This window comes from Podarcis bocagei (assembly GCF_964188305.1).
Source record: "Podarcis bocagei genome assembly, chromosome: 12".
Classification (NCBI taxonomy): Eukaryota; Metazoa; Chordata; class Lepidosauria; order Squamata; family Lacertidae; genus Podarcis; species Podarcis bocagei.
In genome coordinates this window covers 45,402,378-45,474,466 of record NC_138137.1, presented here as the reverse complement: position 1 = coordinate 45,474,466, position 72,089 = coordinate 45,402,378, and the positions used below count along the sequence as shown (strand labels likewise).

General features: G+C 43.2%; 1 protein-coding gene and 1 long non-coding RNA gene across 2 annotated transcripts; both read right to left on the bottom strand.

The window, feature by feature from the left end:
* Nucleotides 1-3,781: 3,781 nt before the first annotated feature.
* Nucleotides 3,782-16,937, bottom strand: KLF6 (KLF transcription factor 6). Its single transcript, XM_081163914.1, has 4 exons — nt 16,199-16,937; nt 12,462-13,041; nt 9,224-9,347; nt 3,782-7,529 (listed from the first exon to the last, which is right to left on the bottom strand). The coding sequence occupies exons 1-4, from the start codon at nt 16,298-16,300 to the stop codon at nt 7,478-7,480; spliced, it is 858 nt and encodes a 285-aa protein (XP_081020040.1). The 5' UTR covers nt 16,301-16,937; the 3' UTR covers nt 3,782-7,477.
* Nucleotides 16,938-23,809: 6,872 nt separating this feature from the next.
* On the bottom strand, nt 23,810-29,536 carry LOC308569747. The gene is made up of 3 exons (XR_014000795.1): nt 29,137-29,536; nt 25,565-25,787; nt 23,810-25,316 (listed from the first exon to the last, which is right to left on the bottom strand). It is a non-coding gene; the product is annotated as an uncharacterized lncRNA (long non-coding RNA).
* Nucleotides 29,537-72,089: the final 42,553 nt, after the last annotated feature.

Genomic DNA, 72,089 nt, shown 5'->3' with positions numbered 1-72,089 from the left:
ATCCGTAGGCATTCGCTCCATAACACGCACAGACATTTCCCCTTACTTTCTAGGAGGAAAAAAGTGAGTGTTATGGTGCAAAAAATACGGTAACTGGGAATGGCCTTTTTGCAGTTCCCTCCATGTTCTGAGTCTCGATGACCAACCTTCATAAGGATTTCTCACTTAGGGCCATTCCTTAGCTAAAGAGCTCTTAGATAAAAACATATAAAAGCAATGCAAACTGTTTTTCATACATATAATGGGTAATAAAGGTACTCATTATTTGTATAATACCACTGATCATTCAAAGAAAACACTGAATGCATTACCTTGCTGTAATCCCTAACAAGAACAACAATTCTATATGAATTCCATGTTGCACATGGAATATTAAGGAGTGTTTTGCTCAATGAGTTCTTGTCAAATGCAAGATTCAAACTGGGGATTCTTGATTCATAGCCGAGCCACTTCTCTGCATAAGCAAGTGGTTCTTTCCATTCCCGACATATATGTTTAACACAGTCTTGCAACATGTCCACAAAAATTACTGTTTTGCGAATGCCTGCATGTAACATTCTGATGCTAGTCTTTGTGGCACATGGATGGCATCAAACAAAAAGAGAACTGATTCTGTCTGTCTCTGCAAAAGTTCCCCTTCCTGGTCACTTACAGGAATTATTTACTCACCATAGGTAACATGGTGAGTGGCTATTTACAAGTCTGGTGCAGAGCTTCACTTGCACATTGAAGCTCTCACAGCAGGAAAAAAAAAGTAGATTTGGTCTGTGCCTTGATTGCAAATTGCTAAAAGGTTCTGAGCCTTTAATGGACGGGGGAGGGAACAAATTAAATATTAGCACAAATATTGCATAGTCTCTTGGGCTCCGCTACCTCCCACCTGCCATAAGCCAGGCATGCAAAGTCTCTCCAGAGATTGCAAATGCAGAGTTGTCCAGAATGCTCTTCTTCTGTGGTCTTTGCATCTGTCCCCCCCCCCCCTTAAATCCACAGTATTTCCAAACAAGGAGTGAAGCAAGGGAGCAGAACAAGGGGCATGTTGAAATGCACGGCAGCCTTGACAGATCATTATTGTTGCATGGTTGCTTTGCAGCAAACGTCTTGCGCCATGCTTTGCTCTGAGCGGAACGTTATCCTCCAGCCATGCAAGGCGAGGGAGGGTGGAAGAACTGAGAATAGCTCAAATGGGCTTTTTTGCAAGCCTTTATTTAGGATGTGTGGTTGAAGCAATTCCACCATTACTCATAGGAAGCTCAAAAATGCAGCACGCCCAAAGAAAATTGGCAAACGTCTTCAAACCGTAGGCTCAGTCTTATGTGTGTGTGTGAAGTATGAAAAAGATCCTGTTTCCATAAATGCAACATTGCAACAAAGGGTGGTGCACTGGAGATATTTACCTCTGTTCCAAGTAGCAATGGACAAATTCTTGCCTCCTCCCACACATGTGGAATATGGAAGGGGTCCGATTAAAAGTCATTCATTTGGAGCACATCTAAGCCCTGTTTGGCCCTATTCGACTCTTTCATGGCGTTCAAAGAAGCGAGCGTTTGCTGTGTCCCCATCATCATCCTTGTTGACTTCCATGAGTTATAGAAGGCTAACTCTGGAAGTGAGGAACTTTTTTGGAACCCTGAAATCAGGTCTCTAAGAGAGTGGGTGGAGAGTCTATGTGAGCAGAAAAGGCTTCTGCACTGCAGGTGTTATTCCTCCAAATCATGGAGGATGGTGGCAACTGGTGTTTGTTTCCTGAGTCTTGAGACTTGTGTTTGTTTCAGGCATGCTTAGCATATCCATCCTCGCTGATTCCTCATGTGAGAGTTTTAGGCCACATCCACACTATTCATTTAAAGCACTTTTATGCCACTTTAACTGCCGTAGCTTTCCCCAAGGAATCCTGGGAACCTTTTGAGGGTGCTGAGAATTGTTAGGGGAGCACTATTCCCCTCACAGAGCTACAAATGTTTTAGCAATCAATCCCTCTTCCCATAGAACTCTGGGAAATGGAATTATTCTTTGAGGAGAACAGGGGGCTTCCAACAATTATCAACACTTATAACAAACTTCACTTCCCAGGATCCTTTGCAGGGGGAAGCCATGACTACTGAAGTGCTGAAGGTATAAGAGTGCTTCAGTACTCACCTGGAGTACTGTGTCCAGTTCTGGGCACCACAATTCAAGAAGGACACTGACAAACTGGAACGTGTCCAGAGGAGGGCAACCAAAATGGTCAAAGGCCTGGAAACGATGCCTTATGAGGAACGGCTAAGGGAGCTGGGCATGTTTAGCCTGGAGAAGAGGAGGTTAAGGGGTGATATGATAGCCATGTTCAAATACATAAAAGGATGCCACATAGAGGAGGGAGAAAGGTTGTTTTCTGCTGCTCCAGAGAAGCGGACACGGAGCAATGGATCCAAACTACAAGAAAGAAGATTCCACCTAAACATTAGGAAGAACTTCCTGACAGTAAGAGCTGTTTGACAGTGGAATTTGCTGCCAAGGAGTGTGGTGGAGTCTCCTACTTTGGAGGTCTTTAAGCAGAGGCTTGACAACCATATGTCAGGAGTGCTCTGATGGTGTTTCCTGCTTGGCAGGGGGTTGGACTCGATGGCCCTTGTGGTCTCTTCCAACTCTATGATTCTATGATTCTATGATTCTATGAAATGTCTCGTGTAGATGTGGCCTTGGGATGCCCTGAATACATATGAAACCCAATTTTAATTTGCTTTCATTCTAAAGCATTGAGACTTATAGGTCCATTGGTTTCATTTGTTTATGATGTGCGGTCCTCCCTGGAACTGTGCACTTCTACTTTCCTTAAATTATGAGGTGGGACATATTGAAGACAGAACCTGGAAACTACCACAGTAGGGCCTCAACTGTAGCAGCTTGCAGGGATTCTGGGAGCCATGGGAAAGCACTGGATTGGAAATTTTTCATGTTTATATGTACTGGAAGCCACCTAGGGTGGCTGGGGAAACCCAGCCAGATGGGTGGGGTATAAGTAATAAAATTTATTATTATTTATTATTATTATTATTATTATTATTATTATTATTATTACTACTACTACTAGTACTACTACACTGTCTCTTTCCAGTAAGGAAAAGAGTACATCCTCAACTCGTGTTCCACCCTCCAAATTTACTGGAAAAGGACCAATTAGAGGGCTGGAAGGGGCCACAATGGCCATCTTGCAACGCAGAAATCAGTTATCATGAGATTCAAGGTCTAGGATTTCCAATAGTGACTCTTTCTTCCCTGGGTAGTGGGGGTGGGGGTGGTGTAGAAGCTAGCCTACCATACGTACAAAAGTAAAATCTCAATTCTGAGAAAGCTGTTTCCCACACCGGGCCTATAGGAACTGGACCTTCAGCTGTCTAAAGTTACGAAACGGGACTCATAATAGAGGGGCCTTTAATTGCAAGAAAAGAAACATGCTTATCTCCTGCATCACTTTCATCGCCTATATACAGATGCAGAGTCTGCATGTTCAATGCACTTCACGTTTTTTGTTGAGTGGCCACAATTGGGGCACATGGAGCAGATTTATGTATGTTGCATCAAAGGAAGTATAAGTGGGTTAGACAAATTCTCATTTGGCAAAGCTTAGCTCCTTGCCTTGACTAGGCAAGCCTAGCTAAAGCACTTTTAAGAACCATTGCCATCCCATCCGGAGCCAAGCAATTGCAGTGTTCACAGTGAATTAGGGGCAACTCCAGATAATGGAAATTCTGTTACTTTTAATTCCACTGAAGCAAAACCAAAGAAAGAGACCCAAAAATGCTGATAAGAATTTTTTTTATGTTATTCCAATAAAAAATACATTCATACAGAAATATAACAATCTTGCAAAAAACAATTTCAAATAAAATCTTGTAAAACAATTTTTTTTTTTACAAAAATCTTACAAAGAGATTCTTTAGATAACAGGGTGCTTCCAAAAAACAAACGAACAAAAAAAGGAAAAAAGAAAGAAAGAAAGAAATTTTACGAATAGAAATTCTCTTCTGAAATTTCAAGCAATTTTTTTTCTCTCCGCTTTATTGAGGCTCAGTTATCACCTGAACAAAATGTACTTGTTTAAACTTACAAAACTGACAGGCATAATTTGACGTATGGCACACAGCCCCCCATTCCAAAACCGTTTTGATGCTTCGCAATCAAGAAAAGCTAATGCAAGGGGATTTATTAAATTTCCATGTTTTCCTACTTGAGCATTAATAGAGTTATTATGCTTCAGCAGAAAGCATTGCAAAATAGGTAAACAAAAAACCCGCCCCTGAAATACCCCCAAACAAATAGAAAAACCCTTTTTAATCGCCTTGTTCCACTTGTGATGATCCTGATAAACATACATATATACACCTCCCATTTTTACTATGGAGAATGCTCCATGTATGAAATGTTTCTCTCACTATAGCTGCAAGGAAGTCCCTCAACGGGGAAAAAAGAAAAAAGAGCAAGACAGATCCTACATGCATGAAGCTCCACATGGAACATGAGAGCCCTACAGATTGTAGACAATATAAACCTTTTTCCTAGGGCATATTTACTTTTTGTTTTTTTAAAAGTGCACACTCAAGTATATAAAAATCGAACACAATACAAAAGGGGCAGGCCTGTGTGTTCCTTAGAATTGGATAAATTAGTGTCTAATGTGTTCTAGAGAAGTATTTAACCTTCACCACCAGCTCCTGGAAAAGATGTCCGAAACAGCAAGAAATAGGCTATCACTGTGGTTTGTGGGTAAGTACAGCATTGCTGGGGAAGGCAGTTCTGAAACTCACTGACTTAACTTCTGGGGGACGGCTGCATCTAAGCTCTCTCATGAAAACCATCTTGCGCCTTCAGCTGAAATGTAAATACCCAAAGTAACCAAGCAATCATCGAGGAGCTCATTCCTAGATCTTCTCAATAAGCTTCTAGACAGAAGCCAAAGTGGTGGATTTGGGTTGGAGGGTTTTTGTTGTTGTTGCAGTCACCTGCTAGAATTATCAACTGCTAAATGTGGCACAGGAGGTGAAGACCCCGTTGCCCTCCAGATGCAACCACAACTCTCATCAGCCCCTGCCAGAATGGTCAACAGTCAGGGATTGTGAGAGTTGTGGTTCAACAACATCAGAGAGACCAAAGGTTCCCTACCTCTGACGTAGTGCTTCCAGATGATGTGGAAACATGTCACTAAGTGAGCTAGGCACTCAAGGTGATGTACCAAATCAGTGCCCTTCGGGACAGATGGAGAGCCAGCCAGACACCAGCAGAAAGTTGGTTGGAAGGTCCAGTTGGGACTTTGCCAAGGTAAAAGAGAAATGGCAGGCTCATTGGTCTGGAGAGAGAGAACCTGATTCAGAAAGCTGCCAAGTTGCATTGAAAGATGCCCAATCCCGCAGAAGTCTCAGGAAAAGGTTCCGCTCTGCTCCATTCGTTTGACGGTCGGGGATTTTTGAGCTCGCAAGTGCGCCCCCTGACACAGAAGCGAATGCAGCCTAGCTTTCTCTTCGCAAGAATCACTTGCGCCCATCGGAGCCTCTCTTCCACCCCCAGGCTGCTGCCCAAATCCTTTTTAAAGTAGTCTGCAAGCCAATAATAATATTTTTTAAAAAAAATGTTTTTATGTGTTTAGTGACCACCACTTGTTTGCTTCCTTTACAAAACTTAAGGAAAAGCAGAGGACTTCTTATGGGCTGCCATATTTCACAGGAAAGAACTCAATTCTTTCCTTGAAAAATATATATTATTCATACACGCACACACACAAACACACAGTGCTTACAAATACTATACAAACAAATATATACACCCAAGAAACTTTCTGCCTGCTTGGTAACTTTTTTTTGTTTTGTTTTGCTTTTTCCATTTTAAAAAAGAGAGAGTTTTATTTTAGTATTAACCAAGAGAAAGCTTGATATAAAGACATGGAATTTGTGCCATTTTAAGCAAATGATTATTTTTGTAATGCTCCTACACTTTTAAAAAGGGAGGAATTGTAACATTTTGAGGTACATGGGAAAGGGAGGTTCAGGGTGCATGTTCTGTACACATATTATTGGTTGTGCAAGGATGTATAAAGAGGGATTTTCAAGGTAGCAGAACCGGTCATATTATTCCATGGGATTTTTAAAAGGAAAAGTATAATATTGTATTGACATGTCCAAGATGCTTTTCTACATGGAAAAAAACCCTGAAGATCCTAAAGATCAGCCTATGCTTTCCTCCACCTCTTCATAATTTACATTTGATACAGTACAAATGTCAGGTGACAAGAGAGCCTTAATGAAGCACAAATCACCCATACCCCTGTATAAGACCTCTTGCGAGAAGAGATCACTTTTGCATAAGGCACCATTATTAAGGTCAACAGTGCATTAACAGCTAGAAAACCAGAAATTAAGAGACCTCAAGGCATAAATAAAAGAAAAAAGGAACAAAAAACAAAACCCCAACATAGCTGCATGAGAATTTTCTTTTCTTTTCTTAAAAAATATTACAGTTTCTAACCTACAGTGGTTTTATCCACCCAACAGGACAAAAAAATAAAAAAATAAAAATCCAGGATCTGTATGTTATGTAACATTAAACCAATTGCATTGTAGCAGCTTTTTAACTGGAATTGAGAGAGGGGGAGAGAAAACAAAAGAAATACCTGCAAGTCCTGATTAAAGAATGGAAAAGCATATAGTTCCCCAGAACCATGCAATAATCTTTGTATTATAATGAAAAAGTTATAGGTTGTGTTATATTGTAAATACACAGCTTATACAATGGATTACAAATGAGCTCTGTAGCAAGTAAAACAAGCTACTTGACACATTGCACATTTAAGAGCTGGACCAGACACCAAAAGCTCCTCTCACACAGGATAGGGGCCCCTCCCTCCATTCTGGTGTCCTGACTCGCCACCCCCTCCCCTCCATCTTCCCCTCCCTCTTTCTTTTTCTTTCTTTTTTATTTTTAAAGGTGCAGACACCCCTTTCGCCCCGCCCCTTGGAAATGATTGATCGCTCCTTTCTTGCGGCATACTCCTCACATACGCAAATGATTCCCCCCGCCCTCCCCCATTCAGCTGACCTTTCCTCTCTCTCTCTCGCTTACGGTTATAAAACAACCACGAGGAACGAAACGGAAGGAAAATGAAACAAACAAACAGAAAGTATTCATGTGCCTCAGCATACAGTCGCCCAGTACGATCCTCAATAACATACAGTCGTCCAATCATTAACATTCTCAGTGCACGTGCTCACGGCAGAAGGCGTAGAAGGTTGGGTGCCAGCGTACGAGACCCACAACCGTGCGGTCGCTATGCCGTTTCCTTACATGACTTGTTTAGCCCTCTGAAGACCTTCCAAGGAAGAGAGGCCCTGGAGGCAACTGGGTTAGGGTGCAAAATGGCATGCTTTGGCTGGAACACGCATCCCTTCTTTCAAGGCTGGTTGACCTCGAAGCCTCTTAGCCCACAGGATTCGACCTCTTCACCCACTCAGAGATGCCTCTTCATGTGCAGGGCCAGGTGGTCGGACCTGGAGAAACACCTGTCAACGGAGAAGAGGGGAGAATTTTGAGGACCATCTTCCTATAGGTGAGTGAATCGGGGTAGACCAGGAGGAGTTAGCATGGCTTATTCCAGATGTTGCAAGACTATGACTCTGCTTGTCCCATTCCACTGGCCATGCTGGACTGATCCGAGTTAATATTCCAATAACATCCAGACGGCACCACATTGTGGACTGCTGTTATGAGGCCCTATAGGTCCATCCAAGAGACACAAAATTTGATTTGGGAGACCCAAGTGCATAGCCCTTTGGAATCCTATTGTACCCCAGCCTTACTATCATCAGTTGCAATGGAGGCAAATACTACAGAGCACCTTTACGGAGCATACTTAAAACAAAAGCAACGTGCAGAATTAACTCCACTGCAATCTGTGTGACTTGGGACTGGTTCATGCGACCTTGGGGCAGAGAGATAGGTTGTCAAGTAGGCAAACAGAGGAACAGAGTGGTCACTCCGTCACTCAGCCAGAATGCAAAATGCTGTGTCAAAGCAAAGTGTGCAGAGTGGCACCACAGTCACGTTCCCGGTGATTCACCAATCGGGCTGACATTCATATCCTGAAAGGAGCTCGGAATGGCATGCAAGGGTCACAGCAACCCCATGAGATAGACTAGGCTCATCTATATCGATCCAAGGGAGCATCCTGCAAGAATCTTAGCCTAAGTTCACAGCACCTGCTACAATAACTCTTTACAGTCCTCTTCCAATAACTCATTGTGACAGAAGGCTGGTGCAAAAGAGACCCAAACGAAGATGGCTAAGCAGAAGAGCAGAAGAGTTACAGATAGGTAGCCGTGTTGGTCTGCCATAGTCAAAATAAAAAAATAAAAAAATTCCTTCCAGTAGCACCTTAAAGACCAACTAAGTTAGTTCTTGGTATGAGCTTTCGTGTGCATGAGCTTTCGTGTATGAGCTTTCGTGTGCATGTATCTGAAGAAGTGTGCATGCACACGAAAGCTCATACCAAGAACTAACTTAGTTGGTCTTTAAGGTGCTACTGGAAGGAATTTTTTTAATTTAAGCAGAAGAGCTATTTCTTAGAAGACATAAACTGTCTTGGAAGTTTTGGAGGAAAGGGAAGGTGACTCGCAGAATACTAGGAGTTGGGAGAGAGACCACCACGGGGGCCACCTCTTTATAATGGGACCATAGCTACACCATAGCAACCGAACCCTTCCAAGACGTTCATTGAAAGAGACCCTACAGACTGCTCCTCCTCCTGTCAGCTTCTTCCACTTTCCTCCTGATCTCAGCATCAGAAGTCACTCTATTATTTAACCTGTATCCATGCAGACACTATCTAAAATGCATTAACTTCAATCCACTTAATTCTGGGAGTATTTCCACTGGAATTTCAAGTAGGCTGTTCTGAAATATGTAACTGGAAACGTTTTTCCTTTAAGTGGTGACAGAATTGATTCACCTGATCAGAGACTTATTTCTCTCTCTTTTTGCACTGTTAGAACTAAAAAAGCTACACTGTTGCTGATCACTGAAGCTGGATGCTTCCTTTGAAAAGCTCCGGTGCAATGGGACAGAGCTGATACTTGATGGAACTGCCTGCGCCTTGGTGGCTTCATCAATGCGGAGGGCTTAAGTCATTGCTTCCCATGGAAACACTGGGGAAGAGGGAGGTGCAGGGGTTATTAAAAGAGAGTGACCATTCACGTACCTGTCACAGTGACTACATTTAAAAGGCTTGGCACCCGTGTGCTTTCTGAAGTGTCTGGTTAACTCATCACTCCTCGCAAAACGCCACTCACACCCTTCCCATGAGCATCTGTAAGGCTTTTCTCCTGCAAATAAAACATACCAAAGATTATTAACCGTCCGTTTCTCTCTCCAAGCAAAGATGAATATTGATTCATTTGTTTTTAACATAGGAAATAAGGCCACTCAATTTAATTCACAACAGCACACTAAGTACTTCCGAGAACGCTGATGGAGAATTTAGATGTTTCTGAGCTGACAGCTTTGCTGCAACAGCAAAACATCAAGCCTTGACTGGAAAACATGCCAGTAATGTAAGCCTTGTGCAGCTGCATCCTAGGAATTCTCTGAGTGTTTAGAATACAGGCTTGTAAAAATCACCACTAACCTGGTCACCTAGGGCGAATAAGAACTGCCTCCAAATGCCCAGAATGTTATAGAAGTTTAATAGAAGTTGGTTCTCTATATCTTTTAGGCTCAAAACAACTGATATAGACCATGCTTGGAGGTCTCCTGCGCTAGTAGCTTTTGTGGACTTCCTAGCAGCAAATGATGGGTTGCGCACTCCAAATTTTACTCATAGACTAAACCCACTGAAAACAATGGAGTCGAGTTAGTTAGGCCTCATTTGCACCCGTGAATTTAATAGGTCTTCTCCAAGTATAACTTAAGCACATACAACCCAATATATATTGGGTTCACCTATTAGATACATAGGTTAGGCCTATCAATATTGGATGGTAATGAGAAACCTAACCTACAAATTTGCGGCCATTCAAAGGGGAGAATTATTATTAACCGTTATTAAGCCAGAATGTTTGGATGCCAGCCTCAATCCTGACAATATGGGAAAGCAAGTCTTAGACCAGGCATCCCCAAACTCGGCCCTCCAGATGTTTTAGGACTATCATTCCCATCATCCCTGACCACTGGTCCTCTTAGCTAGGGATGATGGGAGTTGTAGTCCCAAAACATCTGGAGGGCCGAGTTTGGGGATGCCTGTCTTAGACTCTCCCAAGGTTCCAATCCATGTCTTTCTATCGCTCTAGAAATCTAGCGAGTGTGAAAATGTCTGTCCCCGAATTGTGAAGATCTAATTGCTTTGCCCACACAGCCAACCACCTTCCCCATGACTACATGGGTCAAAGTGGGCTAGGGTAGGGTGCGGGGAGCAGAGAAAAAACAACAACACAGAATTTCCCAATCCTTTGTCATTCAGGTGTTTTGGACTGCCAGGCCCCAGCGAGCATGGTCGACCATCAGGGATGATGAGACTTTTGTCCAAAACACATGGAGAGCAGCAGGTTGGGAAAGGCTAGAGTGGAGAGCAAAACCACCTTCATCAGCAGATCATAAAAATGCATTCTGGTCCAGAGATTCTGGTTATAAGATTCTATGGCTTAACACTATTTGTTTGATTTCCGCAGAATAACTGGCATATGAGAGGTAAGCTCTCCCTCACTCACCAGGCTGCGGAAGCATAGAACAGAGCCATCTTTTTTGTATTCCCCTCTTCAAACGGTGAAAAGAACATCTTTGAAGAGGAGACCTCTAAGCTGTTTGTCTCAAGGTGCAGAATCTCGCTCTGCACCTTGAGCTGGAGATTGGTATGCCAGCCAGCGGCTCTGCACATCTAACCACAGTCATCAAGCACTCTAGAATATTAATGTCAAAAAGCAACTACTTTCACTATAAAAAATTTATAGAAACCCTGGAGTGCCTGCCCGCTTCAAATCCTTTCAAGTTAAGCTAGGGAACTGGGTTTGTTTTGTTTAAATCTAGGTTTCATACTAGTAAAATCCTGTTTGCTTAGTGTTAGCAAAATCACATGATAATGAAACGCTCATAAAGTCTGCCATTGTCTTTATGATCATAAACAACTCTCTCAAAAGATCATTTTACTTCTGTCAATGCACACACAGCTAGCTTGAGGCAAGTCCAGCAATTAAGGGAACTAGTTACTCTTCTGCTATTAAATGAATCAATGAGGAATCTGTCCTTCAGAATCAGGACAAAATCTCCAATTTCTGAGAAATGTTTCCATTTCCTTTTGCTGTTGCTGAGTTTCAAAGCTAGTTCTCTGTTGTTGTTGGTTTTTGTTGTTGTTATTTTTGAGGGATTCCCTCCACCTCCTTGAAAAAACAATTTAACAATTGTGCATCTTCTCAAGCACCAGCTAATTACAAAACAGGAACCAAACATGTGCAAGAGAGAGAAAAGTTAACTAGCCTCATCCAAGCTTTGCACATAGAAGTTTGCAACTGGCTAATGCAGAACAAAAATGAGGAAGTGATGCCTTGCATTTTGGAAACCTCAGCTGTTATTGCATCATCTCATGGCCCCAAGCTCTTGCTCCAGAAATTGCGTAACATTATGACACTATTAGCATCAAGGGTTTTCCTTACAGTTACCAGCAACCAAAGTCAGACATGAAGCTAAATCCAGATGGGTTGCCTGGAATAAGGGACAACACTTCTACTGAACTGTAGATCAGAGATGGGGAACCTATGGCCTTCCAGATATTGATGAACTACAACTCCCATCATCTCTGGTCATGGGTCATGCTGGCTGGGGCTGATAGGACATGGGAGTCCAGCAAACATCTGGAGGAACCATATGCTCTCCATGTCTGCCAGTCCTAATAATGGCATCCTGGTGCATAGTTCTGCTGGCCATGAACATCAAGGGAAGCGGAAGAGAAAGAGGATGATGCTGTCATTGAGAACCAGCCACCAGCTGAAGTATTAAGCAGAAGTCCTATAGAAATCATATGTGATGGTGAACACCATTAGCCTGTCAAATCTTAGGGCCCAAGCCACGGAAGGTTTGACACACATCCTAGTAAGAGAAAGCTACCTGCCAGTCCTATAGGAACAGGAAGCAAATGGGGTCCCCCTTACTACATTTATATCCTGCCTTTCTTCCATGATGGAACTGGAAACAGTGTTCCCAGAAGGCCTCCTAGCTCACTGCTGACTGGTCACAGACCTTTTTAGCTGCACCAAGGACTCCATATCTTGTGGCTTCAGATCACAGCCAAGTGGGATGAGACAAGGTATGCTTGAACCCACACATGAACAAGCAGCTGAGGTCACCCTAGCATGCCCCAGTTTTGTTTTCTTCCGTGGAAAACACAAAGTGACCACTATTTGGATCGCCCAAGACCAGATGTTTGGATTGCCCAGTGGAGAAGATCTCACCTGTATGGGTACGTTGATGTGCTTTCAGATGTGAACTTTTGGTGTAAACCTTTCTGCACCCATTGAACTGACACCTGTGGATCCGCCGCCTCCCATCCGGAGAGGCATCGCCGTTCACTGGGGCACCCTTTTCTGCAGTCTTTCCACCACTACCAGTACGAATTTTGCCCGGTGAATGCAATTCACCAGGCGCAGAATTCCACGGTTGGGAAGAAGCTTCCTTCCCCAACTCAGGGGAGGAAGGAGGAGTCGATGTGACAGATGAACTCAAGTTTCCTGTACTGGTCAAGCCCAAGACATCACTAATGGGATCAGATGTAAATTTTGTTGTAGGCGAAAGTTCCTCAGAGCTGTCAGAAGATTCACTGCTGATGTCAGAATTCAAGCTGTTAGTCTCTAAACTCTGAGTCTTTATGCTTTCCTCCTTTGGAACACACGTGGCCTTCTGTTCAGATTCCTCCTTTTTCTCACGCGCCAAAATAATTTTGGTCCACAGATCCTCTTGACTGTCAAATTTTATCTCAGAGGCAGATACGTAGCAAGGCTCGCTCTGAAGGTATCGTTCCAGCTCTAAGCATGTCTACAAAAAAATACACAATAAATTAAAATTAAATCTCTTTTTCTTAAAAAAAAGAAAAGTGCAAAGCTATAGAAGCCATTCTCCAGAAACATCAACCAAAGCATGTGTGTGCAAAAGATGGGGTGTTTATTTCTGGTTGCTAGGCTCCCTTAAAGTAATAGGCCACTCAACCCTCATTTAATGACTGTTACAGTAAACAATGCAGTTCCCAAGAACTGGGCTGGAGTTCAAATACACATAGAAAGAGTTCAAACCCACCTACATTTTCCAGCCATTACTCTTATTGTGTGAGCTGAAAAATCATCTCCTAGAAAGGAGATGTTCAATGGGTTGGCTCTAAAGTGACTCTGTTCTCACCCCAACCCCCCAGTTTTAATCAGGCCTTTCTACAATTTCCAGTATTTTATTAACCAAAAGGGCTTCCAAGTGAATTGTGTGATCTCCGCAGAAAGTTGCCAAGCTTGACTTCCACCGAGCTGACAGCACCAGCGCTCTGAACTCAAGAAACATGTGTGGTTGCGGCAAAGTCATGATCCATATTCAGGGGGAACCCACCAAGCCAGCCTATTTCCTACAGCTGAAAACTCAGCCTAAGGGAGACATTCAAAGAATGCCAGTTCTTCCAAGCACACTGGCATGAGTTTTGTGTAACTTGGAACAATTCTGGTAGAAATGATAGCGGCCTAAGGAATTTCGGTGAACAAAACCTTTCAGAATGCTAATGCGATGCTGAGAAGAAGAAGAAAGTTTGAGAAAATAGAATTGCAGGGAAAGCAGTCAAGAGAGAAATGCAACTTTTTGAGGTCCTGCTGGGAGCCCCACATTGAAGAATTTTATCTACTGGCCAAGAGCACAACCGTATGAGTCATCTCCCTATTTCTTTCACTCAATGCCAAAAGAGACTTCCTTTTAAAATCCTGAACTTCTGCCAAGAAAGTACACGGTTCAGATAGACATGCAACGGGCCATGTAAAATAAAATGAAATAAAGTAAGCTATCCTCCCTGCTGCAATAGGAGACAAGCAACCCTCCGAGTGACACAAATGTGTTTCCAAATTCCTAACAAACTAAAGAGAATTTTGGAAGAAATGCAAGCATTTATCTCTTTTTTTTTTGGGGGGGGGTGTCTATCAGTGCACACTTCATTTTCCCTTCACTATCATCCCCATAATTAAAGATCAGCATGTTGATGGAACTAAATATATAAGGGGGTTGTGTGTGTGTGTGTGTTTATGGGCAAATATATCAGACTCCATAGTTACCTTATTTTAAGCAGGAACCCCCCCTCCCCATCCCCATAAGCAAAGCTGACTCCAAAAGCAAATGTCACACACTTCACTCTCTTATGTGTCAACTTAATGGGAGTTTCTGTCACAGTATGTTGCCGATTTTTACACTTCTCCCCCATCTGTTTAGGCTCTACTCCTAAGCACACTTACCTGGGAGTAAGGACCACTACTGACCTATGGGACTTTTTTCAGAGTAAGCATGCCTAGGTTTTGACTGACCATTTCTCCCCTCTTGTTAACTGAAGGTTGGGCCAAAAAGTGGAAGAGACTGCAAGCTTAATCAATATTTATCGGTTTCCCTATAATTAGGGAACTGATTTGCAGTGCACTTCAAAAATAAAACAAGACACATCATTTCTATAAGGAAACAGGAAGGGAATTGACAGAAAGGGGCAGGTTCAAATTTCTTATTCAGGGTGGATTTAAAATTCCCCCATTATGCAAATCAGCCTGAAGGACTGGCCTGAAGCTCCGAAGGAGGTTTTGAAATTATTCAAAATACTACAGTGGGATCCATATCTAGCTCTGGGTTAAAATCCCCCGAAATGCCTGAAGGAAAAACTATTTAGATCAATTTCAATTACATACTATTGGTGCTGCCTTGGAAAGAAAAAAGAAAGAAGGGGGGATGGAGAGGGAATTGGAAATGGGGAATTTCAAAACATGCACAAGGTTTCAACCTTCTTGATAGGTTCTCAGGCTTTACAAACAAAACCTGCAGACTGATTTGATCTGGGTGCTCAGCTGGGCTTAGAGAGAGAGAGAGAGAGAGAGAGAGAGAGAGAGAGAGAGAGAGAGAAGGAGCAAATATCACAGCTAGGGGAAGAGGCAAGTAAGTAAACACTCTCTCTTCACTTACACCCCCCCTCCAAGGGGGGGAAATCCAAGACAATGCAAAAACAATCTTGTTTCCAAGCAAACCAATTACTTGTACTAACAAACAAGCGCCCCCCCCCCCAAGAAAAGGAAAAAAAACCCATGTCCATTAAAGGCAACAAGCCTCCCTCTTTCCCTCCGCTAGGAAGACTCACAGCAATTAAAAAGGGGGGGAGGAGAAACAAAACAGTATCATTGTCATATGACTGACAACTCAGGAGGGGGGGTGGCGGGTAAGACAGAGGGAAAAATAATAATACTAATAATTAATGGTTAACATGCAGCAGGGAGTTAGAAGGTTGGCAATTCTGCTAAGGAAAATAATACTGGGGGGGGGAGATTATTTTTTTGAAAAAACCCAATTTCCAACCATTTCTCTCCCCCCCCCCCAAAAAAAGTGGGGCGTGTAAAAAAAACAAAAAAAACCAACAAAACCCGGTGGAAATGAAAGACAGTTCGAATGACAAGACCCAGTTGTAGTGTTTGGATCTGCTTCAAGGCGGGGGAGGGGGGAGAGAGAGGAGAGACAACTTTGCCAGGAACTAGATCAAGCAAAATGCAAAACGCAGGACTTGCGGATTTATGCTATTTATTTTTTTGTGGCAACATTTCGCTCCAGCGGTTGTTGTTTTGATGGCACACACACACACACACACACACACACACAGGCAGGACAGGCATTCAGAAATACACCAGCCACTGTCCAGAAGCTGTGACAGCGGCGCTGGGCATAAACAGCACTTCTCCCGGTAGCGAGCAAAAACAAGCATGCACGGCATAAAAAAACCCAGAAAGCAGATATAACAAACAGTGTTGCACAGCAGCCCAAACAAACACACTTGCTTGAAACAATAATGTTACTATTTAAAATTTTTTAAAAAAAGATTCCTGCAGGAAGCCTTCCTAAAAGGCAAGCCTCTAACCTCGTTATCAGTGTTGCTCCGAATTAAAAGCAACGTTTGCCCAGCACAAGCAGATATCCTTCGGTTTACCTGTTGCCAATATTCCTCCAGAGATGGTAAAGCGGAGAAGTAACCAGTGTCGTGGACAATTTGGAGTTCCTGAAAGATGCTACACATTGGAAGCACATCCATGGTTTTTGTTTTTGTTTTGTTTGTTTTCAAGGGGAAGGGGGGAAAAGAAGTTGCAACAAATAAACCCTCCACAGGGTCAACGTCCGATTGCAATGTGTCTCGTCGTAAGGAAGAAGAAGAAAAAGCACAAGTATCAACACCGCTACAGATGTTTCTCAGCTGCTACCGCTGCTGCTGTCGTCGGTAGTCGTGATGGCAGGTGATGGCGAGAGAAATACGACCAGCTATTTACAAAGTCCCACTTCCTCCTCCTCCTCCTCCAGAGGGAAAGACGGCCACAAAGAAGAAGACAGGTTTGTTTTTTTCCTCTTTCGAAAATAAAAATAATTATATATTAAATTCCTCTTCGGCAGTTCAGATGCAAAGGGTATTTTTTTTAAATATAATAATAATAAAGCAAAAGTTTCATGCAAAGTTTAATTGCACAGCAATATCAAGGTATGGATATATATATACATAGATCTATTTATATATATATCTTGCAGTCTCCAAAATGTAGCTGCTGCTGGTAAATCTTGCTTTCCACTCCTGGGGTTCTCTCCAGAAGATACTTGCTCAGGAGCCTACTCAATATTTGCAAACACTGAGATGACTGCGAATGTAACCCCCAGCAAAACTTCCCTATTCAAAGCTCTCCTTGGCCACAACCTCCTCCTCTTTCTACTCCCCTCCTCCTTCTACTCCCTCCCTCTTTTCGGCTCCCCCCTCCCTCGCGCTCCCAGCTACTCTCGCCCCGCCCCCTTTACTCCTTCTCCTCCACCCCCCCTCCCTCCGCCACCTCGTGATCCCATTACGCCGGCTCCGAGCGCTGCCCAATCTCGAACAACAAAACTCGTTACACCGCGTTCCAATGATGTCAGAGCAGCCCAATGGGCGCCCGCGACGCATCCCGGCTCCTCCTGGCGTGACCGAACCTCTCCGTGACGCCGCGTCCGATTGGGCCGATTCGAAATTCGAGCCGCCCTGATTGGCCGGCCGCGCGGCAGGCTATTTTTAGAAGGGTATATAATGCCGGGGAGCCTGTTTTAGAGAAGCGACTCGGAGCGAGAAGGGGAACGTTTTGCTTGTTGTTTGCGGTTGCTAGAGAAAGAGAGGGGAGGAGGGGAGGTTGCAATGCTGAGCGTGGCGTCCGGGGGCGCTGCTGAGCCGCGCAGGAATAGCAGAGGGAAGCTGAATCGCCTGAGACGTTGCAACAAGCTTTTTACCAGGGGAAACTGGGAGGGAGGGGTTGTCATTACACGTGGGTAACCTTTTCTTACGTGCATTGTCTCCCGTGCATTCCCCACAATGCAAAAGAATTCTGCTCCTGGCGTTCAGCGGTGCAGTTTGCAGGAGAAATCGAGTCCCCTAGCCCGAAAAAAATGAATGGTTTCAACTTTAATGCGTGCTTACTCGGAGGGAAGTCGCACCGAATTCAAAAGGGTTTTTTTTTCGATTTGCCAGCAAGCGAAAGCTTGGAGAATGTAAGCCTCGCTGAATGCGTGGGGACTTGCGCTTAGTGGGGCTGCACTGTAAATGAATATTTGTTGCAGCGCTGCTTAACTAATGCTGGCTTCTGTCGGGAGATCATTTGCTACACAGCAGCCCCTTAACTGCTTTAGGAAAAAAGGAGCTGTAATGGATGGTGGTGGTTTCTTTAAAAAAGAAATCTAGTTTTTGCATTTGCCACCCCAGCTCTGCTTACTGTATCTGCCCTAAACCTTGTGAATTTCGTTTCTTCAGTTTCATGGTGGTTTCGTTTAGGAAGTGCTTCCCATGAAAGCACCTAAAAGCGTAAAAATATACATAAAACCATTTATATATATATATATAAAATGATTACACCCCATACCAAAAAAGAATTACGTACATGAAAGCAACTTCAAATCCATTAAAGAGACTGACAGAAAAATCTCCACTGAGAAGAAAGCATTCCTCGCAAGGTTGTTGTGAAGAGAACCAGACATCCCATATTGAGCTTCATGGAGGATGGGTGGGGTAAAAATGTAATAACTCCAGGGATCTACTTATTTATTGCATTTCATAGAACTGTATACTTGGAAGGATCCCAGAGGTTTTCTAGTCCAGCTCCCTGCAATGCAGAATTCAGAGATAAATAATGGGATGGGATGATGGGAGTTGTAGTAGCACCTGCCAAGCCAAAGGTCTGTACACCAGCTGTATCTCAGTCACCAAATGACTTTCCTCCTACAGTGCTCCATTTGTTCAAATGAGGTTGCTGTGGACCTCAGAGTGGTAAATTAGAGATTTCTAGCAAACCAACAATAGGTTCTCATGTACCTGTCACCAGTTATGGGGTCAGCTGTCTTGCTTTTCATCTTCCCTGCCTCAACTTCTCAATTGTTCAAAAATATGTAGATATATTTAACCATGTCTACTCAGAAGAAAATCCTATTGAGCTCAGTGGCACTTACTCCCATGTAAGTAGGGTTGACATTGTAAGGTAAGACTGCAATGCTGATCCCACTTACCTGGGAGTAAGCCCTGTTGAGTTAAGCAGGACTTACTCCTGAGTAGACATGACAGGGATTGCTATAACTACCAGGGGTCGGATTTTTCCCTACTGAAGTGAACCGCCAAATGTCAGGTCTGGGTAAAAGACCTGGGTCAAAAGCAGATCCTCATGATTTTTTCACAAGATGTCACCATAATAATAATAATAATAAATCATAATAAGCACTATCTCTTTTGTGAATGGATTTTATACAAATAAATAGTGTGACCACACTTGGAATACTGTGTACAGTTCTAGTTATAATACTTCAAAAAAGATAGTATAGAGCTGGAAATGATGCAGAAAAGGACCCTCAGTGTTTGGTTTAAAAATATTTTACACACCACTGTCTCTGAAAAACTTAACTCATTTGCTGAGAGTTTCATGAGCCACAGCCAAATCAATGGGTTATGCAGCAACATGGTGGATGTTTATAATTTCTATCAAGAGACAAACACATGACTGGCAAGTTCCCACAAAATTTCATTTTATTTGACTATGCACCAAGACTCAATGTCCTTTACCCCTTGGCACTTCTGTGGTGCTGATAATTTCATACCCATGACTATATTGCTACATTGTTAATTCCCCGTGCTGTTTCCATATTTTGAGTCGTATTTTATTATTGTTATTATTTCAGAGCTTAAATGACAAGCCAGTGTCCTGGTATATTATACTGGAATATATGTAAAAGTTAATCTGATTGATGAATAAAGGGAGGGGGGATGTTGGAATCATTTCCCAATGAAGGAAGGCTATAGCAGCATTAACCAATCCAGATGTCCTCTTTTACTGAGCATTTATCAGGATTTGTCCCCATGATGTTATCAGTGCTAATATATAATTCTCTCTTCAATAATGTTTTTGCCTGTTTATACTGTTTATCTTTATGCAAGAATTGAGAGTCTCAGAGCATAAACTTCCAACAGTGATTTCTTATTTGCAATGTTTTGAAAAAGGAAAAACTATTTGGTTATTGGGGCACAGTGGATCGCTTCCTTTATTGATGAGGCCATCACAGCTATTTCTATCCATGTTTGCCTCAGTTACCAGCTTGCTAAGGACACAACAGGAGTCCTGATCATTTAAAAATGAGATGGGGTGGGATGCGCATGATCCTACATCTCATTTCTCTGGAAACTTGTAGATCTGCAGAACTAGCACTTTTACAAGTGCAACATAATGTGTGTTCTGCACTTCTGAGAAATCAGACTTTTAGTATGACAGCTCTTATCCTCTGCAACTCTCTGCCTTTTGATATTAAACAAGCGCCATGGTTGTAAGTGGTTGCATGTTAAAAACTTTTTTGTTTGGACTGAGCTCAGATTTTAAATTTTATTATGTCCATTTGTTTGATGTATTGACTTTTATCTGTATTGCGATAATTTTATCACATTGTATTCAACAAAGACATTAGTGCAAGGACTTCTGCCTGTACAACAGTACTTCGTCTCCCCACATCACCCCCAAAATCTGTTCTAGTTTTTCCCCTGACTCGCTGGAGCAGATTTGTGGGAGAGGGACATGCAGCCATAAGAAAGGCAGAGAAAGTCCTATTGAGCAGATGGAACGCATTTAGAGTCTAAACCTCTCAGGGAAATGCAATGATTAAGCAGCATATAAATCTTGTAGAATAAAATAATACTGGAAAAGTAGGGCTCTGGATTGCACTGGGGAAACTATGTTGTATTCTGTGTTCTGTCTTGATGACCATAATGGCTCAGGTGGGGAGGAAAAGGTTTCATGTTAAGGCATCCTTAAGAAAATACCAATAGCTTGGGGGCAGGGGAGAGATTTTTTTCAGTTTGCATTTAACAGCAAATTTACCGAATTCTCACTTTGTAAAACAGTGTGCAAACTGAAACACAGCCTTCCTTTGAAATTCACTCTTCTCCAAATTTTGCAGATTAGTTCTCCAACCAAGTGATGTGTATAAAAATACATAAAGTGTGCATATATTCATGAAAATAACACACAAAAATACAAAAATTCCTTCCAGTAGCACCTTAAAGACCAACTAAGTTAGTTCTTGGTATGAGCTTTCGTGTGCATGCACACTTCTTCAGATACTTCTTCAGATATCTACTACTGACACAAAAATACTTTATGTTAGGGGAAATTGCTTTGCACAAAAATTGTGGATGTTAGGGTAAAATTGTAGTGAAATGCTGAGGAATTTTCATGAAGGCTTTTTTTTTAGGTAACTGATGTGCTAACGTGGAGAACCGACCTTAAGACAGTAAAAATGAGAAACCGAAATTGACGTATTCTCTCATCCCTTGAAAGGCGCATTGCTGCTGGGATTGCTGTCCTAGGCCCCCCTTTCTAGTATGTGACAGCTTCCCCCAGTGTCCTTCAGAAATGTTGAGTCCTGGCCAAAATAAATTGGAGAAGAGGGACAGTCTGCTGACATACCCCCAGCTTCAAACCTCTGTGCTCTGAAGATTTGGGAGGTCTACCTCCCTCGAGAGCTAAGCTGCTTGCATTCTGCAGCGGTGCCAGTCTCCCAGTAATCCCCAAAGGCAAACGACTGGTTGTTATGTGAGTGTATTTGGTTATGGAAATGTCTCCCTCTGTCCCACAGCAGCTTGTAACAAAGGTGTTTGCATATCGTCGGTATCATAGTAATTATTACTACTTTGGCTCTTGGTCCTGTAAGTAGTCCCAACAGAGAGTTATCACCAGTGGTGAGACAACATGATTTATTGCCGCTGTCCACAACAACAACAAACTGCATGGATGAGTATAAGAAAGCTTTGAAACGCTGGGGCAGGGTTAAAACGTTTGGAGGTAAATGCCACAGCAGACATGGAGTCTATGAAACCCAGTGGGATAGTTAGGCTCAGAACTGAGAAAGAGAGAGGTAGATGTTCTGCCTTCAGGGCTGTGATGTTTTCTCGGTCCCCTGTGATTTGTGGAGCATCATCTGATTCTAAAAAATAAATTGCACCTGCTTTTGATCACATAGATGTTCAAATGGCACCAGGAGTTACCCGAAGACCTGTTTATTCTCCGCTAGACCCTTTATTGGTGATGATAGATTTGCTCCCATTATTCAGGCCCCACCATGTTTGAGAGGCTGCTCAGCTAGCATTGTTGTGACATAACAATTGACAGAAAGTTTATTGGATTTTTTTCTCGTGCATACTTCCTGGGTTCAGCACTGCCTGTGGAAGCATACACAACATCTTTGCTTAGGTAAAGGGACCCCTGACTGTTGCGCTCATCTCACTTTATTGGCCAAGGGAGCCAGTGTACAGCTTCCGGGTCATGTGGCCGGCATGACTAAGCCGCTTCTGGCGAACCAGAGCAGTGCACGGAAACGCCGTTTACCTTCCCGCTGGAGCGGTACCTATTTATCTACTTGCACTTTGAAGCGCTTTCGAACTGCTAGGTTGGCAGGAGCAGGGACCGAGCAATGGGAGCTCACCCCATCGCAGGGATTTGAACCACCGACCTTCTGATTGGCAGCCCTAGGCTCTGTGGTTTATACCACAGCGCCACCCGCGTCCCAACATCTGTGCTTAGGAGTGCCTTTTATCATCTTAGATTGCATGCTGTCTCAATAATCCATGTGTTGGTCACAGCCAGGTTAGACTACTGTAATGCGCTGTATTCAGTGCTGCCTTCAAAGATGATGTGGAAATGCCAACTAGGGCACAATGCAGTCCCTTTTGATCCTTTGTGTTTTAAAGGCCCATCAACCAGGCTTTCATATCAACAAAGAAGACTAGCCTGGTGTAATTATTTTTTGACACTTGCTGGTTCCAGGGGAATAGAAGTGTCTAGTACAGGGGTGGCCAGCTCCCAAGTGACTGTGGTCTACTTACAGAATTAAAAACTGGCAGTCATCTACCCCTGTTTTTATGGAGGAGCCCTGTTTTTAAAGGGTTTTGGGGGAAAAAGAGGAACCAACAAATTGCTGGGGAAACAAACAGCCTCACTGAGTAAACTCCATCTTCTGTTCTACAGATCGTGCAACAATGGAGGATGGTGTGAGGGGGTGGGGCCGGGTTCGATTTTACCAATGCTAAGGAAAGGGACCCAGTGATCGACCATTTACCAAAACCTCCCAGGGAACTACCAGTAGATCACGATCAATCTGTTGGACATCCCTGGTCTAGTACATAACTTAATGCACACTGGTCTGGTGCCAGTTTTTAAACACCCTGAGCCATGATTAAATTCTAACACTTACTGGTCCCAGGAATTTATCAGTGTCTAGCACCCACAAACTCTTAATACTGTCTATAACATTTTCCCCTTTTGGCAAAAGTGGATGAAATTTACAGGTACAAGAACCCCTCCAGAGTGGATGAATCCTACAAAATTGCAGACAATAGAGCTCAGGAGCTTTGGGTGGGGAAAGTAAAAGAGATGCACTCTCTTCCATAATCCCTTATGTGGGATTCTTCACACAGATAGTTTTTTGAGGATAGTCCTCTACCCACATTCTGTAGCAGTAAAGTACCAGAAAGATTGTACCATGCATTTTGTGAGAAAAGTCATGTAAATAACACGGATGGAGTCCAGGGATAAAATAAATCTTAATTACTGAGGGCACTGGACAAAAACTGTACAATCTGAGGAGAGAGCAATTTGAGGAGAGTTTTTCAGACTTCAAGCCTTGTATTTAGCAGGGAGACACTAAAACATACAGAGGTAAAAACTCCCTCTGAATTACGCAGCCAATCAGAGCATATGCTACTTCACTAGGGCACTCTGCACTCTGCTAATCAAGACTTCCACCCTCCTTTGGGTTATGCTTGCAGCCTGATACATAATGGCACACATTTGTGACTAAATCTATGCAGTTACATAATTCTTATACTCTGCTGCCTGCTTCACAAAGGAATTAAAGTTATGCTAATATGCACGGGGTTACTCCGAGTTCCAGGTCTTGCATGCACAGAACTAAACAGTAATTCTGCTGTGGGTGGGGCCACCATGTAAATGGTTATGAATCACGACAAACTACTGCCCTGAGCAGTCCCAGCTCAAGGAGGACAAACGACTGGTAGTTTAATTCTTTATTGACAAAGCACAGTCTTGCGGTAGCTCCTAAGGTGCACAGAACACACAAACGCTTCTGGCGACTAAATAGCTGCTGGCATCCCCTCCCCAAACTTGTACTCTGAGCTGGACTATTGGAGCAACAGCACAACCACTCCTTCACCCAAGCTTATGTACCTTTGTCTGATGGGGGCGCATGCAAGCGACCTGCAACAACTTCTATGCAAAAGTTGCCACTGTCAGGGATTGGCCGGACAAAGAGGAGCGGTGGGAGGCACCAGCCAGGGACCCCTCATGGGAAACCCCAGAGGAGGGTGGCTCTGAGCCAGAGGATTGGTGGTGGGACATGGAGAAGGGAGAAGAGGGAGGAGCTGGATGCTGAAGTGGCAACAGGGTTTAGTGAGCAGGAAGAGCCTGTGACAGGGAGCAGTTCAGACCCCGAGGCTGAAGCAGAGGAGGTGGCTCAAGAGGCTGCTTCAGAATCCAAGGATTCTCCCCCTCCTGCTGCGACAAGCTCCCCTCCTTGCTGATCTCTAAGAACGTGCAGAATATTGAGAGCAGAACAGAGTCCAGAGGTGCACAGATGTCATTTGAGACTGCTTGGGAAACATACGGGAGAGGTGAAGCCTTAGAAAGGGTGGAAGACAGGGACCTTCAGTCCTGGCAACTGCTCCACAGGGGCAAGACCTACTGGGAAGTGTTGCTGAGTTGTTTGCCGTTTCCTTGAATGAAGAGTTAACTTTACTGACAATGGAGCCCTGCGTCTTTCGTGCTGACCTGAGTCTGGCTCTAGCCCTGACAGCTGTAGTGCCAGTCTCTTCAGGCCCCTCCTGGTCCAGAGGGGACAGAGGGGGTTCTACTGCCCACCCCATGGCACTATATTTTCCTCCGTTCATTGTGTGTCCTGTTCTTCCTGCTACCTTGGCTCCTTCCCCACATCCTGCACCCATCCCTGATCCTGTCTTGCTCGGACTATTCCCCTGCCTCCAGCCCCCTAGCTCCTGCCTTGTGGGAGGTACAGACCCCAGAAATTGCTGTCCCATTCCCTGGGTCATCCTCTGGCCTTGCAGCCTTTGCCACCTGTTCCTTGGCACCCTGCCAGTCCCTGACAACTACCAAGATCTAATTTTATATCTATTCAGCGTTGAAGACATTTAATTTACGAGTCCCCAGGAAAACTGCCTGGGTGTTCTGATGTTCCTTGACTCTTTCAACAGCTGTACGTATAGTTCATAATTGCTAGAAAACAGTATGGTCCCTGATTCATAGGTAGGAAAAGAACTCCACATTTTTACATAATCTTGTATTATGTGGCAAGAGAAATGTTCTAGAGAAGGAACTCTGTCTGCTTTCTTGAATTCAATGCCTTAGTCCAATTTTACTTGGTTTTCCTCAATACCTCAAAGCACCTATGGACATACATTTAAAGTGTACAAACATGGTACTCACAAGAAGGTGTTTGGGGAGATGTGTTTTGCACTCTGTACAGTTCCAGTTTTACTATGAAACCTAATTGTTGTTGTTGTTTAGTCATTTAGTCGTGTCCGACTCTTCATGACTCCATGGACCAGAGCACGCCAGGCACTCCTGTCTTCCACTGCCTCCTGCAGTTTGGTCAAACTCATGTTCGTAGCTTTGAGAACACTGTCCAACCATCTCGTCCTCTGTTGTCCCCTTCTCCTTGTGCCCTCAATCTTTCCCAACATTAGGGTCTTTTCCAGCGAGTCTTCTCTTGTCATGAGGTGGCCAAATGAAACCTAATACTTCAGTGAAAAATCTGGGGTGAGATGGGAATTTTGCAGCAGAATACATGCATCCAGCCAGGAACCTCTGCAAAATGTCATGTCCTAAGGCCAGAATGTGAATATTGGGGCCTATAGCAGAACTTTGCTGGATGTTTGAAACTTTCAGACGTCCTTTAAGGCAGGGCTGGTGAGCCTGTGGTTCTCAAGTGTCAGGAGCCAGAGTGCAGGAGTGAGTCTGTAATAAAATACCCAGTGTCAGCGAAGTTAACTTTTTAGTCAAAGAAACCAAAACAGTGCAGGCCTAGTGTTCACAGCAACCCTTCCCTGTAGGTCTTGCCTCAATGAGGCATTGTGAGGACCGAAGGTCCTTGCTTTCCCACCACTCTCTATGACTTCTATGGTTTATTTTAAAGTTATTGTGACTTTTTATATAGGATCTGATTGTTACTATTAATGTTTGATGTTTTATTATTATTATTTTTGTGTGTGTTGGAAGTTGCCCAGAGTGGCTGGGGCAACCCAGCCAGACGGGTGGGGTATAAATAGAACATTATTATTATTATTATTATTATTATTATTATTATTATTATTATTATTATTATTATTATTATTCCCCAGTTCCTCCCCCAGTAGCCTAAGGCTCCATAGTCTTGTCTCTTTTTCCTCTGCCCTCTACATTTTCCTCTGTACAGTGGTACCTCGGGATGCGAGCAGGATCCGTTCCGGAGGCCTGTTTGCATCCTGAATAGAACATGGCGGTGTGTCTGCGTGTGTGCAGGTCGCGTTTTGCAGTTCCCGTGCATGCGTGTGATGTCATTTTGAGCATCTGCGCATTCGCGAGAGGTGAAACCCAGAAGTAACATGCTCCGTTACTTCTGGGTTGCCACAGAGTGCAGCCTGAAAGTGCTCACCCTGAAGCACATTCAACCCGAGGTATGACTGTATTCTGGGAGACCTGGAGGGGAGCTGGTTGCAGCAGGAGGGGGAAATTCCCTGGATTCTTCAGCAGCGTATCTCATCTCTGTTTTACTGGCTCCCCTCCTCCTCTGCCTCTGAGACTGGACTGCTCTCTGCCCCAGCCTCTTCCTGCTCACTAAATACTGTTGCCTCTTTAGCTTCCAAAACCACCTCCTCCCAGTCTGCTCCCTCTGACCACTCATCACCATCCCACCACCAGTCCCCTTGCTCTGAGCCTTCTTTCCCTGGGAGTTCCTCAGCTGCTGCCTCCCACCATTCCTCTGCATCCAGCCAGTCCATGATATCAAGATGCCATTGAACTACAACCCCCGTCATCCCAGACAGTCTGTGTCCAAAAACATCTGGAGAGTTATAGGCTTTACAATGCAATGGGCTAGCATAGGTTGTTGTGGTGCATTTGTTAGGACTTTGAATTGGGACGAAACGTGTCTTTGATCGTTGCTCAGGGTCAACAGGGTTATTATCCCTTGCTTCTGTGGAAGTTAAGCACTGGAGGTATTAAGCACTGTGTATTATCTTAAAATAATTTGTCTGAATCAATCCACTGAAAGGAGGACAAAGGCTTGAACACACATGTCCCGAAACACCCTCTCCAGAGTTCATTCTGGCAATCCTGCAAGGCAGAGAGAGTCTGGAAGGTGAAGAGAACTGATTTGACATGTGGGCAGATAAACGGTGATATGCTCTACTTGTCTGAGACAAGAGGGGAAAGTCCGTGAATTGAGATGATGATGGTGACCAGGTTCACCCTGCAAAGAATGTCGGTGACGTACTGCTGAGTCGTTCCTGTCAATGACGCCGGTGAGACAATGGAATGATTGGCTGGGAGCAGTTGTGAAATCGTCAATACTGGGAAGCAGTCCAGGCAAGACAGGACAGGGAAGTCAAGGAGAGTCTCAGGAAACTGGCGGCGATTAATGCACCATCAGCCCTGTTGTAAAACTGTTAATGCGACTGTTCATGCAATCCCTCCTGTCACTCAGCTCATCTTTCCGTTTTGCATATGATGGACTTGGCAACCAACTGTGGTGTTGATCCATGTGATTTAAGCACACGAGAAGAGCCCTGCTGGATCAAACAAAAGGGTTGTCTGGTCCAGCAACACATGAAACTGCTGTATATCGAGTTAGCCCATTGGTTCTCCTGGCTCAGTATTGCCCATGATGATTGGCAGTGGCTATTTTGGGTGGGAAATGCCAGAATTGAAGCTGAGACCTTCTGTATGCAAAGGAGATACTCTACCACTGTGGTCCTCCCTACAGCAGCCAATCACATGCCTCAGGAAAACCAACAAACAGGAAGGCAATAGCCCAGGCCCGCTGTTGCTCTCTCATACTGCCTCTGGTCCTCAATCCCACTACCTTTCCTCAGAGGTCCTTAGCAGGAACTGTTGCCCGGCAACTGCCAATTGCTGGTAAGGAAAGATTGGCCTCCATCATGGGCAGAGAGCCAGCTGCCCCTTGCCTTAGAGATCACCGATGGGCTTTCCTGCCTATCAAGGGCTGGCACTAAGGAAGATCAAGGATGGGGGTGCACAATGCTACCTGAATATCTATCTCTACCACTGTAAAGATACCATGTTCTTCCTGTTCCTGATGCTGTGACTAAGATTTTCCTTGCGAGAATATTTTCTAAGCCACTCACATTTCTCTCAGGAGAAATATAAGCATGCTAAAATAATGGAATAATAAAAGTGTGCAGCTTGAGTCATCATGCCCACAGTGAAGGTTTTCTAATTCATGCTAATAGAACAAGAAGCTCTACTGGGGAGGTTTGTTAGGGCTGCCATATGTCCGGATTTTCCTGGACATTACCGGGATTTCAAAGGCGGAATTGACTTGGGGGGGGGGAGCTCAGCAACTTTTGGGGTGTCCTGGTTTTTTACTTTTTGAAATAAGGTTTGTGGAAATGCTCTGTGTATATCCACCAGGAACCTATATTTATTTTAGTTTTAAAAGCAGTTTGAGGGCTTAAATTTTTTTGGGGGGGGGCGGGCCCCAGTGTAGTGTGTGTGTGTGTGTGTGTGTGTGTGTGTAATTATACACAAAGAAAATATAAAACAACAATGAAAAGAAAATCAGGGGTATGTAAATAATACAGGTAGTGAGGTTGTGAAAGAGATTTGCCCTGAGAGTCCGCATATTAGAGGGTCAGCTGTATTGTAGTTTAGAGGTTCAAAGCACTGCTCAGCCATAAAGCTTTACTGGGCAACTTTGTGGGCCAGTTTCTGTCTTTTGGTCTAGCCTACCTTACAGGGTTGTTGTGAGGATAAAATTGGATGGAAGAGTAAAAACCATGTATGCTACTCTGATCTCCTTGGAAGATATATGTGTAAGGTTCAAGAGAACAGTCTTATGCATGTCCGCTCAGAAGTAGACAGGAACATAAGAAACTGCCTCCTGTCGGTACTGAAACCCCATTGACATCAATGGGACTTATTACCAGGATAGGATAGCCTCAATGCATTCATCTTTGAAGACTGGGGATTTGAGGGAATTGTCTAACCTCTAGAGCAATTGATCGATGGATTGCAGACCAACACTCCTTTCTTCTAGAGAGATTTTTCCTGCCGCCACTCTTTTCAGTCAGGATGGCGTGATTCTTACCTGCTACTGTCAAAAACCTTCTGTGAGCAAAGGCGAAGCTGTCCGTTTCCTTGCCCAAAGCTGTCACCTGCCTTCATCAGATGTAGGTCTTCCCCGAATCCTTTCTTTCTTTGAAGAAAGTCTGTCAAAGGCTTGATTGGCAGGTGGAGATCCACAGCCGGCATTTATCGAGCTGGGCGCACCTACGCACACACAATGCTTCAGGAGAAATTACTGTTTTCAAGAGCTGCACAATTAGTTTGATACCTTGTATTGGTGAAGTTGAGTCTTTCCCTCTCTCCCTCTGTGCGTGCATAAAACCATCATTTGACCTTAATTTTGAGACGCATGATAGAGAAATAAATATGATTCGTTGAACGATGAATAGTGTGCCGTGTTACTTGTGCTTAAGGAGCCGGGGGTGGGGGGGAAATATATCTTACCAGCTGATGTTTTTCTGTTTTCATCTGATGGAATTTACAGTAGCTCAGTCACATGTCTGTCCTTAAAGATTGCTGAATGCTTTGGAAGAGAGCACATGCACACTGAACCACGCAGTTCTGAGATGATTCCATTTATATGGATTTGCTGGTTTACTTCTTTTTGTGTGTGTGACTACATTATTTTTATAGCCAGGAACATTTTTCAGGCAAACAAGATCTTTGTTTTTAAGGATGTCCCTACCCCTCTTGCACATTTTGTGCCTGAGAACACAATCCGTCAACGTTACCAGTGAAATTATCTGATCCAAAACATTTCACATAGGAAAGGGAGGCCGGTTGCCAAGTCAGCAGACACGGCTCCCACGCAGGAGTAATTTTACACCTGTGAGGTGTGTCAGTTCATCGATGCAAATGGGTAAATGCTTCCATTGTCCAGACTGGGACAGAATGTTTTTCTGAAGATTATTAATTGCTTATAACTTGGGGAACGGGAAGTGATCGTCAGCCCTGATCTCATTAACTGAAACAACAAATCTGTAAGGAGGCAGGGATTACTATTCACCAACGGAGGGCCCATTATTGTATCTCTGTGTTTGCAGGAAGTGTGTGTGTGTGCATGTGGTTTCCTTGATGGTGGAGCCTTCAGCACCACAATGTACTGTTGTTAACTGCCTGCGCCCTTTGCCCTAAGATTCCAGGGCCGGTTACAACATTAAAACACTAAAAACAGTTTAAAGCAGCTTAAAATCACAAACTGCCCAAAATATATAGATTAAAAAAATGAATGTTAGAAATGTAAGGAAAAGGAAGGTACAGTACTTTTTACCATATGTGGTGGACATGTAAAGAGGTAAAAGCTTTCTGGGAAATGATATGTAATGAGTTAAAGAAAATGTTTTAAAACACCTTTGTTAAAAAAATCCCAGAAGCTTTTTTATTTGGTATAGTGGGCAGAGAGATACTGAGACAAGATAAAAAATTGTTCTTACAGTCATACCTCTGGTTGTGAACGTGATCTGTGCAGGAGGCACGTTTGCAACCCGCAGCCTGAAGCGTTGTGTCTGCACACATGCGTGACATGATTTGGTGCTTCTGCACATGCGCGTGATGTCATTTTGCGCTTCTGTGCATGCACGAGTGCCGAAACCTGGAAATAACCCGTTCCGGTACTTCTGGGTTCGGCGTAGTACACAACCCAAAAACGTGCAACCCGCAGCGTTTGTAACCTGAGTGTAACTGACTGTATATGCAACAACTGCGGCAATAATTTTGTTGGCTCAAAGATGGAAACAATAGGAGTTACCAACAAAAGAAGAGTGGAAGATGAAAATGATGGACTTTGCAGAACTGGCGAAACTGACTGGGAGAATCCAGAACAAGCGAGACCATGCATTCCAAAAGGACTGGAACAAATTATTATTATTATTATATTTGAAATACAACTGTAAGCAATTAACATCATTAGCAGGGCTATCTGAAGATATGTAAGATGAAATTGCTACCTATTCAAGTTGAGTAATATAATAGTTTAGGTAATGATATAACAAGGATAGGAAACGAAGCGTAATGTAAAGATGTAGAGTTTAATTTTGTAAACCATCAGAGGGAAGGGAGGGAGGTCGTCTGGCTCAGTTGAGCCAAAGAGATAAAATAAGAGGGAACGATGTTACGTAATGTGATTATATGTAAAACCAATAAAAATAATTTATAAAAACCTGCCACTAAAAACAGTTTAAAGCAACATAAAATCACAAAAGGTGGGTCCTAAATATATTCACCTCAAGTATTAAAAGCCAGGGCAAAGAGGTGCCTCTTCAACATTTGCCGGAAGCTAGGTAATGAAAGTACCAGACACAGCTCTGTGAGAAGGCAGTTCCACAGCTTAGGGGCCACCACTGAGAAGGCCCTTTTCCAGGCCACCATCCCTTGAGCCTTTGAAGATGGAGCAACTACCAAGCAGGCCCCGTCTGCCGATCTCAGCACCCAAGAGATGCAGCAGTTTTGTTTTTCCTCTTGGAGTAAATTCATTTATGATAGAAATTGAAAGGGTGAACTTGACTTGAGAATGCCACAGAAGTGGGGACACACTCACTTTGGGGTGCCTGAGGCAAGGGGGGGTCCGGCTAAGGTTTATCTTCCCTGCAATAGCACCTCAATTTGCAGCCTGTTCTCTTTGTTCTGCGGAACTTAACGAGAGCCGCTGAGAACAAATAACCGTTAGGAATAAGAATATACCATGCACCTCGGTCGGGTGATTGAGGCATATGCAACAATTTGGTTAGGACTCACAGGAATATTATGGGAATTTTTATTTTTATTTTTTTAAAAAAGATATTTATTGAGATTTTCAAAAAAGTTACCAAATATAAAAGAAAAAAGAAAAAAACAGAAAAAATACAAAATAAAAATAGTTAAAAACAATTCAGTCTTTCCATCACATATTTTCATTTGCTTATTTCCCGGACCTCCTCACGCCTCCCTTCTCTGTATTCCAATTCAGATTTTTAATTCAGCAAATCCCTCCCCTCTTCAATCATCTTAACCTTCAATTTTAAAATGTTATAACAGTTTTTACCTGTTAATAACCATTTTCTCGTATTCTCTTATAACATTACAGCTAAAGACCACTTAGTTTCTATCCAGCATCATTCTAACATTCATTAATTTTACAATATTTCTGAAGGTAGTCTTTAAATTTCTTCCAATCTTCTTCCACCGATTCTTCTCCCTGGTCTCGGATTCTGCCAGTCATTTCCGCCAGTTCCATATAGTCCATCACCTTCATCTGCCATTCTTCCAGGGTGGGTAGATCTTGTGTTTTCCAATACTTTGCAATAAGTATTCTTGCTGCTGTTGTAGCATACATAAAAAAAGTTCTATCTTTCTTTGGCACCAATTGGCCGACTATGCCCAGGAGAAAGGCCTCTGGTTTCTGGAATTTTTAATGGCGGGAAACCCTCTAATACAGCAGGACAGATCCTTAGTGAAAAGTCTCCAAACATGGATGTTGTTTTCAAGCAAGGACCTACAAAAAGAGTGACATGTTTGTTTATTGTTTTATTAGAAACTGTTGTTTTTATTAAAAACATTTAAAATAAAAATAAAAATGCTGTGTGTAAACTGGGCCTCAATCTCTCTCCATCTCACTCTTTTCCATCTGAGGTCAGATTCTAACACTGTAGACCACAAATATGCTGCCTCCTTAAATAACACTATGAGGGTGGGTTTAAAAATGTAAGTTTTTAAAAATAACTGTTAGCATGGTCTGAAGGCATCAGCCTGAGGCCTGAGTCAGATCAGGGCCTGGTTCCACCTTCTCAAACCTGGCATCTCCCCTGTTTATTTTATTTACATTGCTTATAACCTGCCATTGCTAACATGAGCCCAGAACAAAGAGCAGTGGACAATAAAAGAATATTTCATTTAAATACAACTCAGTAGAAAAACAGACATTACACTAACAATATAACTACTACAGTGGTACCTTGGGTTAAGAACTTAATTTGTTCCGGAGGTCCATTCTTAACCTGAAACTGTTCTTAACCTGAGGTGCCACTTTAGCTAATGGGGCCTCCCGCTGCCGCCATGCAATTTCTGTTCTCATCCTGAAGCAAAGTTCTTAACCCGAGGTACTATTTCTGGGTTAGTGGAGTCTGCAACCTGAAGTGCCTGTAACCTGAAGCGTCTGTAACCCGAGGTACCACTGTATCAGCATAGCAAGGAGTACCACTTTAGCAAAATGCTTTAGTGAACAGTCACATTTTTACCTGCTGTTGAAACTTCATTAGCATTGGCTCTGATCACATCCAGAGTCAAGGTGCCAGTATTGAGAATGCCCTCTTATGTTGCCCGAGACTGCATCTTGGAGACCTTTGGCACTGTGAGAAGAGCAACATGCCCTGATGACCACAAAGTACAGGCAGGTGCATAAAGAAGCAGGTCTGTGGATTCTAAGTAGGGATGGATGCAGGGCTGTCTTAAGCATATGTGGCGCCGGGGTGCAAAGATCCACCCGGTGCACCTCCCCCCAGTTTGCCCAGTCCCAGGAACGCAGGAGGGCGGAGCCAGCCGGCCACCTCAATGTCTCGCTAGCTTGGTCATCACCCAACTCACGGCGCAGAAGAGCCTGCCACGGCGCTCTGACTGATGAGTGGGCTCTTCTCTGGACTCAACTCTTGGGCCCCGGACTCAACTCTTGGCCTGGCGCCCCTAAGAGCCTGGCACCTGGGTGCCCTGCACGCCTAGTGCCTATGGGTAAGACGGCCCTGGATGGAGGGAAGGATCTGTCAATGTTGGTTCTCTCCATTTCTCTTTTTTCCAGTCTTAATTTTTTTGTTTTGCACGTTTCTGTAGTAAGCTGTGATTTTTCTTTTTAAAAACACTCATGAAAATTATCCATCATTTTAGTGCAGTTCTCCTAACAGACACACTTTTGTATGCAGTTTTGACAAATGTACATATTTCTGCGAGCCATTTCCCCCAATATAATGCATTGCTAATGCTATTTTCACTAACATGTTCATTTTTTACGGACACATTTACCTAATATATGCACTTTTGTAATTATTGCTTGGTTGGACAACAGAACAGCAAAATTCAGATAGTGGCAAATTTCAGACTGCAGGTAAATGCAAATTTAAATGGCTAGGTTTCAATTTGTGAAAGTCCAGATTGGATAAATTCAGCTTTGAGCATGAACTGAATTGAATTTCTCCCTGAACCCCAAGCTTTCTATGGCTTTATAGGTCAAAACAAGGACTTTAAACCTGGTTCAGCAAATGGGCATCCAGTGCAGAACTTTCAGTACTGGTGTTATTGCATTTTATTTATTTGCTTGTTCATTTATTTATATGGTTTTTAAAATTAGATTTTGAATATTTATATTCAGAAAGAAACAAGAAAAATAAAAGAAAAACAGAAAGATCATTGTATGTCTGTGTGTATATGGGGAGGGGAAAGGCAGAATCAGCTATTAGCACAAACTTGCCCAGTGCTTGTCATTTATGCAAAGAAATCTGTGCAGGAGGTCCATATACCTATGATAGCCCATCCTTTTTTCGCTTATGGGAGGCCATTTTCTCCTAAGCAGCCAGCAGCCACCGGTGTTTGATGTTGATGGCAAGCTGCCTCCACAAGCAATCTCATTGCAGCATTCTGCACTAACGGGGGCTTCTGAGTCAGACCCAAAGGCAGCTCCATGTAGAATGAATTGTAATAATCCAGGCATGAGATTTCAGCACAATGAACCATGGGAGCCAGGCTATCCCTGTCCATAGATAGTCATAACTGGTCACCCAGCTGGAGTTGGGGGAAGACTCTCTTAGTCTTCGATGCCGCTTGGACCTTCATCTACAAAGAGGGTTCAAACCTGATCCTTAAGGGGAAGTACAACCACATGGGAATTCCTGAACGAGACAACCAAGCGCCCACAAAGCCTCCATCTTATTAGGATTCAACTTTAGCTTTTTGGCTCTCATCCAGCCCTTTGCATTCCAACACCTGCATCAGCTCTCCTGGCTCGGATGCTACAGAGAAACAGAGTTGTTTCAAGGCTGATGGGGAAAATCCAACACCAGAGCGACCTAGTCTTCCGGAGAGAATGGAGTAAATTTATTCAATACAATAGACAGTTATTGTAAACATGTAAAGACACTGGCAGGACTGAGATAAATCATGCAGCGTTTATTGAAAGAAATTTTCTACTTGCGCCTTAAGTCTAGATTAAGTAAGGAGAAATGTAGAATTGAGATGGTATAAATGTGTGGAATTAAGATGTGTATTTATAAAAACCAGACAACGGAACGGAGGGAAGTTGAGTGGCTTGGTGGAGCTAAAAATGTATCAATGTATAACAATATGATGTTAAAAATGGAAAATCAATTAAAAATATATATTAAAAAAGAGAAACAGTTGTTCATCACCAGTGTACTGTTGACAGTTCACTCCAAGTCTAACGACCACCATTTTGGACTACAACTCAGCTCAGGGGATAGCAGTGTAAAGTTAGGATAGCTGTACTAAAAGGAAGGCTGCCTATGATCTCAAGGCTGCCATTTCACTCAACCTATGAAATGAGGAATGTAAGTGCAATCATTCAATCAAAGCTTTGGGACACACAAAATTCATGTTTCCAGGATTGATTTTTAAAAAGAAACCCTTGCTATGATTATTTATATTTTAAAATATGAAGTGTTTCACCAGGGATGGGGCATTTGTGGCTGTCAAGATGCTGCTGGGCTGAAATTCCCATCACCTCTGAAAGTTGGCCATGCTTTCTGGGACTGATGGGAGCTATAGTTCAGGTGGGGGTTGGGCAAAGAATCCCCACACCTGTTTTAGGTCATAATAACCTTGAAAACATTGCAAACAAAGTTGCAAAACTGCCTCCTCTCCCCCATACTTCTAGAATGCTACTAAGTACAATTTCTCTCTTGCTGAGATCGTTTCGGAGAAACATAAAAAGGGGAATTGTCAACTCCATAAGACAATAATCAGCATTTGAGCATTTTTCTAGGCCCTGTGGAGCAATGTGAGAGAAGATCTTTATACAGTTGCCTCAGTCAGCAGTTGCTTCTGTTCTAAGATAAGAAGGAACTAGTCAACACAACTGCATTCGTATCACATGAGAATGAGATGGTTTGTTTTAGCAGTAAGAACCTAAGCTATTTTAATAAAGTTATAAATATTCCACTTGCTCTATTTGGGTTCTCTGTACAAGTGCAGAATCTGAAATATGGAAAAATACCAGCCTTCTGGGTTGTTGTTTTTTAATGTGCCTGTTTTTGAGACTTCATGCTTGCCGTTGGAGATCTGTTCCTTTTCTGACCTACCACCCTACCCTAAATCAGATGATTGTGATAATGCATAATAGAGGCCATCCATTATGAGCATATATTTCAAGTCTCTCATCACATAATTTGGAATTTAAGGGTGCACTTAGCCCTGAACATCTATCTGGTGGTGGTGGTGTCAGGAGGAAACCCCGTTACGAGACAAAACCTGAAGCATCATACAAAGCACTCATGTGCTATACTACCATGGGGTGGGTCTTTTTTACCACAGTGAAGGTGCATAGCTGTGAGTGGATAGTAGCTCACACTGTGGGCACACACAACGACATCACTGACTTGTGCTACATGTTGGAACTGGGGATGAAAAGCCAACTGGCTTGGCCCTAGCCGGAGCGTCTCCCTTCTTAGTGACTGTATAATGACAGTGGAAAGCATCAAATCAACAGTAAAATTACATTCACAACTAAGTGCAAATGCATCACAAATCAGATGAATAATTCTACATTCCTGGATCACTCATGTGCTAGAGTGAACAGATGAGCTTTAAGCACATACCTGAATGCTAGTGCTAGAGGCCTGATGTTTATGGGGAGCACATTCTAAAGGGCAGTTGCCACCATACTAAAAGTCCTGATCACAATGGACACTATGCAACATTTGGGACCATACAGTAGTACTATGACTATATTTCCTGATGATCAAAGTGATTGAGCAGGGGTGTACAAGGGGAGGTATTCCCAGAGATAATCTGGTCCAAAGTTGTTTATATGCCAACGGCAAGACCCTTAAACTTATCCCGATAACATATTGGCAGCCTGTGCAGCCCTTTCAGCATAGGTGTGGTGAGCTAGTTGAGGGTTATATCATTTCTGCCATGTTTCCTGATATCCTTGGTCCACCATCCATCCTTCAAGCATTCCTTCAGAGCATCCCCCTGCCCCATACTAAGCTTTCAATGAACACTCTCTGCTGTATTCGATTTCCTCAATGACAAGGGGCTATTCATTCCATTAGACTAAGTAGGTCAGATATGACATACCGTAGGTTTGGTGTTTTATCGCCACAATGAGTACACCACACATCTCTTGTTTTCGCTGTGATCTCAGTGGGTATGTTATGATCTGTTATACATCAAGGGCTTTTAGTACCAAAAGCTGTAACATAATCACTCTATTAAAGTAGCAGTTTAGCTGCAATTTCAAGAAGATAGTAGCGCCACTCCTTCAGCTTCTTTCAAATCAACACTCGCTACAGAAGAATTGTGCATATCTGTTATATTTTGGCGACACTAATGTATTCTATATCCTTCAAGATGGTGCATCTATGCACGGCAGGCGGATTCAAGTCCAGGTAGTCCATTCGTCCAAGATGATGAGAGAGCCGAGGGGAGGAACTCATCCGTCAGCCAGTCAATTTTTCTAAAACACACATGCCATGGAATCTTAAAAAAGAGAAGCGTACTTTGTCAACTACAGATACGGACAATGAAACTGCTAGAATCTGTGCTACACAACAGATCCATGCATCATAAAGCATTGCTGCAGTGTGAGTAATTCATAGTGAGACTCAAAAGGTCTTCTCAGTTTTGTTCCAGTTGGTGCCACTGACCATAAGACCTATGTTCTACCTCCACCATTGGTGATAGTATGCTTCTGAATGCCAGTTTCTGGAAACTGCAGGAGGGAAGATGGCAGTCACTCCCGCACTTGCAAAAATTTAGGCCACATCCACACCCTATATTTCAAGCACTGTTATTCCATTTTAAACTGTCATGGCTTCCCCTAGCAGCCATTCTCAGCCTGTGGGTCCCCAGATGTTGAACTACAGTGGTACCTCGGGTTAAGTACTTAATTCGTTCCAGAGGTCCGTACTTAACCTGAAATTGTTCTTAACCTGAAGCACCACTTTAGCTAATGGGGCCTCTTGCTGCTGCTGCTGCGCCGCCGAAGCACGATTTCTGTTCTCATCCTGAAGCAAAGTTCTTAACCTGAAGCACTATTTCTGGGTTAGCGGAGTCTGTAACCTGAAGCGTATGTAACCCGAGGTACCACTGTACAACTCCCATCACCCCTAGCTAGCAAGGCCAGAGCTCAGGGATGGTGGGAGTTGTAGTCCAACAACATCTGGGGACCCACAGGTTGAGAACCGCTGAAAGTATCCTGGATGCTGTCATTCATAGATACACAGCTCAGTTGGTAGAACATGAGACTCTTAATCTCAGGGTTGTGGGTTTGAGCCCTACACTGGGGAAAATAGTCCTGCATTAGGAAACAGCCAAACCAAAAGTTTGAAAAGGAGTGGGAAATTTATAAAGAATAATTAAAAAAAAGAAAAACACAGTGTCCTCAAAACCTGGACATGCTTTGATTCATTTTCGCAAACTGCAGTATAGATTATAAGTATAGTATTCAGATAACAGAAGAAATGGGGAAATGATCAAAGAAGCAGTTTAACAAATAGCTAAGACAGAGCCGCTTTGAGGAAGACAGAAGTCTATTGGGAAAGATAAGTTATATTGTAAGAACTTTGGATTTATGGATGGATGGATGTTTTTTTTCCCTTTTGTTATTAATTTATTATTTTTGTTAATTTTTGTGTTTGTTTGTCAAGTAAGAAAACTAATAAAAAGCATTAAAAAAAATTCCTGCATTGCAGGGGGTTGGACTAGATGACCGTTATAGTCCCTTCCAACTACAGTTCTAGGGTGCTGAGTATTGTTAGGAGACCCCTATCCTGCCCAGAGTTTCCTGGGGTGAGGGACTGACTATTTAACCACCACAGGAATTGTAGTTCTGTGAGGAGAACAGGGGGCCTTCTAACAACTCTTAGCTCCCTTAACAAACTACAGCTCCCAGGATTCTTTTTTTTTTGGGGGGGAGCCACCGTTTAAAGTGGTATCGCAGTGCTTTAAACGTCTGCTGTGACTGTGGCCTTGGTCTCCCAACTCCGAGTCCAGCACTCTTACCACTAGGTAACACTGCCTCTCAGGGCCTTTCAATACAGTAGGAGAGGGAAGTTACTAACGTATAGTTATGACATAAGGGGGATGGGGTTCCTCCAGTTTTATAATAAGCTCAGTGACAGATCTCCATGTGACAGTTTTAAAATAACACCCGATCCAGTGACAGCTGATAGACAGAGGGCTGCTTGAAAGGAAATGGCCGTTGTTGCTCAAATATTGACATCACCCTCATATTATTATCAGGGAAAGTTATCCAGTGCATATGCACACACACACACCCCTGTTTATTCATCTTTGCCACCACGGCGATGAAGATGGAAAGGAGAAAACAACAACTGGCTGAGAGGACTTTTCCCATGCTGGGACAGGGTGGGAATCAGGGGGTTTTTGTGTTGCCTGTGGCCATGGAATTTTTATAATTATCCTTGAAGGCAACAGCTTCCTGCATGCCCTGAATGAAACAGCCGTGCTTATCAAGGAAGGGTAACTTTGCTGGTATTCCCCTGCCTTCTCCAGCATGGAATCCGTTTAAAAATAGTTTTATTTTCCCTCAATGAAACCTGTTGCCTCATGAAACAGCAGTGTGTGTGTGTGTGTGTGTGTGTGTGTGTGTGCCTGTGGTCAGGAGGAAAAAATGACCACCTCATGTTGCTGAATACAGTATCTGATCTCTCGTTGCCAAGGCTGAGTCATTTCCTGTCACAATAACAAGACTGTAATCTGCAGAAAAAGAAAAGGGGGTGGGGAAAAAAAAGCCCTCCGAGCCAGTCTATGTTTTCTCTTTGCCTTCGCCAACCTGGTGCCCTCCAGACATTTTGGAGTGGAAGTCCCATTAGCCCCAGCCAGCTGGGAGTTGTAGTTCAAACCGTCTGGTGAGCGCGCAAGTTAGCGAAGGCTGGTTAATCTGGTTTAGTTTGGAAGAGCTTACATTGTGCAGATTGTCAGACGGCTTAGTTTTGAAACGGGGGGGGGGGGGGATTTTGTAGGCAAATGCTGGGGCAACCCTTCCCCAGGATCTGAAATGAGAGTTTAGGCAGTGCTTTTTTCCCTTTAAACAGGGTACTTTCGTTTTCCTACTCAAATTCTGCCCCTCAATGAGGCCAAACTTTGATTCACAGACTGTATAGGGGTATGCGTCCCCTCAGAAAAAAACACTGGTTTTAGGTCTCAAGGCTGCCTCTCTCTCTCTCTGCTCTGCAAGCTCTTGTGACAGCATCCTTTCTTTTTTTAAAAAATGTGTTTTTTCAGTGGTGTGATACAGCAATTTTTGAAAGTAATGAGCATGTGTGTGTGTGTTTTAAAAAATGTGGACACAGTTTCAGAATATTGTCAGAGAGGACTAAAGCAATGCTTCACTTTTTTTAAAAAAAAAAAAGGTGTCAGGCACCAGTCCAATGGGGAAGCCAGTCACCACCTGTGTCTTCTGCTTCCTTCTACATGTGAGGAGACCAGCATCATGGTGAGGGAAAGCCAGGCTTTGTTTCTTCGTGCAAATTCTTTTGCATAGGCAGCTAATTAATGTTTGCACACTTGAAAGAAGGGAGTTCTTCACACCTCAACGCAAGAAGACGTAATTAAATACTTAGAAGGCTGGGCGAGTTCATAGAGGGCAAGGTTTTCAATGACTACAAACCACCATGGCTATGCAGAGGCAATCTACGTCTGCATAGCAGTTTCTGTGAATCATGAACAGGGAGAGCGCTGCTAGGCTGAGGTCCTGCTTGGAGGCTTCCCATAGTTATCTGTCTGGCCACCGTGAGAACCAGATTCTGGACCAGATGAGGCCTTTGTCTTGATCCAGCATGGATCTTCTTAAGTTCTTACAATTTGTCAACACCGAAAGATGTTCTGATGGCTTTTAACTTGGATAGCTCTGAAAGCAGGGTTAGACAAATGTACAGTGGTACCTCGGGTTAAGTACTTAATTCGTTCTGGAGGTCTGTTCTTAACCTGAAACTGTTCTTAACCTGAAGCACCACTTTAGCTAATGGGGCCTCCTGCTGCTGCCGTGCCGCCGCAACATGATTTCTGTTCTCATCCTGAAGCAAAGTTCTTAACCCGAGGTACTATTTCTGGGTTAGCGGAGTCTGTAACCTGAAGCATATGTAACCTGAGATACCACTGTATTGTTTATTATTATTTGTTACATTCATAGCCTGCTTTTCTCCCAGTGAGCTCAACATGGCAAACAAAGATCGTTCTACTTTCCCCCCTTCCCTTTTATCCTCACAACAACCCTGAGAGGTAGGTGTGGCTGAGAGGCTGTGAGTTTCATAACCTTGTAGCTGAGTCACCAATTAATTGAGCTTCATGGCCAGGTGGGGATTTGAACCCTGTCTCCCAGGTCCTAAACTGATACTCTAACCACTGCACCAAACTGGCTCTCTCTCTCTCTCTCTCTCTCTCTCTCTCTCTCTCTCTCTCTCTCAATTCATGGAGGTTATATCTATCAATGACTTCCGGGGGCGGCGCGAAACTGTAATGGCGGTCCTCTTCGAGCTCTGAAGAGGGGCTCTGCGGAAAAGGGTCGTTCGCTGCGGCATAGCGACGACCCATCAAGATAAACCACGGGTAGAGTGAGCCCGTGGCCGTGGGACTCGGCGGGCACCAGAAGCTGCTCCGAAAACACAGAAGGGACCCCGTAAGGAGACCCGGAGTGAAGGAGGGGTGGCGGTGCTGTGAGTTCATCGCTCTTTCCGCAGAAGTGAAGCCGCGCGGCTGTTACAGATGAGCGCTGATCCTTCTTCCTAAAATCAACACCAACTACAAGTAACATACCCGTGAGTAAAGGGGACTAAAATTTGGCAAATAATTTCGTAAATCTGGCTGAAAGCGGGAGACGAAAAAAAGGGAAGTCCGTCTTCCGACATTGCTGACAAGATCAAAGCAACGCTTTTAAAAGCGGAAGCGTTTGAAACGGGACTTTGGGAAGCTTTAACTTTTTCGTGCTATTAAATCTGCCCTTTTTATTGTTGAACTGAAGGTGGAAAGGGACTTTGACCATAAAAGAACGAGTAACGGGGGGTCTCCTCCTACCTCCCTCCCCCCTGGGGTGATTTTTAAAGAGTCAGATCGTCGGGCTGCCGGAGAGAGAGACTGTGCTAAACTGCGGAAACAGTTGCAAATTTTGTGAAAACTTTGCTGGAGTATAATTGATACATTTGAGCAGGAAAGTTTGGTTGGGACATTGTTGCAAGCACCCCCTGTGAAACTTTGTTGAACCTTAAAAGGTGCTCTGGGGAACTTTGAATTTTTGAAGGGACTTTTGGATATTGAACTTACTGAGCCAAAAATTTCTGGAACTTTAATGGCGGACTACTTCCTTCTTTGTCTTTGAAACTTGGTGGCACTCCCCCTACAGGGCTTTCGGATTATAAGATCCTGGGAACTGACTTTTGTTTTGAATTCCACTTTACCGGTTGTTTATAATTGAATTTGTCTTTCCCATGGAACAATAGACAATTTGACCTTGAACACTGACAGATGTGTAATGAGTGGTGCAGGGAGAACAAGAGCATCTAAAGCTAAGGAATCTAAAGAGGCTAAGGAGAAAGAAAAGGAAAGAAAACCAGCACAATTTCTACAAACAACATTGACCCAAGGACGCCGATCGTCGGTTCCAGCTGTACTGGTGACCCAAAGGGAACAAAGGGAAACAACTGAGAAGCCCACTGAGGAAGATATGGCAGCAGGTGGGTCGGATACACTACTTAAACAAATATTGGAGCAACTATCAAGTCTAAACCAGAAGGTGGACGACCAGTCTCTGAAGATAGATAAAGCAACTTCCTCGATTCAAAAATTGACTGATCAAGTTTCCCAGCATACACAAGCTATAGAGAACTTGCAAGGAGCTACAGCGGAAAATCGGGAATTGGCTGGAGAAGCAATCCAGAAAGTGGGAGCTCTACAAAAAGAAGTGGAAGAAATAAAAGGAGAAGTTAAGCCCCTGCACAAACAGGTGAGTGAACAACAAGTTTATCTGTCAATGGTGGAACTGAAAAATCGCGAGAGCAACATCAAATTGAGAGGCATCCCGGAACTTGAGCAAGGAGATTTGATTGGATACTTAACACAAGAATTTTCGAAGTTCTGGGGTTTAAAGGAAGACACAGATTTTAAGATTGTTTCGGCATATAGACTGGGAAGAGTGGTAAAGAAAGATAGATCCAGAGACTGTTTGATAATTTTAAGATCAAAGGAAGAGAGGGATAAGATCCTAGGTCTTCATTTCAAAAAAGCAATTGAAATACAAGACAAAAGGGTGGAAATCTATAGAGATATCCTGAAACAGCTGTTGGATCTTAGAGCCACCTATTCAGAACTAGCAAAATTGCTGAGATACAACGCAATTCCCTATAGGTGGGAGTTTCCACAAGGACTATCCTTCACCTACAAAGAAAGGAAGGTTAAAATTAGAACACCTGAAGATAACCAAAAGTTCCTTCACGACCACGGAGAAGATCTCCAAAAAGGAGTGGATTGGCTTCCAGCTGTACCAGCACCAATATTGCCTGAAAGCGGGCCAACGCCTGCACCCTCGGGATCTGAGCAAAAGGAAGGCACCCCATCTTAAGAACGTTTAAGATAGAACAAGATGTCTCTGCAGCTACTTAGCTGGAACATAAATGGCGGGAATTCTCCGGAAAAAAGAAGGAGGATATTCCATATTTTGAAAAAAGAACAATTGGATGTAATATGCCTTCAAGAAACACATGTGACCAGGCTCCATAGGAAAGTATTAATTAATAAAAGACTTGGTCAAGAATTTATCTCATCAGACAAAGTCAAAAAAAGAGGTGTTGTAATTTATGCAAAGGAGAACCTATCACCAAAATTCTTATTCAAAGATGATCATGGAAGAATTCTCGCAATTGAAATCCAAACACAAGGGGAAAAGATTTTGATATTAGGAGTTTATGCGCCAAATGATGGAAAATCAGAATTTTATAAGAAGCTGCATGAGACAATGATGGACTACCTGGACTATTCTAATATTATTGTGATGGGAGATATGAATGGGGTGGTGTCTACAAATATGGAAAATCTCAAAATCAAAATTTAACAACAGACGGCAGACTCCCTAAAACCTTTTTTGAAATGACAGACAATATGGACTTGATTGACATCTGGAGGACAAGGAACCCCTTGGGTAAAGAAGGAACCTTTTTTTCTGATGCCCACTTGTCATGGACACGAATCGACCAAATTTGGATATCTAGAGGGCTGGCCCCGAAAACGAGAAAAGTGGAAATCTGCCCAAAAACCTGCTCCGACCATAACGCCTTAAAAATGGAATTGAGACTTTTCCCAACTGGATCCTTCAGATGGAGAATGAATGACACCTTGCTAAGAGATCAAGAGATTGTTAAGAAGGCCCAAAAAACGCTAAAGGACTACTTTGAAATAAATTTGAACACTACGGTGGAGAAAAGAATAATCTGGGACGCAAGCAAAGCTGTAATGAGAGGGTTTCTGATACAACAGAATACAATAAAGAAAAAATTTTGGAATGGAAAAAAGGAAAAAATCCTTGAGAAAATAAGTGAAGGAGAGAAAAAGTTGAGAACTAATCCGAAGTCAAAAGAGGTGCTAAGAGAGATCAAATTCCATCAAGCACAATATTCGAAATTGATTAATCAAGAGATTGAGTGGAAAATTAAACAAATGAAGCAAAGATCGTTTGAATCAGCAAATAAATGTGGAAAGTTGTTAGCTTGGCAATTGAAAAAAAGACAAAAGTTAAACACAGTCACAAACCTGGAGATTCAAGGAAAAATAGTTCAGAAACCAGAAGAAATAAGAAAGTGCTTCCACAGATACTTCAAGGAACTTTATGCACAGGGGCCTCAGAAAGAATCGGAAATAGACCAATTCTTGAGGACAAATGGACTACCTAAAATAAGTCAAGATAAAAGATCAATTCTCAATAGTAAAATAACTCAACAGGAAATTGAAGGTGCCATCCAAAATATGCAACTTGGCAAATCTCCAGGCCCAGATGGTCTCACCTCCAAATATTATAAGACTCTGAAGGATTGTTTGATACAACCGTTGTTGGAGGTTTGCAACCAGATTATGGAGGGGAGAAGGGCACCGGAAACGTGGAAAGAAGCATTCATCACATTGATTCCTAAGTCAGAGAAGGAAAAGACTCAGCTCAAGAACTACCGTCCCATCTCACTCCTGAATGTGGATTACAAAATATTTGCAGACATTTTAGCAAGTAGACTTAAAAACGTTTTAAACGAAGTAATTCACAAGGACCAAGCAGGCTTTCTCCCTGGTAGACACATGTCTGATAACACCAGGAACATTATTGATATATTGGAATTGTTGAGAATTAGAAATACAAGGGCTGCCTTAATCTTTATTGATGCGGAGAAAGCATTTGACAACATTTCTTGGATGTTTATGAAGAAAAACTTGAAGGGGATGGGAGTGGGACGGGGGTTTGAAAATGGACTAGAAGCAATTTATTCAGAGCAAAAAGCCAAGTTGATAGTGAACAATGTGGTGTCGGATGAACTTCTAATTGAAAAAGGGACACGACAGGGGTGCCCTTTATCCCCTCTGCTATTTATCTCTGTTCTGGAGGTATTGCTGAATATGATTAGGGAGGACCAGTTGGTGCAAGGTATAGAGGTCGGAGCGAAACAATACAAACTGAAAGCCTTTGCAGATGACCTAGTCTTGACAGTACAGGAGCCAGTATCTAGCACAAAAAGAGTTTTGGAACTTATCCTGGAGTTTGGTCGGGTGGCGGGATTCAAGTTAAACAAAAAACTAAGGTTTTGGTCAAAAATTTGACACCTACAGAGATAGAGGGGTATCAGAAAGAGACAGAGCTAAGTGTGGTTAAAAAAGTGAAATACCTGGGGGTATACTTGTCCACCAAAAATTTAAATCTTTTTAAAGATAACTATGAAAAATGTTGGTTGGAAATTAAAAAGGATCTGGATATTTGGTCAAGATTGAAACTTACCTTGTCAGGCCGAATCGCAGCTATAAAGATGTGTGTTTTGCCAAAAATGCTATTTTTATTTCAAACCCTTCAGGTCGTGGACAGAATGGAATGTTTTGGAAAATGGCAGAAGGATATTTCTAAGTTTGTCTGGCAGGGCAAAAAGCCCCGAATAAAATTTAAAATATTAACCGACTCAAAAGAAAGAGGGGGGTTTGCCCTGCCGGACTTAAGGTTGTATTATGAAGCCGCAGCCTTCTGCTGGTTGAAGGATTGGTTCCTGTTGGAAAACACCGATGTCCTAGATCTGGAGGGGTTTGATAATGTGTATGGTTGGCATGCATACTTGTGGTATGACAAGGCGAAGGTTCATAAATTGTTCAAAAACCATATTGTCAGAAAATCAATTTTTGCCGTCTGGATGAAGTATAAGGATCTATTAGAAAACAAGACCCCGAGGTGGTTATCACCTGTGGAAGCCAAGATTTCTAAAAAAAAGCCCAATATGGAGGCCTATTGGCCAAAATATTGGGAATTGATTGAAAGAGTTGGAGACAATTGGAAGCTCCAAAGCCAGGACAAATTAAGAGGTAAGGTGCGAGATTGGTTACACTATGCTCAAATTCAAGAGGTATTCAAAATGGACAAAAAAGTGGGTTTCCAGTTGGAGAAATCGAAACTGGAGACGGAGTTACTAGAACCAAAGACTAAGGTACTTTCGAGGATGTATGACTTGCTGCTTAAATGGAACACTCAGGATGAGACAGTTAAATCTGCTATGATAAAATGGGCACAGGATGTAGGACACAACATCATGTCTGAGGACTGGGAAAGGTTATGGAACACCGGTATGAAATTCACGGCATGTAGTGCCTTGAAAGAGAACATTATGAAAATGGTATACCGGTGGTACATGACCCCAGTCAAGTTGGCTAAAATATACCATCTTTCTGATAATAAGTGTTGGAAATGTAAGGAGGCAGAAGGGACATTCTTTCACCTCTGGTGGACCTGCCCGAAAGTAAAGGCCTTTTGGGAAATGATACATAATGAGTTGAAAAAGGTATTTAGATATACCTTTTCTAAGAAACCAGAGGCCTTTCTATTGGGCATGGTGGACCGGAAGGTGCCAAAGAAAGACAGAACCTTGTTTATGTATGCAACCACAGCAGCTAGGATTCTTATCGCAAAGTTCTGGAAGACACCAGATTTACCCACACTGGAGGACTGGCAGACGCAGCTGATGGACTACATGGAGTTGGCAGAAATGACCGGCAGAATTCGAGATCTGAGCGAAGAAACAATGGAGGAGGACTGGAAAAAATTTAAGGACTATTTGCAAAAACATTATAAGTTGTTTGAGTGCTAAGACTGTGCACGATTAAGAAACGTTATGCTTCTGCAATTTATTTTAAGTAAATGATAAAGTAAGTATTGATGGGAAAAAATGAGACAAATTAGAAACAAAATATTATGCTTATTAAGAGTGTTAAAATTAAACTACAAATTTTTGAAACTGGTAACATAATAAATACAAAGGCATAATAAGTCGGGAAATAAGATAATAAATTGCTGAATTGGTTAGAATGATGAACGCAATGCTGAGAGGATGCGAGGAGGTCCAAAAAGTTGTCGAAGAAATTTTGTGATGATCTTTTCTTTTTTCTATGTTTTTATATATATGGAAAATGTTTCTTGTATATTGTTGTCCAAACATATTTGTTTACCTATGGAAAGAAACGCAATAAAAAATTTTATAAAAAAAAAAAAAATCTATCAATGACTACAAGCCATGGTAGCTAAATGAATCCTCCAGATTCATTGGGAGTCTGCCCCTGAATACCCATTTGATATACCACCTTCATGACCTGACTGTGGAGGGAAATATGCTCTGCTAGACAGGTCTTTGGTCTGGTCCAGAAGGTTTCTTGTGTTTTTGTGGCTAATAATGGGGAATTGAGCTTGGTTAAAGAGGGAGGGATAGGGCTAAATGAGAACCAGTAACTGAAAGAGGTTCCCGGGCCTTTTCTGCTAACTCTACGCTGACTGCTTGGCAGGGAAATGAAAGGAAAACCCCAAGTAATCCTGCTCTCCCTTCTCACCAGCTCTTGCTTCATGCTGAATAAAATTCCAAGGCATCAGCTGTTTCTCAAAAGGCAAACACAGCGGCTGCACTTTCCTCTCCCTCCAATTGTCATACATGATCCCTACACTGAAGAAATTAAATAAGCCACACTCAGTGGTGTGTCGTAATGCTGCAATTTCATCAAGGGAGCATCACAGTGTAGTGTTAAAGGTGGAAATCCTTCGGATTTGGTGTCCCTGTGCTGAACAATGAACTGAAACAAAAATGTGTACTGGGTCAACATGCTGCTCCCAAAGCACTTTTGGGTGGTCCACAAATTCCTACAACTTTGTGGCCTCCAAAGAAGAAATCCTAAATGCTAGCCACCACAGAGAGCCCCTGGGTGAACTTTCACGTTCCAGATTTGAACCCAGGAAATGTAAATACCATCCAAGACATTTGGGATTACTTTGCTTTGAGTTCCACTTCCGAAAACATAAGTAATTTTGGCCTGCCTTCAAGGTTTCCTGAGAGAATCAGCAAGCAACAGCCATGCAGCTCATTAAAAGTGCTGAGATATAATCCCTAAATAGATTTGGACCAGAATACTTGAAGGACAGCCTTCTTCCACTTGACCTGCCTGCCCACTCTCTTCATCAAATGAGTCTTTGATTCATGCCTAGTTGCCATCTGATAGGCTGGGATGTGAGGAAGTGCTCCTCTGTAGTAGCACCCAAGCTAGTATCCCTCGAGAAGCCCAGTTGGCTGCCTCGTAATAGGCATTTAGAGAGGATGTGAGAACCATTTTGTTCCACATTATCTTCAGTTATCCTCCTTCCAGTGTGAATTTTTGTTTATTTTTTTAAAAAAATATTTTTATTGCATTTTTTTTCCAGGTATAAATGTACAGTCAGATATAAAGCGAAATAACAAAAAAAGAAAAAAGAAAAGAAGAATAAAAGAAATCCATCTTTCCAATACATTTTTTCATAACCAACCGGACTTCCCCACGTCTCCCTCACCCTGCATTCTTTACAATAAAGATATCAGCAAATTAATACCTTGTTTCATGTGTTATTTATACTTTCAAATAGTTATATGTTGGGTTTAAAATACTTACTATTAATTTACTTTGCCCTAATATAAATATAATGTTATTTTAAACTTTGGTCCTTTCATAATTATAACTTAATTTCCAATATCCCAAATCTTATTGCAGGAGCTAGATTTTCCAAGTCATGCAAATTCTTAACATTCATATAACTTATAATATTTTTGTAAATAGTCCTTAAATTTTTTCCAATCCTCCTCCATTGTCTCTTCTCCCAAATCTCGGATTCTGCCAGTCATTTCGGCCAGTTCCATGTAGTCGATCAATTGCGTCTGCCATTCTTCCAGTGTGGGCAAATCTTGTATCTTCCAGTGCTTTGCCATAAGTATTCTTGCTGCTGTTGTTGCATACATAAAAAACGTTCTATCCTTCTTTAACACTTTCTGGCCGACAATGCCCAAGAGGAAGGCCTCTGGTTTCTTGGTGAAGGTATACCTAAATACCTTTTTTAGCTCATTATAGATCGTTTCCCAGAAGGCCTTCACCCTCGGACAGGTCCACCAGAGGTGAAAGAATGTCCCTTCAGCCTCCTTACATTTCCAACATTTGTTATCAGACAGGTGATATATTTTTGCAAGCTTGACTGGGGTCATGTACCACCTATATATCATTTTCATAATGTTTTCCTTTAAGGCATTACATGCCGTAAATTTCATTCCGGTGGTCCATAACCTTTCCCAGTCCTCAAACATAATGTTATACCCAATGTCCTGCGCCCATTTTATCATGGCTGATTTGACTGTCTCATCCTGTGTATTCCATTTAAGCAACAAGTTATACATTCTCGAAAGTACCTTAGTCTTTGGTTCAAGCAATTCTGTTTCTAACTTCGATTTTTCCACCTGGAATCCAATTTTCTTGTCCATTTTAAAAACCTCTTGGATTTGAGCATAATGTAACCAATCTCGCACCTTGCTCTTTAATTTGTCCAGGCTCTGCAGCCTCCAGTTATCTCCATTTTTTTCTATTATTCAGTGTGAATTTTTGTTTAAGACTGGTTTCACATAGGCCTACAGATGTTCGCATTAATTATATAAGTTTACACCTGATTATTTACTGAGCTAAGCCACACTCACCATGACTTACAATCCATTGACGGTTATGCATGTGAGAATAGACTGTCATGCTTTTCAAAATAGCCAGTTGCTTGATGCTGCCATTAAGTGGAAAAGAACCAAGCAACAAACACGTATGTGCGATCCAGAGCTTCATGTCCCATAGGTGAATGTGTAAATGGAGCCCTCTGTAAAGTACCGTATTTTTCGCCCTATAGGACACACCGGCCCATAGGACACACCTAGTTTTTTGGGGGGGAAATCAAGGGGAAAATTTTTATTTTCCCCCCAGGTTTGCGCAGCCACCCCCAAGCTAGAAGAGGGAGACGGAGCGCTCCGTCTCCCTCTTCTGCCTTCAGGGACAGCCTCCCTAGCCTCTGTGGGGCAGCGCACTCCGCTGCCCTGCAGAAGCTTTGCGCAGCCATCCCCAAGCTAGAAGAGGGAGATGGAGCGCTCTGTCTCCCTCTTCTGCCTTCAGGGACAGCTTGGCCCGCTATCCCCCGAGTTTGTGGGGCTGGCGGGGGGAGAAGCAAGCTTGCAAGACTTGCAGATAGCTTCCTGAAGCTTGGAGAGCTAGAGGGGTCGGTGCGCACCTACCCCTCTCGCTCTCCAGGCTTCTGCGAAAGCCTGCATTCGCCCCATAGGACGCACACACATTTTCCCTTCATTTTTGGAGGGGAAAAAGTGTGTCCTATAGGGCGAAAAGTACGGTATTGTGTTTGAGGGGATGTGGAGGTTCTAAATGCAATGTCAGGTCTGAGATCGCTTGTTCACCCATGGTAGTCGTCACTTGATGGTGCACCCATCGAGTGATAAATATTCCTGTGTGAACCAAGGATTGAATTGCAAGGACTTGCCAGATGTTGGCTGGATTGTCCTCCTGGAAAGCTTGCCCGGGGTCTCAGGCTGTAGCTTTTCCCATCACCTGTTTCCACATTCTTTTAATTGGAGATGTGAAAAACGCAAAGCGTGTGCCCTCCTGCCACTGATCTGTGGTTTCTCCCTGGTCCCTTGTCTGATGACCCCCCCCCAACCACCCCACGTTAGGAGAAACTATCTTAGCATTGATCTCTTATGCAATTAACCAGCAAGACACAAGGCACCGCTGGCCCTTTTATGGTATTCTACATTTGCCATCCCATACTAGTGCCACACCAAAGGTTTATCAGTGTTTCCCAAACTTGGGTCTCCAGCTGTTTTTGAAATACAATTCCCAGCATCCACTGGTCCTGCTAGCTAGGGATGATGGGAGTTGTAGTCCAAAAACAGCTTGAAACCCAAGTTTGGGAAACCCTGATTTACATGGACATTTTATGAAGAAACTCAATTCTTCTTCTTCTTCTTCTTCTTCTTCTTCTTCTTCTTCTTCTTCTTCTTCTTCTTCTTCTTCTTCTTCTTCTTCTTCCTTGTGCATGTCAGCACCACTGTGGTTGTCAGCTCTGGCAAATGGTGGGGCTGTTTTGCATCTCTGGATTAAAGTCACTGATTACACAGCTTAGGTCAAGAAAGCCATCTCTACAGGGAGTATTTGGGTTTCTGTCATTAAGAAGTTGTAAATAGGCAGCCTGCTTTAAAAGCATCTGCGGAGACCCCTGCCTGAAATCGATGGCTGTGTGGAATCCTCCGTGTACTCTTCCATTATTTCTGGAAGGGGATGGAAAAATACTGTCAGTTGTTTCACTCGCCCCACGCTGAAGCAAAACAAATGTTGCTCGTAAACTTGCATAGGTAGTTTTCCAGGCTGTTTAAATGCAAAGACCTTGTACTTGCTCCAGACCCCTTCTAGCCTGCAGCGCTATTTCACAGGCAGGCGGGGGTAGGAACAGAACTAATGCTGCTTTCGAAAGATACATTTATTTGCTCATGAACTTCCACTCCCTGCCACATACCTTGAACATTTTGCTACGGTCAGAGTATTCATTACATATAACCAGGTTTTGCTTCCCCACTCTGTTACCTCCATTACCATCCGTGTATCTGGGAATACAATTGCGTCTCAAATTTCATCAGGTATTAAATAAAAGTCAGAAATGCATGCCTTTCCCAAATCATTTGCACATTGACTTTTTATGGGCCTGCCCCTTGGGGAACATCTTGCGGCATAATTGTCATCTCTGATACAAAGGGAAGCCTCCAGGACCACTAGGCACAATGTCACGGGCTTTATCGTTACCAAATTATGCTGCAAGAAACTGTAGAAAGCCACAGACATCATTATTACTGAAGCAAGAAGCAGGCTAGCCACAGAGAATGAATGACAGGGCTGGTCCAACCCAATAGGTGAGGGGTAGCCAATGTGGTGACTTCCAGATGTCATTGGACTACAATTCCCATCCTCGCTGGTCATCTGGCTGATGCTGGTGGGAGTTGCAGACCAATAGCATTTGGAGGGCATCATCATTTACTAAATTCCTATACTGCCCTTCATCCGAAGATCACGTGGAATTTTACAGGGCCTGTGCAATAAATGATACAGGAAGCAGCCTATGGCATCAGAAGTCAAGAAGCACAAACAAAAGTTCACCGGGTTGGGTGGAGATGCTGCCTTAGCTTCCTGGCAGGTGGGCCACTATTACTTATTGGGATGGAGAGTGCTGATGCAGTGGGGAGGTCAGCACAATGCAAATGCACTGGCAGAGGCGATTGGACTTTCCTGCCAACGTGTTTGCACCAACCTCATCTTTCCACTTCTACTTCCAGTCCTGCCTGTCTGGAAGCTAGTGTAGGAGCTCAGCACTACCCACAAAACCACCTTTTGATGCCAGGTAACTCTGGAAGAACTTGGAAAAGGGGAGTTCCCACACTTATGACTCTTGGGGCAGCAGGATCCAAGGGAAGGGAAGAGATGTGTTCTGCCAACAGTGACTTCCCAGCTCCAACCCCCTTCTGTTGGGCCATTTTTAATTATTTGTTTATAATATTTCTATCCTAACTTTCAGTTTATATATCACAAGGCAGTTTACAGAGTTCAGGAGGTAGGGGACACAGAATGCATTAAAACAACAACAACTAACAATTTATGGCTCAGGAAAAGTGGACTGAGCCACTTTGCATGCAACAGCAAACTAGAGTTCGGCATTGTACAAGCAAGCCTCAGAGACACCTGCCTTCCCACCCCCATGCTCTGATTTTCTCCGCAAAATACTCTTCCATAACAGACTAACTCATTGCATAAGTGAGTCCATACGTTTCACAAAGGCATAATTTGTCTGCAAGTCAGAAATTGGAAGCCAAAATCAGAACACGGTTTCCGCTGGGGTTTGCTCACAAACTGTGGGTTGCACAAACCATCGTTTTGCCTGGTTCAGGTGTAATGACAAAACATGGCTTGTCAAGGAACTCAGGAACTATGAGAGAGACAGAGATAAGTATTAGGGAGTAGTATGCAAGCCTGAGGGTTCACTCATGGAACCCCCAACTGTGGTTTGGCTCTCCACCCAAACCCCTCAATACAGTGGTACCTCTGGATACGAATGCTTCTGGTTGCGCATGTTTCGGGTTATGAGCTCCGCTAATCTGGAAGTAGTTGCTCCTGGTTGCGAACTTTGCCCCAGGATGTGAGCAGGTGATGCCATTAGCGAAAGCGTGCCTCAGGATAAGAACAGTTTCAACTTAAGAACGGACCTCTGGAACGAATGAAGTTCATAACCAGAGGTACCACTGTATAGCTTGAGCTGGCCTCGATTACATTTACAGTATCTCCCTCTCCCTCTTTCTTAATCATATGAGCCAAGAGTGAAACTGCAATGTAAGACCTTTGGCACTCAAACTGTCTGACTTTAGTTCAGGGAACGGTGAGTACTTAGTTATAGGGAGTGGGGAGATGATGTCACGGCAAAGATATTGCTTTTGCTTCTGAAAGGAGTCAATTTGTTTCAAAGTTATCCAGCGTATTTTCAAGCCTGGAAAAGGAGGTGGAAGGGGGAGGATTGGAGGGGGGTAAAGGGGAAACTCCTTTTCCACAGATTGTGGAACAGAGACAGTTTCGCTCTCATTCTCCTCGCCCCCCTCCACAATTTTCCTCCTTCTCTTATTTGCACTGCCACAATCTAGGACTTTTGTACTAATTAAAATGCAAACAAAAGGCATTCATCTGTTCCTAGTAGGCAAGGGGTGCATGAAGCACACTTCAGCACTCAGAGGAGTGGGTAGAAACATATTAAGCATACTTGGGAGCATTAAATTGAAGCCAGAAAGCACGGGGGAGAGTTGACAAGCAAATGGGAAAATACATTAGGAGGAGGGTGCTGTTGAGGACAATTTATCCACTTCAAAACATACAGGCTTCCACCAAGGAATAAGATACATTCCAGAATATTATTATTATTATTATTATTATTATTATTATTATTATTATTATTATTATTATTATTATTATTTCTTCTCTTCCTTTTATTTTTCACAGGGTGATTCATGCTTTATAGTTTGAATTCCAGCAGAGTAACTAAGGTGAAGCAATGAGAGGGAACCAGCCTTGAATGCAAGCTGGACAGGGTTGCAAAACGAGGCCTCAACATTCATGCCATATTTGGGCAGCTGTTCGTGTTCAGTGTCGTAATGTTTTCTTTTCCGCACAGAATGAAGGATTCGGCATGTTTTCAAGATGGCAAGCGATAAGGGTATTTGCTCGCTCGGAGGCTCAGTAAGGGTGGCAGGCCAGACAGAGGAGCACCGTTCACGGCTCTCATTGGCCCCCTGTGCCTGCAGCCTAGCACAGTAAAGCACATTCAGTCATTAAATGTTTCTGGTGCTGGAGGAGGAAATTTGAGGCAAGGCAGCAGCAGCCAGCAGGAAGGAATTGTGTGCTCGGATTGGCTAGTTTTCATACATGATGAGCTCATGGTCAAAGATGGTTCAGACAGACAGATCTCATAACAGAGAATGGATTACGCCAACCGTCGCTTTGTAACCGCAACCAATGCCTGGGGACTCTCCCTATATAATCTCATTTGACTGCATGTATGTACGTCATACACTGAAAGAGTCTAGTTGGGAGAGTTGCCAGATGACAGCAGACTTCCTGCAATAAAACCTCATACAGCAATGCCCATTAGTTTTGTAAAGTTTCACCTTGGTCTATTCACCTTGAGAATATCCATAAATGGGTGGCTTATTATTTTTACTTTTCAATGTGCCAGACTGAGATTCTGTCAACCAGCCTGTGCACATGAAATGACCTCTTAAAAATGATACAGTGGTACCTCAGGTTACATACACTTCAGGTTACATACGCTTCAGGTTACAGACTCCGCTAACCCAGAAATAGTACCTTGGGTTAAGAACTTTGCTTCAGGATGAGAACAGAAATTGTGCTCCGGCAGCGCGGTGGCAGCAGGAGGCTCCATTAGCTAAAGTGGTGCTTCAGGTTAAGAACAGTTTCAGGTTAAAAACGGAGCTCCAGAACGAACTAAGTACTTAACCCGAGGTACCACTGTATTCAGCACAAAAGATATATAGGGTGCCTACATTCTCCATGTGCAAATGGCTTTAGATACCTATTAGGTCCATAAATTACTATATAGCATATATTCAGCACAAAAGACAGTGGCAATTTGTTGTTGGCAAAGGACAGCTGGACATATAAAGGGCCCCATTACCTTGAGTAGCTTAGGGCCTCATCAAAGCTAAATTCAGCCCTGGCTATATACAGACATGGAAATTGTCACAGTGCGGTTCTAGACAGGCCCGTAGTCTGACGCAGTGTATCCTTTGAAGTGCCAGACACAGCCATGCAGCCTGTGGGGCTGGACCACCTGGACTCATGAATGCCTGTGGTCCTCAGAGCATGAAGTAGCCAGAGGGGTGTGCAAGGCCAGTCGATTTGCAACGTGCAACTTTCGTCTTTCTGCCGCTTTTCTTTCCAACTTTTTCCCCGCATCTTATTTTTCTTACAGAAGTCACTCCGAATGCAGATGGCCGAGTCTTGTGATTTCTCCGTCTGTGTCTCATGATTTTGATGGTTTATCTTGCAGTTCAAAAAAATAAATCACAAGATGCATGATAGCTTCATGAGAAATCTGGAGCCATTTCCCCTGCAAACACACACACTGTTATAACCGAGTGTCCTAATCATACCAAACCATTACAAGTTTGAGTTTTGCATTCCCTGTACAGACAATTGCGCAGAATGTGCATTAGCGGAAGGAAGAAATATTGAGTGTGAGATGAAAAGCACGGCCCCATTCCTGATTTAATTTGGGAATTGCCCTACGTATGAGTAATGTGTGAACTGGAATTAAGAAACAAGGAAGCAAACTGCAACTATATGCAATGAGGAAGAAAATCCTAGAGTTGAATGCATTCAAAATGTTGCAAAACTATTATTTAATCATTTCTTTTCTTGCTGTGTGCAATAATGCACCCTTCAACATTTCTCCAGTTAAATTAGAAGGATGTCCTATTTAAAAATAATACCCTGCCCATCTGACTGGGTTGCCCCAGCCACTCTGGGTGGCTTCCAACATATATAAAACCATAAGAAAACATCAAACTTTTTTTTAAAAATCCCTATAAAGGGCTGCCTTCAGTTGTCTTCTAAAGGTTGTATAGTTATCTCCTTGGCTCAGGGCTTGCATGCTCCAATATTTCCCCAATGAAAATAGGGACGTTGTAAGGGAAATAATAATAATAATAATAATAATAATAATAATAATAATAATAATAATAATAATAATATATTTATTGTCATTGCCCCCTTCGGGGACAACGAAATTACTTGACTGCTCCATAAAAACACTAATTAAACAATACAGTATAATACAGCATGGGCGATTAGATGACTTTCAAAGTCCGGGCTTCCCATTCAGGGCCGAGATCGCTCTGGAGAAGAAGCTGTTCCTAAGACGGCTCGTTCTTGTCTTCATCGTCCTGTATCTCCGTCCCGACGGCAAAAGCTCGAAGAGACAGTGACCAGGATGCGATGGATCTTTTACTATGTCCAGTGCCTTCCTATGGCACCTTGTGGCATAAATCTGCTCTAAGGTGGAGAGTGGGCAGCCAATAATGCTCTCTGCTGCCTTAACAACCCTGCACAACCCCATCCTGTCCTGGGTAGTACAGCTTCCGTACCACACACATAAGCCATAAAGCGGGACATTATGGGATCAAATCAGAAAGCAGGACGGCTTCTGTAAATCCAGCACTGTCCCTGGAAAATAGGGACACTTGGAGGGTCTGCAATAATTGGGCTTCAATCGATCACAAATTTATCTTTTTGTTTGTCGTCATAAAGGTCAAGGTGGAAGGAAAGGAAAGAAAAAAAGAAATTGATAGAAAAGAAAGGGGGGGATAAATAAATAAATTAATTAAAAATGTCTACAGCAGCATGAAGACTACACCAGCATAGGGAACCACTATAGGGTGACGGTAGCCCCAATCAGCATCTCCAACCAAATATACAGAGACATGGCTTGCATATAGCAGGCATAGGCAAGCTCCGGCCCTCCAGATGTTTGGGACTACAATCCCCATCATCCCTAGCTACCAGGACCAGTGGTCAAGGATGATGGGAATTGTAGTCCCAAACATCTGGAGGGCTGGAGTTTGCCTATGCCTGGCATATAGCAATGGAAGGATCAATTTCTCATTTGCATCTGCAGGTGAGGCAGTCTAGCAGATGATAGACTGATGTCTGGCCTTGGTAATGGAGTGGAGGTGAGCCAATAAACTGACGCTTAATCAATATAAGACTGAGGTGCTATTAGTGGGCGGTTTCCTTGACTAGATGGCTGGGCTGTAACCTGCTTTGGAAAGGGTTTCACTCTCTCAGAAAGCCCGAGGTGCATAGTTTGGGGAAAAGATGGTCTGAACACACAACACCAATTCTGCATGGCTGCATTTGCTAGCCATTAGCTTCCAGACCATATTGAAAGTGCAGGGTTTGACCTATAAGGCCTGATGTGTCTCAGGAACCTGGTACCTAAAGGTTTGCATCTTCCCATGTGATCCAACCCGGACCTTGCATTCCTCATTTGAGGCCTTCTCTGTGTGCCCACTCTGAGGGAGGTACAGCAGATGGCAACATAAGGACAGGCCTTTTCAGTGGTGGCTCCCTGGTTGTGGAATGCTCACCCCTGGGCGGCTCACCTGGCACCTTCACTATCTTGTTTATAGAGACCAGGTAAAAACATTTATGGTCACCCAGGCTTTGGGAGTTTAATATCTGCATATTTTAGTAGGGTGCGGTTAAACTGGATTGGATCAGCTCTTTTATACATTATTGTACGTATTTCAGCTTGCGCTCATTCTTGTTTTTGTAAGTTGCCTTGAGTTCCTTTTTAAAAATGACTAATTATCAATAAAAACAAACTGTTAAATGTTGATTCTCTGAGTTTCTCATTCTTCCAATATTCTCTACATTTCTGTGGCAGTTTTAATAAAAAATGTCCAAATTTCTGCTTGCAAACACATCTTCCCTAACATACACAATTTTTTTTGCAAGCAATTTTCCTCAAAACATAATGCATTTTTCTATGTCAGTCTCACTAATATATCCATATTTATGCACAATTCCCCCTTATATTTGCATTTTTAAAAAGCATTGGTTGGTTGGTTGGAGAACTGCATTGCATAATTTAAATAAATGCTAATTCTGAACGATAGTTGTGTTTTGGTTGCTGTGTAGTGTTTCAGGGAGTGCATGCATGTCTTTAAACGCCGACTGAATCAACCTTTCTTCCCCATCTGCATTGGCATGCTTCATTTCGTCAAAGCAAAGCGCCGCTTGCAGTCCAACCTGCTGCATCATTCTTGACCTTGCTCTCCTCCACAGCATATCCTGTAAGATATTATGCAGCGATGTCTTCGTTGCTTTCTCCCCCCCCCCCCCTGCTGACAAAAGAGCCTCTTTGTCCACCGGACAAACTGATCTCAATCCAAGTCATTTAGTAAATTAACATAATCTGAGTAATAACAGCCATGGATGTGCCTAAGACAGAGTCACTGGTGATGTCATTGCAGGATGTGTTCCACGGGGCTCACCTGTTTGTCAGGTTTAGTCAGCGCTGAAGTTAAACTGTAAGCTCCACATCCGGTAAAGAACCTGAGAGCATTGAGCAAAAGGTGAAATTGCCAGGAGCAGTTTCTGGGAAATGGCTGCACGGTCCATAGTGCCAACCATATTGCACATTTATTATATTTATGTTGGGGGTGGGCAGTGATGAGACAGCAGCAGGATAAATCACCACTGACGTTTACAGGCAGGGAGAGTGGAGAGTTGCGGTCAGGATAAATTTATGGGGCAAATGTACGTTGCAAAAGGAGGGTGGTGGCAGAATAGGGCACTGGAGCAATGCCACCTTGGAAAGGACTGCTACCTCATTGGTAGAATGCATGCAGAAGTTCCTGGGTTCAAGCCCTGGGACCTGTAGTTACGAAGGTTAGGTAGGAAGGGGGTGATGGGAAAGAGACCTGAGACCAGGACTGCTGTCAGTCGGAGTAGACAATATAGTCTCTTTCCAAGTTTCTTAGAAGAGAGCAGGCTCATTCTTTTTGGCAACCCAGGATTCCATACTAATTTATCCCCTTAATACAAGGTTTCGAGTTCTCATGGTGACAGAACTAAGCATGGGCATGGCGATGCTGACAGAGGCAATGGGGTCGTACAGCCTACTGGGGTCATATCCAAAATGGACATACTCAACGTAGACCCACTGAAATCAATGGACCTAAGTTAGTCAAGTCTATTGACTTTAGTGGGACTATCTGTGTAGGACTAAGATCGTGTGCCTGACTTTTGCGCAGCTGGGCTGAAGTTTAATAAGCTTTCCTCATTTTGTGGCTTACTTGGGAACCAAACAGGTACTTAGACCTGGTACAAACAGGTACTTAGACATTAACGTTTCCCACAGACTGCACACAAAAGCTTCAGGCTATTCTATCACTTCGAGAAATGGAAATACATGAGCATAGCATTGTCTATCAGCCATAGGCTTTTTTTTTTTTAAAAAAAGTTTTATTTATTAAAAACTATTGAATGCCACTATTCATTCTCTCTCTCTCTCTCTCTCTCTCTCTCTCTCTCTCTCTCTCTCAGGTATGCAATATTATGCAATAAGAACCATGTAAAAAAATTAAAATCGGAGATCATCGACCAGCTATTTGCAGATATATATTTTATTAATTGCCTACATAAGCCTGGTGGCATGGGGAAGTTTTCAGTACAGTGGTACCTCGGGTTACATATGCTTCAGGTTACACACTCCGCTAACCCAGAAATAGTGCTTCAGGTTAAGAAATTTGCTTCAGGATAAGTACAGAAATCAGGCTCCAGCAGCGCAGCGGAAGCAGGAAGCCTCATTAGCTAAAGTGATGCTTCAGGTTAAGAACAGTTTCAGGTTAAGAACAGACCTCCGGAACGAATTAAGTACTTAACCTGAGGTACCACTGTAGATGTTTAGCACTTAAAGGCGAAGGCACCTGCTGAATTCCCACTGGCAGACTGTTCCACAGGATCATTGTAGAAGAAGAAGAAGAGTTTGGATTTGATATCCCGCCTTTCACTCCCTTTAAGGAGTCTCAAAGCGGCTAACATTCTCCTTTCCCTTCCTCCCCCACAACAAACACTCTGTGAGGTGAGTGGGGCTGAGAGACTTCAAGGAAGTGTGACTGGCCCAAGGTCACCCAGCAGCTGCATGTGGAGGAGCGGAGACGCGAACCCAGTTCACCAGATTACGAGACTACCGCTCTTAACCACTACACCACACTGGCTCTCACTGGTAGAAAGTGTTTCGGGTTTCGCATGGCCTCTAATAATATTTAGGTCAGGGATGGAGACCTCTTTCAGATGTTGGATGTTGGCAGCGCCCAGGGGCGGGTCGAGTTGCCCATAGGGGTGGGGCGCACTATGGGGCCTCCAGAGTCTGCCTGCCTCCTCACACTCAGCTGCCCTACGGCTGGGGGGGGGGGCAGCGAGCGGACTGTTTGGGCAGCGTGGAGCCTGTGGGTGCCCACGCCACCGCGTCTCTCCCAGCAGAGATGTGTGGCTCGGGCGTGCTGCAGGCCCCACGGTGGGTGCCGCCTACCATTTTGTCACCCCCCTCAGTGTTGACACCCGGGGCGGACCCCACCCACCACACCCCCTTCCTCCGCCCCTGGCTGTTGGGCTCCAAGTCCTGCCCCCTCTGACCATTGGCCAGGCTGCCTGCGGCTGATGGGAACCTGAGCCCAACAATATCTGAAGCAGCACCCAATTTTGTCACCCCCAGTTTTGGAAGATTACCCCTTCCAGCTTCGAAGGCATCTGAATATATAGACTCTGATGCTGATGATATAATTTTCCTCTTGTTCCGGCCGGCACTGAGACATGTTTCATTTGCGGCCTGATTAGATCATGATGTGATGAGACACTGTACACCATGGCTATGCATTTCGATTAGTCATTTAGCTCTAACTGGAACTGGTATCCATCTTTATAACTCCAAATTTAAGCTGGGTATATTATATAATAACACAGGCATTCCAGGGCTCTCAACAGCAGCAGGACGGGGCAGGATCAAGGGAATGGGGAGTGGGTGAGAAATTCTTCCTTTTTGTGAGGCTCTGAAATGTACAGGAGGTATCACCTGATCTGGGTCAAGCAGGCCCATAGATCCATGCTGTTGTTCTCCTCATAATAATACTTCAAAAAAGTATTATTATGCACAGTGCAATCTCTGAGCAGCAAGGAGTACCAGGGGTGTCTGTGCTTTGTACAGGGTCCGGTTTTATTGGAAGGGAGGTCAATGGAGACCATGGTGTCTCTGGATATACAATCTCTAGGATATACAACCCAGGCATAGGATGCAGGGGCTCACAGCATTTATACCCCAACAGATCTTGCTTCCTCATTAGGGTTCCAGGGAAGCTCCAAGACATTTCTCTTGGGTCCAGCACAGAGCGAAACATGCCTCTGTCTCACCAGTTTCCAGCATCAGTCAAAACTCACACTCCAAAACTCTGGCTTTTGCTCATCTACCTTAGAAGGTAATGTCGCTTCCAACTAGATGAGTGTGGGGAGTGCCGCCATTTGTCCCTATGGCATCATGGCAACCTCTTTCTAAAGTACATGACAGTACTTAGCCAGCCAGCTAAGGCCATTACCTTAACAAAGGAATGGGTCTAGATGGTTTCGTATTATGCTAACTCCACATACCAAGGTTTTTGGTGAGACCCATGGCTATCATCCAGACTAACTGTCCAAACCCAAAACACTATCTTTAAAAACATGGGTGGGGGAAAACCATATTACTACATTTATTTATTTATTTATTGAAATACTCACAGACTTCACAGAAACTCTGCAAGGCAGTACACATCGTGCAAAATTACAAAAAGGACAATTAAAAACGTCAATAAAAACATCGGCGAATACTGGTTGGTTGGTGAAAAGACGTTCGCATTGCAACAACAATGGAATCAGGATTAACTAAATCAGGAGCAAGAGTGTGGCTTGACTTCTGTGATGTCAGTATTTGGCCCAAACTAGACTTTGTTGGGTCTGAGAAGCACACTCTATCAGATCTCTGAAGCCTACACATGAGCTCTCTGGCTTCACGTAGACCCTGTTTGATAAACCCTTGAGCAACTGATGGGTAAACATTCCTTTGGTTTCCAAAATTGGCTTATCCCCTGGGTAAATAGGCCACATGCTTGTGAGTAGATTGGCACAGCTGAAGGATGCACTTCAAATGTTTGGCAGGGAAAAGAGCTGTTCCTGTTGTCATAGGTCTGTCGCCCTTCAGGGGAGGTCACTCTTGAACCATATTTGGGGTTCTCTTTTAAAGTTGCAGCCTTGGGGCTCTCCTGCTCAGAAATGTGACCACCACTATCCTATGCAAACCTATGAGTGAGTCTATTGAACTTACTTCTGAGAAAGTGAAGGCATTCCTCCTCCTCCTCCTTCTGAAGGAGCGTCTCTCTGCCCCCCCCATTGTTCTGTCCAGACACTGAGGTCCAGCGCCAAGGCCTTCTGGCGGTTCCCTCACTGCAAGAAGTGAAGCTACAGGGAACCAGGCAGAGGGCCTTTTCGGTAGTGGCGCCCGCCCTGTGGAATACCCTCCCATCAGATGTCAAGGAAATAATCAACTATCTGACTTTTAGAAGACATCTGAAGGCAGCCCTGCTTAGGGAAGTTTTTAATGTTTGGTGTTTTTAATATTCTGTTGGGAGCCGCCCAAAGTGGCTGCGGAAACCCAGCCAGATGGGGGTGTGTAAATAATAAGTTATTATTATATCTTCTTCTTCTTCTTCTTCTTCTTCTTCTTCTTCTTCTTCTTCTTCTTCTTCTTCTTCTTCTTCTTCTTCTTCTTCTTCTTCTTTGTCATCATTAACACCTTCTAAACCACCAGCTCAAGGTGATTTACATATGAAAATTAAAAACAGCTGAAAGCACACACACACACACACAAAATCCCAAATACATTTAAAATAAAACTAAAATCCTAACAATTGGGCACTTGTGGTAAAGTCTCACTATTTAGGCGACCTGGCCTTCATTTCTTCAAAAAAAGAAAGGGGAAAAAAGAGTGGGTTTTTTGGCCACCTCTGAAAATAATCATTTAACAAAATCAATATTTTGTGTGTCTTTCTCTGCCTATGACAGCTTTGCCCATTGCTCAAGCCTTTAAAAATAGCCACTTCTTGAGCCCTGTAAATAGTCAGGAGTTCAATCCCCCGAGGGGGTAAAAATATTTTGTCTGTTGACGTTTCTCTGGATCACTGCTGGCTTTCTCCTTTGCCTTGGTGACCTCAGCCAAACCTGAAATCACAGCTTTTAAAGAATAGGAACTTGTCTCAGCCTTCATCTGGCTCTGGGAGCTTCAGAAACATAAATAAATACGAAGAGAAAGAGAAATTGAATGGTTAACCAGCAGATGTTTCCTATAGGAGATATAAACAGGGGAGGGAGGGAGAGAAAGAGAAAGACCTGGGATTTCCTTTAACACCTGCAAACTCACTTGACAGGTTTGCCAAGCAGGATGCCCGGACGGGATACCCCCTTTCCCCCCAAAGGATTGTTTGTGCAGTGATATTATTTTATTTCCTGAGCAGCTTGACTCAACCTGATAAGATGTTCTCTTTAGAATGACATCGCCAATTGGCGCACAAATAACACAGGCCTGGGAGCTCCTCCTCCTCCTTCACAAAAATGTTTTGGTGCTTGGCCTTTTGTGAGGGGGAGGATAATGGTCGGTTACTTTAATTCGGGCTGGAATGTTTAAAACTTTGTGTACCAGGTTCCAGGAAGAACGAAAAACAGCAACAACTCAAAAACACTGGTGCCATCTTAAAGTAGATTTTGAAAGCCCGTTTTGCTGTACATAATATACACTGCTATTTTGAAATACAGTCATATCTCGGGTTGAAGTAGCTTCAGGATAAGTATTTTCGGGTTGCATGCTGCGGTGACCCGGAAGTAACGGAGCGCATTACTTCCGGGTTTTGCTGCTTGTGCATGCGCAGAGGGTCAAAATGACCTCATGCGCAGAAGCGGCGAATCGCAACCAGCACACACGCAGATGCGGGTTGCGTTCGCTTCTGGATGCGAATGGGGCTCCAGAACGGATCCTGTTCGCATCCAGAGATACCACTGTATCAGCAGACCCTCCAAGTGTCCCTATTTTCCAGGGACGTCCCTGATTTAGAGAATATTTCCCGGTTTCTGATTTGATCCTGGAATGTCACACAGGATTGCTTTCAGACAGCTCTGGAGTCGAATAAACCTATACCCTTCAACATTTTTCCAATGAAAATGGGGACGTCCTAAGGGTATAGGTTTATTCGACTCCAGAGCTGTCTGAAAGCAATCCTGTATAGGGAAGTTTTTTCAATGTTTTCTTATGTTTTTATATATGTTGCAAGCTGCCCAGAGTGGCTGGGGCAACCCAGTAAGATGTCTGGAGTATAAATAGTAAAATTGTCATTGTGGAATGGGATGTTTCATCGGAGAAATGTTGGAGGGTATGGATCAGGCATTTTAGAAATGGTTTTAACAAATATATATAAATATGTAAATACAATTCTGTATATAAAAACAATTAAAAATAGTTCCATTTGTAAACATAATTTCATATGTAAAAACAGTTTCAAATCCAGTACAGATACAGTATTATTATTATTATTATTATTATTATTATTATTAGCTTCTTCTTTATAAATGGTTTTTGATAGGTCACACAATTTGTCAAAGCAAAGGGAATATGTTACTTAAAAAATGAAGAAGAAATGATGGCTTTCTCAAATACTTCATTTCCTGCAGTATTTTAGCAAAGGTTTCTTGAAAAAAGTGACATTCACCTAACATTTTCACCTTCATCAAAATTATTATCTCTCGTTTTGAAGTCAAGAGACAGCTGAGAATAAAGGCTAGAGTTCACGTTTGTTTGTTTTTTAAATGTTTCATCGTTTTGAAACCGTCAAATACTTTCAAACTGATGAGATGATGTGGCACGAATGGAGGTTGGAAATCCACATCAATAATGAACTTTCCCCCTTCTCTTTGGAGGAAAACTTAAGAGCGACTTCACCTCCCTTCCCCCAGGTTGTGTGTGATTTTCTTTTTTTTTAATGCCCTTGTTTTCAAAGTTATGGATTCCAGGAAGTTGTTGAGTTTGGTTGGAGGTGGTCCTAATGTTCCTTCCGAAGGACTGATCTGCACATGTAAACAACTGCTGGCCCACTTTCCTGTTTGGCTCTGGGCCTTGTTTGATGAGATGGAATGTGAGGCATTTTTATTTTGCTCAGGTCCCTTTGGCCCTGCAGAGCAGGATCTCTACCTTCTGAGCCCCAGATCTCCTTTATCAGAGCCATTCATGTATTATCTACCAAACGGATTAGGTCATTTAGCTGGCTGCGTGTCTCTGTGCTTGTGTGTTAAAGATCAGGCTGACCTTATGGCCTTGTGATCTTCAAAGGAGCCCCTGCTGTGCAGCTGAATCTGATATGGCACCATTGTGTGAGGAATAACTGGGGCAGAAGTCGTGGATGAAGCTGTGGAGCCAAGGCCATGATCAAAGGTCGAGCCAACCGCTGACTGACTTCTTTTCCTTGTGGCTCCCCTTCCTCAGTACAAAGTGAGGTTGCTAGATGAGTAATAAAGCACATAAGACAGATCTCTGAAATCTAGGTGTGACGTATCATAGTGGTGGCTTCACAGTAGTGGATGCTGTTCTAACCACCACACGTTACTACAGAATCATAGAGTTGGCAGGGATCTAGGGCAAGCATAGGCAAACTGGGCTCTCCAGATGTTTGAGACTACAATTCCCATCATCCCTGACCACTGGTCCTGTTAGCTAGGGATGATGGGAGTTGTAGTCCCAAAACATCTGGAGGGTCAAGTCTGCCTATGCCTGATCTAGGGGATCATCTAGCCAAAAACCCTGCAATGCAGGATCCACACAGCTAAAGAATCCCTGGCAGATGAGCATCCAACCTCAGTTTAAAAATCTTCAATGAAAGGAGAGTTTACCACCTTCCAATGGAGTTTAAAACCTTCCGCTATTGAACAGCTCTTACTGCCAGAATATTCCCAATATTCAGTTGGAATCTCCTTTCTTCTACTTTGGATCCATTGGATCTGGTCCTACCCTATAATATTGCAGTGTATGTTGGTTAAATAGGTCCTTCCTACCTGTGCAAACAGGCAAGGGGGGGGAAATCCCCCTCCAACTTCTCTTTTTAATATTCTCTTCAGACAGAGGCACATATGTGTGTGAAGTACAGTAGAACCAGCCGCCTGAGTTATGAATCCTCACCCCAGCTAAACGCTGCAACGATAAATACATTTTCACCACAGGCAATAAAATACTGTATCATTAGTAAAGCAAAGTGCAGAAATATTATCCCCTTCCATCTCATTTATAACCTAAATTCTGCACAATTCCACCCTTATAATTTAGTGCCGCACATTAAACACTTCTCCTACAATGCAATTCCCCTCTGGCCCCTGCAATCTCGAGCTACTGTGGCTTCGAGGAGTGATGAACTGGGGAAATGGAAACTGATTTTCAAGGATGAAATAATGGACTAATTCAGTTAGTAACAGTTTCCGAAGAAAGGCATCGGAGAGAGGCAGAAGTAAAATGGGGAACTAACAGGAGGTGAACTCTCCAGGTGCTCCCTGAGAAGTGTGGTTCAGCCTCTAAAGTAGCAAGCGCTCAATGACAGACAGTGTTTTCCAGCCTGCAAGCCAACTGACTGACATTAAGCCAGTCTCCTCAGTAACTATGCACATGTAGCATATTTTGAGATGTTCAGAACAGATGTCTCCACCCTCCCAATTGAGAGAGCCAGCATGGTGGAGTGGTTAGAGTGTTGGACTAAGACCAGGGAGACCAAGGTCTGAAGCTCACCTCTTAGAATTGGTCCGGTCACTGTCCCTCAGCCAAACCCACCTCACGGGGTTCTTGAGAGGAACAAATGGAGGAAAGGTGGAATATAAATGTCCTAATAAAAAACAACATTTTCTAGAGCTGTTCTGTGCAGCCATGCTGGCTGAGGCTGATGGGAACTGTAGTCAGAAACCTCTGGATTACAAATAAATGATTAAATAAAAAACCATGTGATATTTGCCCACTATAGTCCTAGTTCAGACACTCTGCATCACAGATGTGGAACGAGAATTTCACATGGAAGTTCGTCTTCTCCTTTACCTCCCCCCCCATCACGAGATTCTTCATCCTCAAAACTAAAATAAAACGAATCCTTTAACTGTGTCTGCATCTTCTTGGGCTTTCCTGCTTCCTGTCCTGCCTTGCCTGTTGTCTCTGTGGGTTGCCCCCTGCCCCGGCGAATAACTACAATGGATGTCATTGGCTCCGATTATGCTGTATTTGGTGTATTGTTGGGTGATTGGACAAGGACAAGCACATTAAAAGAACATCCGTGCTTAGGAACTGGAGTCAGCAGAGCTAATGAGCTCGGCGTTGCAAAGCTCCTATCCATTAACTTTAACTAATCTACCTGGTAAAAGTCCAAAGATGAAGTCATCTGTAATTGTGAAAGCTATGGGGAGGAAAGTTCCTCCAGACAATTGTTGAATGAAATGATGTAAACAGTATGTCGAAGCCCCATACCAGGTGATATTCTGCCCCCCCCCCCATGGTCAAATTCCAAGAAGAATTCTCTGCAGTCTACAATTCTGATGTTGTGTCACACTTTGCCTTGAAACAAGGCCCTGAGTGAGGGATGCCCGATTATCCAGAGATAAGTTTCTCAACAAGGGTTTAATTGCCAGCAAGGCAGATTTGTCAAAACCATTGTAAAATGCAATTATTATTCATGAACTGAAAATCCCTTCTTTCATTTTACTCTTTCTCTGTAATATTAATTTGTCTGGGAAACATTTCAGAAAACCTTCTCTCTCTCTCTTTCTCTCTCTCTGTTAGTTGCTGGGCAAGAGAGAGATTCCTTATAAATCTAGAGCCCCCTCCATCATTTCATTGCAAAGGACAGCATGTACAGAAATGCCCCCCTTTGTCGAAATTTATGGATATGTTTTTGTAGGCTGGGCAAGGGGACTGCATATGTGTTGGAATAGCAAGACTCTCAGGAAATCACTGGATTGGCTTCATTCTCTATGTGAATAAAAAAAAGAGTAAGATGAGTGTATAAGGTTATGCGTGGTATGAAGAAAATGGACAGAAAAACGTGTTTCTCCCTTTCTCATAATTAGGGATGTCAGAGAATTCTATCACAAATGGAAATGGGAGTGGAAATTCTTGCAATTCACATGCTTGTTGGGAGTCAGGAATATGAGCAAATATGAGCAGTAGTCGCTATTGTTATTTTTCAGTCTGCAAAAGGTATGTAAATAATTAGGTTACATTTTGCATTGCGTTTGATGTTTGCCTTCCATGGAAATGCATTGAATGTTAGTAGATGTCAAAAGGAACAATGTAGGTTTTAGCAGAAGCTGAAACGTAGCCAAGCGGAAGCGCTGTGATGAACACAGAATGGGATAGAAATTGCTGCCTCCTTACATCCCTACTCATCATACCACAACTTGGGGACATCTAATGGAGTGGAATTGTGGAAGATTCAGCACAGACCAAAGAAAGTACTTCTTCAGCTACTGCACAATTAAACTGGAATTTTCCACCACAAGATGCAGTGATAGCCACCGACTTGTACAACATTAAAAGCTATGAGTGGTTGCTATTCACAATGACCATGTTCTACCTCCACTAGGAAATGCTTCAGTGAGTTCTCTTGCTTAACATCCAGGACCGTAGGTGGAAGAGGTGGGTGGTTCAGATGAAGATGACTTACTGAATTTGGTTGCAGCAGAATTGGAGGAGGAACTCGCCTTGGATAGGTTCTTTAGCAGGAAACATGTGATTCACATTTACTAATTACATTAAGGTGACCTTTATTTAGCAGGAACCCACGCTTCCAATCACCTTCAATACCAAATTCATTGGAGTTTCATCTTCTGCCATTGCAATTTATGGGCTGGAAGAAGGAGAAAAGCATCGGCAGTTGTTGATTACTATAGTCAGAGGGGGCTAATATTGCCTCTTTTTTTCCAAGTGCATAATCTGTCAGATACGAAAGAACAGGCTTTAATTTAGCACCCTATTGATTTGTAATGAGTTACAACTATGTGATCAGAAGGGCAATGTGTTTGTAGCCACTTATCCTATAAATGTAGCTCCATTTGTATGGTGTATGGTTATTGGTAGGGAAGCGGGGGAAAGTCTGAGTTAAATTAGAATTTGATTGTTGTTGCCTCTAATCCAGCTCCAGCTCCTTCTGTTTTGAAAAGTTTAGAGATTATTTTTTTTCCCCTTCTCCTTCCTGGAAAAATCTGACACAAAGGAGAGTAATGCAAAGCTTATCCCTAATTCGGTGTACCTTGGTGGGACGATTGGTATGTTTTCCCCAATAATTAAACACGTGGCATGGTTCTGTGGGCTAAGTAGATTGTTAAATACAGTGGTACCTCAGGTTAAGTACTTAATTCATTCCAGAGGTCCGTTCTTAACCTGAAATTGTTCTTAACCTGCAGCACCACTTTAGCTAATGGGGCCTCCAGCTGCCGCCGCGCCACCGGAGCACAATTTCTGTTCTCATTCTGAAGCAAAGTCCTTAACCCAAGGTACTATTTCTGGGTTAGCGGAGTCTGTAACCTGAAGCGTATGTAACCTGAAGTGTCTGTAACCCGAGGTACCATTGTACAGTGATTTAATTTACTCAAACTGGGAATGCTTAAATGCATTATTGTGTGTTGAATTTTGGAGTGTTCCCCCATTACTCTTGTGTGATTGGCTAACTTTGGTCACGTGACATATCTTATTACATTCTCCATTTGTTTTGTATGTGAGTGACTTGACTGCATTGGCTGCATCTCCATGAACATTGAAAAAGAGTTCAATAACTCTCTCTAATGCAATACAGGACAGGAGTGCTAATGTTTCTGTGTGGATGTATGTGACAGAAAGAAGTACAGAAGTTGATATTCTCCCAAAGGAGCAGTAAGGAGAAGTCTGCTGGAAGGAGAAAGTAGAAGGAACTGCATGGCCCAGCTGGGTAATGCACAGAAGACTGTGTACAAGTACTGGAAAGAAAGACATAGCTTGTTTGAATGTTTAAGGAAGAAGCTGCAATCTTCAACTAAGAAAAAATAAGCCCATGCTTGGATAAGCATGTGAATGTAAATACTTTGCATATATTCTTCTTTAGCTACATGTTCTGCAAAGCAAAAGCTTCTGAATATTTGAACAAGTGTTTGGACATTGTTTTAAGTTCAGGAAAAGAGTCCGTATTGCACATGATTTGGCTTCCTAGCTGCAATTCAGCTACTCTGCTAACACAGATGACTCCTTGCTAGAGTTCAAGATGAATCAAGAAGCAGAGCAGGGCAAAGCCCAGCTTTCAGGAAGGCAAGGAGGTCCTTGTGGAGCTGTTCAAGGTGCTGTCTGGATCCAGACAGCACCTTGAACAGCTCCACAAGGACCTCATAGCGGAGACTTATAGGGGAAGACGCAAACGTTGCTTCAGCAATGGCAAACTAAGCTGTAAATACTGTAGAGCTGCCTCTGGGTGGCTGGCTCCACTTCCAGTGAGAGAAGTGTCTTTAGTTAAAGCTGTACTCTTCAACCTGGGCTCCCCAGATGTTGTTGGACTGCAATTCCTATCAGCACCAGCTAGCAGTTCCCAGAGTGGATTAGGAATCCATCACTTTCCCCAGGGAACTTAGGGAATTGCAGCTCTGTGATGAGAATAGGGGTCTCCTGGCAATTCTCAGCACCTTTAACAAGTTGTAGTTCCCAGGATTCCCTGGGGGAAGCCACAACAATTTAAAGTGGTACGATACTGCTTTAAATGTAATGTGTTGATGGGGCTTCATTGACTGAATGGGCATGAGCTTCGCCCTTAGAGGAGAGACGCTGTAGAGCTTAAAGAGGAAAGCTGTTGTTACAGCAGAAAATGCAAAGGAAGAGGCCATTTACATCTGTGGTCAGTCCATAGCATGAGGGAATAGAATGATTTAGAGATTCTAACCTCAGGGGAAATAGAACATGAACGGAGGAAAACAGTATATCAGCATCTTTCAGACACTATTAAGGAGGATCTTCCCCGGAAAGACTCAAAGTGATGGTTT

Excerpts from the sequence above, each read along its gene's own strand:
- KLF6 (XM_081163914.1), bottom strand. The coding sequence starts at position 16,300 with ATGGATGTGCTTCCAATGTGTAGCATCTTTCAGGAACTCCAAATTGTC. Across the intron at positions 13,042-16,198 it reads TGGAGGAATATTGGCAACAG|ACATGCTTAGAGCTGGAACG; the intron begins GTAAACCGAAGG and ends ATTTTTTTGTAG. Across the intron at positions 9,348-12,461 it reads ACATCAACGTACCCATACAG|GAGAAAAGCCTTACAGATGC; the intron begins GTGAGATCTTCT and ends TTTTATTTGCAG.